Source organism: Castanea sativa, chromosome 9, assembly GCF_040712315.1.
Source record: "Castanea sativa cultivar Marrone di Chiusa Pesio chromosome 9, ASM4071231v1".
NCBI lineage: Eukaryota > Viridiplantae > Streptophyta > Magnoliopsida > Fagales > Fagaceae > Castanea > Castanea sativa.
The window spans coordinates 7,819,190-7,874,740 of NC_134021.1; the positions used below are offsets into that span (position 1 = coordinate 7,819,190).

Here is a 55,551-nt window from a genome sequence, read left to right on the forward strand (position 1 = left end):
TGTTAGTATATTTATTCTAAGAATCCCACATTTTTAACTTGCAGCTTCACCACTTCGTCCATGGTATATATAATCCTTTTAACAACAAACGGAAAAAAAACATGGTAAAATTGATATCTTTAAAATATTTAAGGACTAAATTACAACATTTTAAATTTAGGTGACAAAAAATACAATTCAACCTTGTGCCAAAAAAACATTTACCATTAGTAGAAACGGCATATCGACTAGCTATATTTATAATTAGCCCACCACTTTGGTAGTACCCTAATTTTATTTTATTTTGAGTAAACTATGTATTTGATCCCTATTATATACACCATATTTCAATTTGATCCCTAACATTTCAATTGTATTAATTTAGTCCTTAACCTTTTAGTACCATATCAATTTAGTCCTTACCGTTATTTTTTGGATGAAAATTGATGAGACATCTAATGGCCAAAATAAAAATTAGCTTTTGTTAATGTGACAATACAATAAAATTTTATATTGGCAATTTGACATTTCATCAATTTTCATCCAAGATATAATAACAGAAACTAAATTGACAATGCATTAAAAGGTTAGAAACCAAATTGACACAATTGAAAAGTTAATAACCAAATTAAAATATAATATAAAAGATAGAGACCAAATATTTAATTTACACTTTTATTTTTTATAAAATAATTGTGTCAATACATAAAACTGGCTGTCGTTCCTCCACAAACGATCCATCGTTATCATTTCAGAGAATCGTTGTCATTTTGTCTGTTAGTTTTAGCTCTTTGTCCTTAAAATCATGGACAGCAAGCACCCAACTCTCTCTCAATATTCACGAACACCGTGGTCTATTCTCTACTTTCAGTTGCTTGATTCCTATTCCTCTCTGTTATGATCTTTTCTTTGCTCAATCTACATGTGAGAGACGTACACTACAGTTTTCAATCGAGGTGATGGTTAATATTATCCACAAGAAACTATGCTACCTTTGAACCACAATCTCTCAGAATAAACCAATATGCTAATCAGCTTACGTAAGCTCTTGCATCACCAGTAAGGTGCCAATGGGGTGTCTCTCTAGAATAAATCTCACTATTATGTACAAGAAAGAGAAGCTTATATAGTAAATAACTGTATTTCAGTCTCTTTATTCGTCTACCCCTAGTTGCTTGCCATGGCTTCTCAATCCCAGCCACTTCACTTTATCTTGTTTCCTCTCATGGCCCAAGGCCACATGATTCCTATGATCGACATTGCCAAATTGTTGGCACAAAGAGGTGTATCTGTCACTGTAATCACCACAACACATAACGCAGCCCGTTTTGAAACAAGTTTAGCTCGTGCTGTTGAATCTGGGCTCCAAATCCAAGTAATATCGCTTCAATTTCCATGTGAAGGGGTAGGAATACCAGAAGGGTGTGACAATTTTGACAAGCTACCTTCACTAGAACTGAGCACAAATTTTTTCAGTTCAACTAGCATGCTACAACAGCCAGTGGAAGAGTTGTTTGAGAAGCTGGCACCGCAACCAAGCTGCATAATCTCAGACGTGACCTTGGCGTGGACAGCTAATATTGCTCTCAAGTTTCACATTCCAAGGATTTCCTTCCTCGGAGTAGGTTGCTTCTGTCACTTGTGTTTTCACAACTTAAGAGTTCACAAGGCTCTCGAGAGGATATCCTCCGAGTCAGAATACTTTGTCTTGCCTGGCTTGCCTGACCGTGTTGAAATTAATAAATCCCAATTACCTTTGCCCAGAGATTCCAGAATGAAAGAACTTAGTGAGCAAATGCTAGCAGCTGACTTAGCCTCATATGGGGTTATTGTAAATACTTTCGAAGAGTTGGAGCCAGCATATGTCAAAGAATATAAGAAAGCAAGAGAAGATAAAGTCTGGTGTATTGGCCCTGTTTCGCTTTGCAATAAGGACCACTTAGATAAGGCAGAGAGAGGTAACAAGGCCTCCATTGGAGAGCATCAATGCATGAAGTGGCTTGATTCTCAGGAACCCTGCTCAGTAGTCTATGTGTGCCTTGGAAGCCTGTGTAATCTAATACCTTCCCAATTGATAGAGCTAGGATTGGGGTTAGAAGCATCAAACAGACCATTCATTTGGGTTATAAAGGGAGAAAATAAGTCAGAAGAGTTGGAAAAGTGGATTTTAGAAGAGAGGTTTGAAGAAAGGATCAGAGGGAGAGGCCTTTTGATTTGGGGTTGGGCTCCACAGTTGCTCGTATTATCACATTCTTCAGTTGGAGGGTTCTTAACGCATTGCGGTTGGAATTCAATCATAGAAGCAATATGTGCTGGGGTGCCAATGCTTACTTGGCCTCTATTTGCGGACCAGTTTCTCAATGAGAAATTAGTAGTACATTTACTAAAAATTGCTGTGAGTGTTGGGGTGGAGGATCCTGTACAGTGGGGTGAGGAAGAGAAGATTGGGGTGTTGGTGAAGAAAGAAGATGTCAAGGGGGCGATAGATAGGCTAATGGATGAAGGAGAGGATAGAGAAAAGAGGAGGAAACGAGCTAGAGAGCTTGGCGAGATGGCAAAAAGTTCTGTTGAAGATGGGGGATCTTCTCAACTGAACTTGACATTGCTAATTCAAGATATTTGCAACATGGTGAATCAGCCTAACACACTTCTATGAGTCACTGAGTTTTTTTTCCCCCTTCATCTCATATCAAAGTGCATAAGTTTTTATTCTATTGTTGTTTTTACATCATAGCTAGTACTTATCCTTTTGTTTTGTTTTGGTTTTTGGTTGTATAGCTAGTATTTATCCAAGATATGAAAGAAGATTCATTAAGCATGCATTTACAGTATAATAATCTTTCACTTTACATTGTTTCGTCAACATATATAGCGTCATAGTCCTATACACATATCATCTATATAATATTTAAAAGCTTAAGTGTAATATTTATTATTACTACGATTTTATTGAGCAATATTAGTGTAGGATTTTAGTTCATTCGGTCAACTCGGTCCATTTAATCCATTTCGGTCTAATTCTATTGAGCAATATTAGTGTAGCATTTCAATTTATTCGGTGAGTTCAGTCCATTTAATCTATTTAGGTCTGTTAAGTCCATTAGATCCACTTCAGTCCATTCTCTCTCTCTGAGAGTAGAAGAGAGTGCCTCTATAAATTATAAAGTCCTACCTATAAGATCAAATTTGTAAAGCTAAAATTGCATGCTCTTAAAGTCCTTAACAAAAGAATGCTATAATGTAGAAGAAATTTATTACTAAATAACTTTAACAATATTATCCGACAAGAAAAAAATACTTCAACAATATTGATACTTTGGGAGGAGAGGTTTGTGTAGAAAAAAGAGTTACTTCATTGACAATTATGTCACATTCTATGAGTAATGCTAATAGGTTCATGATAAAATTACATTTTTCTTATATATTATTAAAGTATTTTTTTTTTCAAATATAAGTTATAGATTTACTTATATCTACTTTCTTTTTTTAGGGGAATATCTGCCTCATTTTTAAGTCATTTAAGACGAATAGAGGATGGTCCATTTATAAGGAACATTAGAAACAAATTCCAATTATAAATAACATTATTTAAAAAATATTTCATCCTATATAATAATTGAATGTAAAATGCATTATGCTTCCTTGTGGGGAAAAACATCTTACAAAACTTAAAACACTTTCAAATAACAAATATAAATAGCTTAATTTAGAAAATCTAATATATTATATCAATTATACTTTATTAGAAAATAATTGCTTCATTTTAAGAAGTGTTTGAAACTAACACTTATAAGTCACATTTACTATTTTTATTGACTAATTATTATTTAACGTGAACTTCATTCATTTCTTTTTCTTTGTTAGGTAGAAGGTAAAAAGGGAATCAAATCCTTATGATGACCATAATATATGGGTTTGAAGTGCGACTTGAAAAGAGATTATATACATACATATATATATATATATATATATAATGTCAATTCAGAAAATAAAATTTCACTTATGTTAATATTTATAATGCTACAAGTTAGATTTTTAGTGTTGACCCTCCAATAAAAATTTCCGTATAATTTGGATTTTATTTGCATTGTATTACTAAGTATTGAAGTTTATAGTTGAAACTGAAATGATTCCTGACAAGCTATTTTGGTCGAGAGTAATTTAGAATCTCAATCGAGCAAAGCATATTTCTAGTCATGCAAGATTGATGTCGAAACTATCCTTAGATTGTTGGTCAACTAAGTGAGTGTTTGGATCTAGCTTATTTTCAGCTGCATTTTCTTCTTGCGCGTTTTCTCTTCTTTTTTAAGCCATAGTTGTTGACTTTTCTCCCGTGAACTTTTCAGCAACTTTTTCATTAAAAATGGGTCCCACGACACTATTCACAGATTTAAAAATTATTTTGTTACAGTGTTTTCAGTTTTCAATTTTCAGCAATAAGTTATATCCAAACAGACTCTAAGATCTAATTTCGTAAAATTTTCAAATTTACTTTAAAGAGGCTGTTGTATGCCAAACTCTAGCCCAAACTCTACTTCTATTTTAACCCTATATTAACCCTAATCAACCCTAAATCCCTCGACTCAATCCTTGAGAGTGAAAGAAGAGGGGAAAACTCATAGAAAAAGAGATATAAGAGAGGCTATATATAGATCTTACAAAATTACTAACTTATTACATTGACCTGTAACTAATTACAAGATTCTATTATGTACATGCTTATAATAAGAGCATTGGGGAGTATAAACATCCCAGTTGTAATTTTAGCAATTAAACAGGAGAAAAAAATCCCACATCCGAGGGAGGGAATGTAAATTTTTTTACATCCTGCGAACAATTGGTTCTCATTAAAAAATATATATATGATGATGCGAAGAAAATCAGTAGGCTGGATGCTTCGGACTTGAAAGGACTACTGGCTGTCTTGATGGCCTAAAAAAGGAAGAAAAACAATTAAAGGTGACCGGGGTCGCCGGCCAAGAACCCTTCGATGGCAAACTTAGTTTTTCTCTCTCAAATTTTGGAGTTCTAACTTTTTAGGATGTGTAAAAAACATACCTTTGTTTGGTCTGAATGAGCGTTTATATAGTGTCCTAAACACGGTTATCAAACTTGTAACCTCTCTTGGATTCGAGGAGGTGTGAGGGTTCAAAAATAACTTTCACAACTGCTTAGGAGTTACATGCTTCTCACATAACGGTCACTAGAAGTTGTGCGTATAATAAGGAATTGTAATACACACTCAGGAATTTTCCTAAGTGTCAGGGCCTCGTCCGAAGGTCCTCTTGTTAAGCATACCTCGCTTAGAAGGAAGGTCGTTCCCCTATGGACGACCTCGTTTAGGACGAAGTTTATGGCTTCCTTGGACGAGACGGCGCGGTTTCGTCCCTTGACTGTGCAAAGCTCGTCCAAGCTTCTTCCTGCACAAACGAGATAGTTATGGACGAGGTTCATACAATCCTTACTTTATTGACCTTCTCTTGGATGACCTACATAGACGATGTTGGAGTTGGTATTTTATTATGCCCCATCAGTGGCCCCCTAGTTTATGGGTTGTCTAGGACGTGTGTCAATATGTCAGCTGTTATGTGTTCCACGTGTCATGATCTGATTGGTGACTTGGTCATGTCAGCTCTTTTTTCGAGGGACGTGCCATTTGTCACATTTTGGCTGGTAGCGTCGCTTTGGGTACTAGGGTTTATTGCCTATAAATAGTGGAATTCCGCCACTACCCTCCTTATTCCTGAAATTTTCCTCTTTGACATCCCTCGTCTTAGCACCTCGTTTAGAAGTTTCTTGCGTCCATAGTCTCCTTTCGTCTAGATCCAGGTATTTTCTCCATCGTGGTCCTTGGGTTTTAAGCTTTCTTAAAGAATGTCTGAGGTAGCTCTTTCTTCGTCTAGCAATAGTGTTAACAAAGCCATAGACGAGTATCATGACCCTAGTAGTTTTAGTGGGTCTAGTGATAGTAGTAGTGATTGCAATAGCAGTAGTGAAGGAAACACTACGGACGAGTATAAATCAGGTGTCCTTGGGATTCCCTTAGAGGTATTTCAGGAAAACCTTAGGACGAGGGCTGAGTCCGGGTCCAAGGCTGGCACAAGTGCTCCCTCGTCTTCTGCTCAAGACGAGGAAAAGGTAGTTTATAGTTGTGCTGTTGGGGTTGCCTCTAAGACAGATGAGAGAAAGTTAGGGATTCTTAAGACTTGGTACCAAATCCCTAAAGATTTAAATCCTAGGGTACTTGTGCGTGATGAGTGGTGTTGTCAACCTAGCTTTGGCGTTGGCATTTATTAGGCTTACCTCTTAGGGGGTTTAAGGTTACCACTTAATGCCTTTGCCAAGGAGTTGCTTTCTAGGTTAGGTTTAGGTATATGCCAGTTCAACCCCAATGCATGGAGGCTAATTGTCGTTATGCAAGTTTTATGGAGGGAGGTGTTTAAGGCTTTTGGGCTGGATGTCCTATTGAGGTTGACAAGGATCCATTCCCTTCCTACACAAGAGAGTTAGGGAACTTTCATCCTGAAGGTATGTCTGGCTGTCCCTTCACTTTTTGTTAATTTTTATTGTAGTTGTCTAATCACCTTCCTTTCTTTTTTGTAGGTGCTAGACGACCTCATTTGAGCAGGTTTTACCTTGAACTAGTTCAGAAAGCACGTCTATACACTGACAGGACGTTCCATTCCTTGGTAAGCCTTCAATGTCTTGCCACTTGGGGGTTAGGTCCAGAGCCGTCCGTTGAAGCTTTTGCCCACGAACTCATTGTCCGTAGACATAAGGTCTTTTCTATCTCTGTTGTTTTTTTTTTTTTTTTTTTTTTTTTTTTTTTTTTTTTTTTGTGACTAACGTCTTTTTTTTAGGAATGGCGACGATGAAGGAGAACAAGGACAAGGAAGTGGTGGATGAGGTAGCTGGGCAGGGGGTGGAAACCCAGCGTCATCCATCCACTGGTGATAAAAGGAAGAGTTTGTCTCTTGGCGTTGACTTGGAGAATCTTCCAAGCAGACGCAAGGATAAAAGGGCCAAGCGTAAGTCGTACAAGGCTAAGGAAGCCCAAACCCAGGACGATCAACCCAATCCTTTCCTCGTCCCCCAGGGTCATTCCATTTAAATTTTGGATGTTGATTCTGAACCTAAGGATCTCCCGTCCGTGCAAATCTCGTCCAAAGTTGCCCCTCCTGCCTCGTCTTAGCCTTCTCAACAAGTGCCTCAAAACCATCTTTCCAATGAGGACTTGGCTTGGGAAAGGTTTGAAAAGGTAGTGACAGACGAGGACGTAACAGCATGCTATGACATGTCTTTAAAGGATTTTGAACGTTCTGGCGTACATGACCTTTTTAAGGTATGCATTTTTCATATTATGTATGCCTCATCTTGTCAGCTACGTATAAATGCATATTATAATGAAATTTTAATTTGTGCAGGCAATGTCTAAGTTTATCGCTGCGTCTAGGCAGGCAATTGAATTAGACAAGACAAGGATTTTGCTGGAGAGGACGGTCCAAAAATAGAAGGACAAGTCTAAGAGGTGGGCTGAAGTGGCTGCCAAGGCTAAGGAGGATGCAAAGAAGCTGAAAAGCAATGTCGAGGAGTTGAAGACAAACGTCAAAGAGAAGGACACTCATCTTGAACTCCTCTAGAAGAAGAACGACGAGTTAAGTTCCCTTCTTGCAAAGGCTAAGGAAGACGCAGTTGTAGAGTTTAAGTCGTCCAAACAATTCACTGATCTACTGGACACTAACTATGCAGCTGGGTTTGAAGATTTCAGGATGGACATAGTGGAGAAGTTCCCTGAAATTGACTTCAGCCTTATTAAACTTAACCTTGGTGGAGCTGCTTCAAGTTCCCTCCTCCAGACGAGCTCAGAGGACGTTAATGTTGAAGATGATGCCTCTACAAAGCCAGCTTAGGACGACCCCAATACTGATGCACCTCCTGTTTGAAGACGAGATTTTTAATTTATTCTAATGTTATTGTTTGTTTTTCTTTAGTTGGGTCCATTGTTTTTAGGATCCTTATTTAAGATGTATTTGAATACAATTCTCTCGTCCAGAGTGCTTTGCACAAGTTTATTAACAATTGCCTTTTAAGGCTTATTTTGTAAGGGTTTTTGGATGGTGGTCATCTACCCTCTTTAGACTGATGAATATTTACTTTTAACCATTATTGATTGTATGGACGAGTTTATCCTCTGTTTTCATCACTAATGTTATTGGCTTTTAAACAGTCTGAGCATTCTAAGTGTTGAATGGTTGTCCATGCGTTTTTCTTATGGACGACCCACCTATGCATGGACATCTTTGTTAGCCATTTAAATTTTTCTAAGTGTGACTCGTCTTAGAAACGACAATGATGATTTTGCCAGTCCTTTACCTCGTCCTTGGGCTAGGCAGTTGGCATTCATCTTTCGTCAAGACGTTTCTAGTGTTTGACTCGTCCTAAAACACCTAAGCGTCTTGGCCAGATGCTCGTATGGACTAATGCTTCACTGTATGCCCTTTTCTTATCCGTATATTTTCAGATGAGTATGCCTTAGCTTATTTTTCTTTACTTTATCCTCATTTCGAGGAAAGTTTATGAATGTAACATCCCTGCATCTAGAGATTTTTATTCGTCTTAGGCTTTTGCCCCCTTGTGGGTACTATTATGAAAATTAGATTTATGCATTGAATACATTAGAAATCCAAACCATACTATTATATAATCATTGTCCACAAATATGGCACATGCTTAGAAGCTAATGCCTTAGGAAAATACTTTCATACATAACCTCGTCTTTCACAAACTTGTCTGTAGACGGTGCAAACGTTTAAGAACTAGTGCACTATTATTCTTAAAACATACCATAGTAGTAATAAGAACACAACAGTAAATACAAGTAAACACGTAGACCATAGTGTAACTTCGTCCATAGTTGAAACCTCGTCTTTGCTTCCCCTCGTCCAAGATTATTTTTGATAGTACCTCCTCATGTGTCCACGCTCCAAGGATGCTCTAACTTTCGTCCATCCAAAGCTTCCAAGTAGTACTATCCCTGCCTCTTGCAGTTGATTACCCTATAGGGTCCTTCCCAATTGGGTCCCAATTTTTCATGAGCTGGATTCTTGGTTGCCAAGGAGACTCTTTTGAGAACGAGGTCCCCAATGTTGAAGCGCTTGAGTTTTACCATGGCATCATGCTGCCTAGCCATAAGATTCTTATATCTCGTTGTCCTTTGCTCTGCATTCATCCTTACCTCGTTAATGGGATCGAGGTTAAGACGGAGTTGCTCTTCATTGTCTTTCTCCTGGTATTTCACCACTCGATGATTAGCTATGTGAACTTCCTCAGGTATGACCGCTTCACTTCCATAGGCTAACTTGAAGGGGGTTTCTCCTGTCGGTATCCGCACAGTCGTCTTGTTGGCCCAAAGAACACCTGGTCACTCGTCTGGCCATATCCCTTTTGCACCCTCGAGCCGAGTCTTGACAATTTTTAGCAGGGATCGGTTCGCCACTTCTGCTTGTCCGTTCGCCTGTGGGTGGGAGGGTGAGGAATAGTGATTCTTGATTTCGAACTGTTCACAAAAGTCCCTAAAAAGTGCGTTGTCAAACTGTCGTCCGTTGTCAGATACTAGTATCTTAGGTACTCCGAACCTACACTAAATATTCTTCCATACAAAATTCTTAACGTTTTGCTGAGTAATTTTTGCAAGAGGTTCGGCCTCTACCCACTTGGTAAAGTAGTCAATCCCTACTACCAAAAATTTTGTCTCATTCCTAGGGGGAAAGGACCTAGGATATCCAGTCCCTATTGTGCAAAGGGCCATGGGGCCATCATTGGGGTCTGGTACTCCGACGGCTGTCTAGGGATGTTGCTATAGTGCTGACATTGGTCACACACCTTGACATAGGCCTTAGCATCTGCTTGAATTATAGGCCAGTAGTAGCCTGCACGGACGACCTTATGGACTAACGATCTTGCTCTTTCATGATTGTCACATGCTCCTTCATGAACTTCCCTCAAAATATAGTTTGACTCGTCCGGAGCCCAGCACCTTAGGTAAGGCTAAGAAAAGTCTTGCTTGTATAACACTTCGTTTATGAGGACGTACTTGGCTGCATTGACCCTCAGCTTCCTAGCCTCGCTCTTGTCTTCCGGAAGCCTTACATCCTTAAGATAGATTATTATTAAACTCATCCAATTTTCACCCCCTCTTATTTGCTGTATATCTGGGAGGTCTATGCTCTTTATTTATTTATTTATTTTTTTTGTGTGCTAATGTATTGATTTTTGGATGTGGTGGTTATGATGATGGGTGTGGTGCTCACTTGTAGGTTTTTTTTTTTTTTTTTTTTTTTTTTTTTTTTTTTTTTTTTTTTTTTTTTTTTTGCTAGTTAAGATGGTGGGTGTGTTGGTTGTCGGTTGGCTTTGGTTGTGGTGTGGTCGTTAGTCATATTTGTGGCAGTGAGCAAAGAGAAAAAGAGAAAGATGAGTATTTTTTATTTTATTTTATTAGGTAGTTTATCTCTATATATTTATATATTAAAAGGATTCAAAAAGTTAGTTATGATTTAAAAAAAATATCAAAAATACCTTTAATCTAATTAAATAATCTTTATTCTTAAAAAATAAGAAATAAGGTTAAAATTGTAATTCAACAAAATTTAACAAAAACTACCAGATAAGTTTTTTTCCTAGAAATTAGCACACTCTCTATTTGAATATTTCTCATGCATGTTTAATACATTTTTTTCCCCTAAAAACTAGTACACACTAAGCCTAGCAATTTATTTATTTTCAAATCCTAAATTTTAATTTCTTAAAAATTCATTCATGTGTAACCTCACTAATAATAAATAAATTCAAATTGAAAAATTACATTAAACTAAAAATAAATAAATAAAAAGAGCCTCATCGCACTTGCAGAGCATGTGTAATGAGGCTAGTATTATTTTATTGAGTTGTATGTAAATTTAAAAATTAGGATATATGATGAGTTATAAAATAAATTGGTAAAATAGATAAAGTGGTATTTGAGAATGCAAATTACTCTAAGTATAACTGAGATCGATTACTGTATAGAGTGATAGCACATGGCCTCATTAGCATAATAGCAATACTCCGTATTTAATAATATCTCATTATAAGAACGGTGCCGTTTGATATGGCATTGTTTGATTTGTGACACACGTTTGCAACAACAACAACATCGTTTGAGGTGTCATGTTTAACAGATACATGTGTAGAATGTACTATGCATGATATAATTATCGGTGCCACTCAACCTTTATAGTTTATATTATACATACATAAAGGCAATTGGCGTAAACTTCATTCCCTACTACTTCTTCTTCAAACCGTTGAGTTTGTTCACATGCTATCCCTCGGTTATACAAATACTTGCTTTATTGTAAATCTATTTGAACATTTAAGTTTACATCTGGGATTATTAATCGGAAAATTATTAGTTTAGCTGAAAAATAACATGTAAGGTGTACATTATAGACAAAAAAAATGTGACTAACATTTGCTAACTGGGGAGAAAGTTGCTAACATTTATCACATTTTTTTTCTATATTATTTGTAGGACTGATATTGGGTCGGGTCGGGTAGGGTTTACTGTGACCCGAAACCCGACGCGATAGAAATATGTGCTGGGGTGCCAATGCTAACTTGGCCACTATATGGACTGGAGACCAGTTTATCAATGAGAAATTAATAGTGCAAGTGCTAAAAATTGGTGTGAGGGTTGGGGTGGAGGATCCTTTACAGTGGGGTGAGGAGGACAAGATTGGGGTGTTGATGAAGAAGGAAGATGTTAAGGGGGCCATAGACAAGCTAATGGATGAAGGAGAGGAAAGAGAGGAGAGGAGGAAAAGGACTAGAGAGCTTGGGGAGATTGCGAAGAGAGCTATTGAATTGGGGGGATCTTCTTACTTGAACTTGATACTGCTAATTCAAGATATAAGCAACAAGCAGAATATGGCAAATCAGCCTAACACACTTCTATAAGAGATGGGGAGTTTTTTCCCCTTCATCTAATGTAAAGTGCACCATTTGTTATAGGTAATTTGTTTACATCATAGCTGGTGCTTATCCTAGATATGAAAGAAGATTACAGTGCAATAATCTATCACTTCACACTGTTTTATCAACATCTTAGTGCCATATTCATATACTTAAATTATTAAAAAGAACTTTCCGTTTTTTTTTTGGTTTGCAATCAGGGCTTTTGTTTTTGTTTTTGCTAGGTGACAATTGGCATAATCTTAGTTCAGTCTGTCCACATCTATCAATTATAAAAATACTTCTTGTAAATCTTGGTCAATTCAACATTAAGTTTGCTCCACGTAATGTTAGTTGGGTCCCCTTAATTAATGAGCCATGATAAGATTGAAATTTATTATGGAATTAATTCATTTTTTAAAGGAAGTTGAACCATTTTTAGTCATGACTTTTACTTATTTAAATACTTACGTGTCATTTAAAAAATGTAAAATATTTTTTTAATATTATTTTAATGGCTACATTAGTATTTAATATGATAACGATATATTGTGTTTACCATATAAGCAATTTTCGTTAGTGATATGACAGTAAAGATCAAAATAAAATAAAATGTTATTATAGTCAAAATATAAGGAGTAAAAATGTATTTTCACTTCTTTTTTTTTAATTAGTTTCTTGTACTTCTTAATACAAGTAACAAAATTCAACCCCCCCCCCCCTCCCCAAAGAAAAAAGACCATTTTGAAACCTCTGCACAATGCCCTCATTAATCAAAACCTCGTTAATTAATATATAGGACACCCCATTCAACTCCGTATTAAGGGCACAATTAGCTTATAAACTAATCATTTCCTTGAAAGCTGTAGCTTTAAACACTGGCAATTTGCTTCTAATAAAAAATAAAAAAATAAAAAATAATAAAAAAAGGAAAAGAAAGAAAGACTGGCAATCAATTGAAACTTGCTCTTCTTCAGCAACCATCACACGAAGCCAAAAGACATATAAAAGTCATAGCCGGCAAGCATCAAGCATGAAATTGTATATTAATCATCGGTATACTCATCACGACATCTGCACGATTAGCAGATAATACAAACAAGTAATAAGAATAATACTAAAGAGGCACAAAAAGAATCTCTATAGTATTCATCTAATAAATTTGAACCTTTAGCCATTTCAATTTCTCCAACACTAACTCTAGCTCCCAAAAACATCGATGGCATTACAATCCCACCAGCTTCACTTTGTTATGGTACCACTACCGTTCCCAGGACACCTTATATCCACAACTGACATGGCCAGACTATTTGCACAACGTGGTGTTATCTTCACGATTGTAACCACACCTCTTAATGTCATCCGAATCAAACCAATCATCAACCGTGCCATTGATTCTGGACTCCATATTCGACTAGTTCAACTCCAGTTGCCACTCCATGAGGCTGGCTTGCCAGAAGGATGTGAAAACATCGATACAGTCCCCTCGCGTGGCTTATTTAGGAACTTCTTTGATGCTGTTAGTAAGTTACAACAACCACTAGAACAATTACTTGAAGAGATGGAACCTAGTCCAAGCTGCATAATAGCTGATAAGAATCTTGCTTGGACAGGTGACATTGCTAACAAGTTTCATATACCAAGAATTTTATTTGATGGAACAAGCTGTTTCAATCTCTTATGTTGTCATAATATACTTGCATCCAAGGTCAATGAGAGTGCTAGTGTCTCTGATTTAGAGCCTTTTGTTGTTCCTGGTTTGCCTGATCGAATTGAATTAACTAGAGCACAGTTACCTACGAACTTGAATACAAGCTTGAAGGATTTCAAAGATCTTCATGAAAAGATAAATGCTTCTGAAGAAGGAGGTTATGGGGTCGTGGTTAATAGTTTTGTTGACTTGGAACCAGAATATGTGAAAGGGTATCGCAAGGCAAATGGAAATAAAGTTTGGTGTATTGGGCCGGTGTCACTTTCCAACAAGGCAGACTTGGACAAGGCTCAGAGAGCTAACAAGTCCTCAATTGATGAAAACCAATGCCTCAAGTGGCTTGACTTGTGGCCTCAGAACTCTGTTGTTTATGCTTGTCTTGGAAGTCTTTCTCGCCTTACATTGTTACAACTGATAGAGCTTGGGTTAGGCTTAGAAGCGTGTGACCGGCCATTCATCTGGGTGATTAGAGAAGATAAAAATGGGGAGATTGAGAAGTGGATAATTGAGGATGGCTTTGAAGAGAGGACAAAAGGGAGGGGGGGCCTCTTGACCCGGGGTCCACAAGTACTAATCTTGTCACACCCTGCACTTGGAGGATTCTTGACACATTGTGGTTGGAATTCAATGCTAGAAGCGGTTTGTGCTGGTGTGCCAATGGTAACATGTGCCAATGGTAACATGGCCTATGTTTGCTGACCAATTTTTTAATGAGAAGTTAGTTGTTCAAGTACTGAAGATTGGTGAGAGAGTGGGGGCTGAAATTGCTATTCCTTTAGGGGATGAAGAGAAGTTTGGGGTATTGGTGAAGAGGGAGGAAGTTCGGGATGCTTTAGGAAAGATAATGACTGAAGGGAAAGAAACGGAAGATAGACGAGAGAGAGCAAGAAAGCTTGCAGAGATGGCAAAGATAGCAATAGAAGGAGGGTCTTCTTACCTTGACATTGCATTGTTAATTGAAGATATTAGGAAACTATCCATGGAACTTAAGCCAAAGTCATGAGACATTTGTGGCTGCACTATCTAAATTACAAGTAGCTTGTGAACCTTCTTTTTCTTTTTATTTTGGTTGTGATCAGAACTCATTATCAACTTGTTGCCTTCATTTGGTGGTGTAATATTATAACTTATTAGATAGAACACATGAACAATTCTGTAGGTGCAGTACTGACTTATAATTTTGAATTAAATTTAAACATGTGTATTGAATTTAAAATTTTTATTGGGAAAGAGAAAATTGTTTGCACTGCATTGTCAATGTAGCCATATATTTGAAATTAGTTGGAAACTTAATGTACTACACCTAAAAATTGTATCTAAGTTTTATCTTATAACTTTTATTGGGCCTATAGGCTAATATTGGAGAGTTCACCACTAGCATCCCAAATATGTAAGTGTCACTATTTATGATAAGATATGAATATGATCCTTTTTCCATTAATTATAATCATCTAAAACAAAAAACTCTTATCTTCTTATTTATCTTAAAAAAAATTGTTCTCTCAGTTTGTTATAAAATGGAGGGATCATCTTATGGATAGAATTTTCTTTTAAATCTTATAAGTGAAGACCAAAATCTTTCAAATCTAGACTGGCAAGTTTTCACTTCAAAATTTGATTATACTAGCTTATAATCTTATACGTACACATGGGTGAATATAAAAAATAATAATTAGAAACATATTAAACTTCATATTGAAGTTGAATACTACACATGTTCATTTTTATATTTTTGTCTACTATTCAAAATACTTTGTAAAAATATTATTTGGTAGAGTATGACAAATCATTCATTTTTTATTACTTAAAGGGAAAAAAAGAAGAATACTATAGTTTCTTACTTCTTAATGTAATTTATGTTATTGTGATAAAATGAATTTATTTAATGTTTACATTTTTTTCAAATAAGTCATGAAAATTTAGTTGTTATGAAAATATATTGAAAATCAACAATTAATTTTTTAGAATACGATAAAATGATCCATTGAAATTTGTATATGAATTTTTTTATTATTGAGAATCATAATTTTTACAACAATTAATAATGAGTTTGGTAAGAAATTTTGTATTAATAGTTTAAGATGGACTAGAGTCAGTTTTATATGGTTGTAGAGTAATTTAAATTAAAAAGAATACCTGGTACAAAATTAAACTAGAGTCTATAAAATCTAGCTATTTGGATATTTTATTTTGCCTTCACTTTGATATATTATCTAGATTCATAAGAACCCAAGAAGCACCTTTTACTCTGCAAGTAACCCACCAGTAATTATTATACGTGACCACCTGGTACCCTGGCCAATAACTTTAAATCTATAAATGATTATTGTCATTTTTCAATGAGAATTCAGCACTTTACCTCTATTTTGAGGCATTGGTCCCATTTGGTAGATGCGCTTAAAAATTAAAAATTGTTGTTTGAAAATATTTGTGGATATACGTGTTGGTAAAAATGTGTGTTGAAATACGTATAATATTGTTTAAAAACTGAAAATTGTTGTTTGAAAATACAAACCAAACACCCCTAGGTAGTCAAAGAATTCTTTACCCAAAAATACTTGCACCTCTTTTCTTTTTCTCTGTTGCAGTGTGTCCAAATGAGATGTCATTATGCCAAATGAGTGAAAGATGTTTTTCTTCTTGAGAAGTGTGAAAGAAGTTGAGATGCTTTTCTCATATTTTCTAAATCATTTATATATATATATATATATATATATATATATATATATGATATTGAAAATCGTCAGTAAATCACACAGTCCTCACGTGCCATAAATAAAATCTGCACAACACAAAGAGAAGAAGAAAACCTACGAAGAGTTCCTGTGTGGTACCAGCCAAATACTCTCCGAAGGTTAAGTTAGAAAATTTTCGTAACTCTAAAGTATCAGAACTGTGGTTAATTATGTGTACCTTAGTCTCTGAGAGTTTTGGGTTTTTATAGTAGTGTGGAACTGACCTTGGTTTCTTGGCAAAGAGGAATATTTCCATGCAGAAAAGATCCTCATAAATGCACGTATTTTATGGGATCCTTTCCATATAGAGATTCTATTGACTAGGGTTAATCGTGAAACACAAGTCATTTCCATTTGAAGTTCCTTGAGGACTAATTAAATCATGTGGGCATCACGTGGCATTTCCACTATCCACTTCATATCCATCTACCTTCTTGTCCGTCCAACAAGGGTAATCCGTCCACTTACTACACGTGTCGTCGAGCTACCTCCTCTTTTTGTTCGTCAACCCAGTGTAGTCATCTATGGTTGTTTTTGTAAAATCTTACCGTCTATCTTAATATTATCATCTTCAATATATATATTATTGATATACTCTAGTTAAATCACAATAGTAATAGCGTAACATTTTAGTCTACTTTAATCTAATTCGGTCCATTGTAGTTCACTTTAGTCCATTCGATTAATTTTTGTCCAATTCGGTCCATTTTCGATTAATTGGGCCATAAATTGGTTTTTTTTTTTTTTTTTTTTTTGTAGATTTCCTTTTTAGCTATGGTTCAAAAAATCTTTATTTTTCATAAATTTGGGGTTGAAAATTAAGAATTTTTGTTTTATTCTAGCCAAAATACTCTTTAGTTTTGAACTAAAAAATTCAACAAAGTAGACATTAAAATTAGAGATATGGCCCCCAAAAAAGAAATAAAATGATAAAAATTCACGAGATTATCTTAAAATTCAAATTTCAATAATATAGATAATATATTTATATTTGGAGAAAAAAAATGCTACAATTATAAACTTATATAATATTTTAAACTTAATGTACCATGATACATGTGTTCTATGAAATGGGAGTATACAATTTTTTTTTTAATATTCTTAGATACGTTCAAATTAGTTAACATATTGTGGGGAGTAAAAAGATCCTGATGGGAACGTGGGCCTTTTGGGCCGTGTTAAGGAAGGCCGACCTGACCCTGGGTTTAGAAGTTGTTAGTACTATGGGTCGGCCCATACGCCGAGGATCCGAGGATCCAGCCGAGGGTGAACTTACGCTCGGATGAGCACCGAAGAACTCGGGATTTCATAGTAAAGGTTAGGGGATGACACAGTTAAGGCCAATGGTTAAAAGGGGTGAACCCTAGAATGCCCCAGAAGCACCGGTGTTGAAGAAATGTCAAAGATAAAGGCTGCTACCTCCACATTAAAAACCCTGCACCTACCACCCTGGCCGCATTTATGGGGAAGTGACACCTGAACAGTGGAAGAGAAACTTCTGGTTACTGTTCAAAGGCACTGAGAAAAGAAATATCTAGTCTAAGGGGGAGGTGAGGCAACACGTGTACAAAGCATTCAAAAAAGTAATATATAAAGAGCAATTTAAGACAGAAAGAGGGGACGGACTTTTTGTAACCTAAAAAGAAAAGAAACAAGGAGAGAGATAATATAAGAACAACTCGTGGCTTATGTCCGAGGAGGTTGATTGACTATACTCCTTGTTGTTTCCAAGCATTTGCAATCTTTAGTTTGTCATTTAATCCTCATACGCTTCTAACCTGGGTTTCAAGCCCACACTCTACAAATTCATATTGTTTAAGGCTCATTGGGCCTGAGCCCATAACTGTTCTTGGGATCAGGTACAGTGTGCGCTTACACATATTATTATACATTTTAAAAAAAATCATTTCAATAACATCTACTCCATTTATATCACTATGAATTTTTGTTAAATGCAAAATATATTATATGTTCAATTACCTAAAACTTATAAAAATAGAACACAATTTTAAATACAAATTTTACATTTCTTATAAAATAATGATATTATGTTTTTCCACACATTGTGTGGGTTTGCAACTAATTTGTTTAAAATTTAAGATATGCTTTTCTTATATAAATTTTGGTTTAGGTTTGATTTTTTTTCCTCAAATTTAAAAGGTTTTAATTTCATCTTTGAAAACTTTAAAAAGTATCTGTAGGGAGGATTGGCCCAGTAATATATATGGGGCTGGGAGCCCGGTCCGAGGACGCCTAATTGCCCGAGGATGGGTCAACATTATTATGGAGGTCGGCATTGATGAATAAAGAAAGGGGTTTAGTTATGATGATCCGAGAAGGGGGACCGAGGAGAGATGCCTCCCTAGTTGAGCGAAGCAGATGTTAGAATGTATGGACTGCCATCCAAGAGTAACGTTCCAGGAGATTCTATTGATAAGGATACACACCGTGAGAACACAAGACAAAAGAAAGCTGTGAAATATCTAAGAGAAAGCTGCTGTGGGGGATAAAAATGCTTAAATGCATGTTTGGGCCTTAGACCTGGTTAGTTGGTATAAGTCTGTTCAATCAGAGTCTTCTAGGCCCACAGGCCAATCCGCATTACAAGGGGCTGCAAAGTTGTCCGAGGAGGAGTATCTCCTTGGACAGGCCCAGAAAAGGTCATGGGACTTGCTAAAAGGTTTAAAGACAGAATTCTGGAAGATCTGTTGGGTAAAGGCGTGATCCAAGCCCCTGTTAGAAGCAGGAACGTGTGAGAAATATTTGAGGAAAAAGCTGCTACCACCGCATTAAAGACCATGCATCTACCTCCCTGGCCGCATTAATGGAGAAATGACCTCTAAACAGTAGTATTCAGCCTTCCAGCTATTATTTGAAGACTTTAAGAAGGTGGTGGACGAGACAAGTATCTAGGAGGAAGATCTGTGTTACACGTGGATGAAACAGGGAAGAAGAAGAAGGATATAAGAAGACGAGAGAGGAAAGAAGGTGGGCATCTCTTTTTTGGAAACTAAAAATTGTAATATTTTGCTTAGAGAAAGAAAGGCTATACAAATTGTCCTCGGCTTACGTCCAAGGAGGATTTTTTGTCATATTCATCTATTACTTGCATAGACTGCGGTATTCTAGCCTGTTTATCAACTTTCCAATATCCCTAACCTATGTTTCAAACCCATACTCTACAAATTTTATTGTATAAGGCTCTTTGGGCCTGAGCCCATCACTCATTTGGGTCTAGGTACAAATTGTGCACATATAATTGGAGCCATCTGTGGGAAATCGAGTGTTGAAGGAATTAGAACATTATGGCAGGCTTAGGTTTTCGTCATGCAAAGTTTCAAGGGTCCTAGCGCGAAGATCATTTTGAGCGTCTCGAGCGTCAGAGGGATCGAGAGGGAAGTGTGCATACACCACACCCTGGTGTAAGCCATTCGCGTGGTGGGAGCAGGGCCACCCATGAGGATGATGTTGAGGCCATGCAGAGGGAGATTGACCACCTTAAGAAAAAGTTACGCCGTGTCAGACGAAGGCGGGCTTTACCTCCGTCTAATCCTTCCTCTGGGGGTTCACGGGGAAGCAGTTACAGTCCAAGGTTCAGGACTCCCCCTAGCGAAACCTCCTCTTACGAGAAGGATGAGCTTCCAAGTCGTAAGCATAAGAAGTTTCCCTCTAGGGGCTTGGGGAACGATGCTATGAGCCGAGAGTTGCACCAACTCTCCAAGTCCCCCTTCTTACGCAGGATCGAGAAGGGAAGGCTTCCACGGCGGTTCACTCAGCCCACCTTCACCATCTATAATGACAGGACAGACTCAGTCGAACACGTGAGCCATTCTAATCAAAGGATGGCGGTACATTCTCAGAACGAAGCCTTGATGTGCAAAGTCTTTCCTTTTAGCCTGGGACCTGTTACTATGAGATGGTTTAACGGACTAAAGCAAGGGTCTATCGATTCTTTCATGGAACTCACCAGGGCATTCACATCTCAATTCATTACATGCAGCAGAGTCCCTCGGTCTTTGGACTCATTGTTATCTATGGCCATGAGGGAGGGTGGGACTTTGAAAGCATATTCTGACAAGTACTGGGAAATGTTTAACGAAATCGACGGAGATTTTGATGAAGTGGCGATTAACACTTTCAAAGTGGGCCTCCCAATTGATCATGATTTAAGGAAATCTTTGACCAAAAAGCCCGTGCGAAGTGTACTTCGCCTCATGGATCACATCGACGAGTACAAAAGGGCTGAGGAAGATCAACAACAAGGTAAGGGTAAGGCGAAGGTTATCCCGTAGGAGAGAAGGGATTTCAGGTCGGACAGGTACCATAACAATAAGTCGAGAAGAGATTTCTCTGGGCAATCTGGTTCAGCCAATCCTCAAGTAGTTAGTGAGGAAAAATTGAAGCAACATTTGTATCAACCCAACGGACAAGGAAATTATTCGGTTTCAAATAATCAGAAGAACAACTCATCTCGGCCGCCCTTGGGAACGATTAATGTCATCTTCGCTGCACTGGGCAGGACCGGTTCCTGTCCCACAAGGGTGATGGCGGTGTCACATTCCCAGGCCGAGGAATCTGGCTCGAAGCTGAAGAGGATCAAAGGGAGTACGCCTATTTTGGGATTCTCTGATGAAGATAAGGTTGAAACTATTCAACCACACGACGATGCCCTGGTGGTCACATTGAGGATAGGGAATTATGACGTCAAGAGGGTGATGGTCGATCAGGGTAGCGGTGTGGATATTATGTACCCTGACTTATTCAAAGGGCTTAAGTTAGGGCTGAAGGATCTCACTTCCTATGATTCACCGTTGATAAGCTTTGAAGGGAAGGCTATCACGTCAAAGGGACAAATTCGATTGCCCGTACAGTCAGGCTCGGAGACGGTCGATGTAGATTTCATTGTGGTTAACGCATATTCTTCATACACAGCCATCGTCGCTAGGCCTTGGCTGTATGCTTTGGGTGCTGTCTCCTCGACTTTACATGTTAAAGTGAAGTTTCCCTCGGGTAGATTGATTGAAGAAATTCTTAGTAACCAATCAGTAGCATGGCAATGCATATCGGCTGCAGTACTGCATCAAACCGAATCAGAATCCTCAGCCTCGGCTGTGGCAGACTTATAGCAATTAACAACTCTGGATGCGCCCGGTGCGGTGACAGCAGAGGAGGCCACGTGTGAAGATTTGGAAAGGTTTCTCATAAATGATGACCCTAAAAGGTTCTTTCCAGTTGGGATACGATTACCACACCAAGAGAAGGTGGAATTGGTGATGTTTTTGAAAAACAATATCGATGTTTTTGCCTGGGATCCCTATGAGGCTCCGGGGTTTAACCCAAGCTTCATTTGCCATCATTTGAACGTTAACCCTGCTGTTGTTCCCAGGAGGCAACCACCTCGGCGTTCTTCGAAGGAGCATTCCGAGGCCGTCAAGGAAGAGGTGCTCAAGCTCAAGAGGGCTGGGGCTATTAAAGAAGTTTTCTACCCAGAATGGTTGGCGCACACTGTTGTAGTAAAAAAAAGAGTGGAAAGTGGAAAGTATGTGTGGACTTCACAAACCTGAACAAAGCCTGCCCAAAAGACTTGTTTTCGATGCCTCGCATCGATCAGCTAGTGGATGCTACGGTCGGGCATCCTCGGATGAGTTTTTTAGATGCCTTCCAAGGTTATCACCAAATACCATTGGCGTTGGGTGATTAGGAGAAGACTGCCTTCATTACTCCTACTGGGAATTATCACTATAAAGTGATACCATTCGATTTGAAAAATGCAGGGGCTACTTAGCAAAGGATGATGACCAAGATGTTCGAATCGCAACTTGGGAAGACCATTAAGGTATATGTGGATGATATGGTAGTGAAGAGTAAGACAGTACCTATGCATGTGAAAGATTTGGACGACACTTTTCAAACACTTAGGAAGTACAAGCTGCACCTTAACGCCTCAAAGTGTTCTTTTAGGGTGGGCTCCGAAAAGTTCCTAGGCTACATGGTGACTCATAGAGGAATAGAGGTGAATCCGGCACAGGTTAGAGCCATTCAGGGCTTATAACCACCTCAGAATCCAAAGGAAGTTCAGAAATTGACCGGGATGACTGCTGCTCTCGGCAGATTTATCTCTCGGTCCGTTGATAGGTGTAGACCTTTTTTCCAACTGTTAAATAAATGGAAAGGATTCCAATGGTCCGAGGAATGCGCTTTAGCTTTTCAGCAACTTAAGGAATATCTTTCTCGGCCACCCATCATGTCTCGACCGGAGATCGATGAAATCCTGTTTGCGTACCTAGCTGTAGCTATCCATGCAGTCAGCTTGGTTCTGATAAGGGACGACGGTGGGGTACAAAGACTGGTTTATTATGTCAGCAAATCTTTGAATGAAGCTAAGGTGCGTTATTTACCTTTGGAGAAGGCAATCCTTGCCGTAGTCCATGCTACACGAAAGCTTCCTCACTACTTCCAATCCCACACCGTCGTGATTTTGACTCAACTGCCTCTCAAGTTAGTGTTACGAAGTGCTGACTACTCGAGGAGGGTAGCCAAGTGGGGAACTATTCTAGGAGCTTTCGATATCAAATATATGCCACGCACCTCAGTGAAGGGCTAGGTCCTCGTTGATTTGGTGGCAGAATTCGCCGAACCATCGTTAGAAGAAACTACGAAGGGATCGTACATGAATGAAAAATCAGTTGTTATGATCACATGCAAAGGGCCTCCGATTTGGAAAGATTATGTTGATGGGGCAGCAAACTAGAGGGGATTTGGCGTTGGACTTATTTTGGTATCCCCTGAGGGAATTACCTTTGAGAAATCATTGAGATTAGTGTTTTTGGCCACTAATAATGAGGCTGAGTACGAAACTGTCTTAGTTGGTATGGATATGGTACAGAGAATATGGGAAAAGGCAGTTCATATGTCCTCAGATTCTCAATTAGTTGTGGGCTAAGTGACGGGGACCATGGAGGCTAGGGATCCAAGAATGCAAGAGTACCTGACCCAGGTCAAATGTTTACAATCCGAGTTTGATTCTTTCATCCTTTAGCATGTTTCTAGAAGTGGAAACACGCATGCGGACTCGTTGGCCACTTTGGCGACGTCCTCAGCTTAGTGTTTGCCTAGGATTATCCTCGTCGAAGACTTGTTGAAACCGACTTTAACTACCACAGGTGCCACCCATATCCATCTGATAAGGCTCGAACCTAGTTGGATGGACCCCGTGGTTTCTTTTCTAAAAAGCAATATTCTACCTAAAGAGAAGTCTGAAGCAGATAAAATTCATCGAAAGGCGCCTCGATTCTGGTTGTCCGAGGATCAGAAGTTATATAAACGCTCCTTTTGAGGACCATACCTGCTGTGTGTACATCCTGAAGCGATAGAGGCACTTTTGGAAGAACTGCACGAGGGAATTTGTGGAAGCCATACTGGGGGGAGATCCTTAGCCCATAAAGCTCTGACTCAAGGATATTGGTGGCCTAATATGCAGAGAGAGGCTCAGGACTACGCAATAAAATGTGACCAATGCCAGAGATTTGCTCCCAATATTCATTAGCCCGATGGTGTCCTTAATTCTTTGTCCAGTCCTTGATCATTCGCTCAATGGGGACTGGATATAGTTGGGCCTTTTCTGAGGGCTGTGGGAAACAAAAGGTGGCTACTCGTGGGAACTGATTACTTCACCAAGTGGGTCAAAGTTGAGCCTTTAGCAAATATTAGGGATGTAGACTCCAAGAAATTTATCTAGAAGAACATTATCACTAGATTTGGGGTACCTCACACACTTATTTCAGATAATGGCGTGCAATTTGATAGTAAAGCTTTCAGGAAATATTGTAATGACTTGGGCATCACAAATAGATACTCCACTCCCGCTTATCCTTAGGGAAATGGGCAGGCCGAGACTCTTAACAAAGTTATAGTCAATGGACTTAAGAAGAGGCTGAATGACGCAAAGGGTAGATGGGTAGAGGAATTACCACATGTTTTGTGGACATATCGGACTATGCCGCGAAGATCCATGGGAGAAACACCCTTCTCCATGACCTACGGGGCCGAGGCGGTAATACCTTTAGAATCTGGGTTTCCCACATTAATGACAAGTTCTTTTAGCTCGGGACATAATGATGGCCTCCTGGAAAGAAGCCTAGATCTGGTTGAGGAACGGTGAGAGGCCGCCATGGTCCAAATGGCTTATTATCAGCAGAAACTCAAACGAGGATATGATACTCATGTGAAGCTAAGGCCACTAGCGCTTGGGGATTTGGTGTTGAGGAAAGTCATGGGTACTTCCAAAAATCCAGCATGGGGAAAGCTAGCACCAAATTGGGAAGGACCATATCGGATCATTTCTGTAGCGGGCATAGGGTCATATTGCTTAGCTGATCTAGATGAAAAAATTGTACAATACCCTTGGAATGTAAACAACCAATGAAGTTATTATTATTAATAAAAAGCACTTTTGTCGTTTGTTGTTCAAATTATCATTATGCATTATAATTCACTATTTCTAAATATCAAATAGAAACTTGGTCATGTATGGTCCTCGGACCACATACCTTGTGAAAATTGATATCCTATTGACTGTTAAACAGAACCTTAGTTATGTCGGATCCTCAGACCTCTACTTTGGAAAAATTAACATTTCAATTCACTATTTCTAAATATCAAACAGAAATTTGGTCATGAATGGTCCTCGGACCACATACCTTGTGGAAATTGAATCCTATTGACTGTTAAACCTTAGTTATGTCGGGTCCTCAGACCTTTTACTTTGGGAAAATTAACATTTCAATTCACTATTTCTAAATATCAAACAGAAATTTAGTCATGTATGGTCCTCGGACCACATACCTTGTGGAAATTGATATCCTATTGACTGTTCAATCTTAGTTATGTCGGGTCCTCAAACCTTCTACTTTGGAAAAATTAGCAGAAACCATACGACATGAGTGTTGATGAGCCACAGTAAGTTTGATGGATTGCTTTATGCCCCAACTAAATGTTAAGTTCAGTTTTAGATTGTGTATTACTGTATTACATGTATTATGGTTTTGAGGCATGATTTACATATATACACCAAGTGTATGTACTTTTATTTGAAGCTACTGCTAATCGAAATATTGTAAAGACATTAGTATTGTTGTACTAAAGGTTGAAAGCCAGTCGAAAATCAAATTTTTCAAATTTCTCATTAATTTTTGTCAATGAATACATTGGAGATAAAATTTTGAAATAAAAAAGTTAAAATGAAAGTCCTAATACAAAAAAAACTCATCACAAAAAGGAAAAAGGGGGTCCTAAGTGGCCTAAGCCTTAAGCCTTGGTAGGGGATCCTATTCGAAAGTGCTGGCAGCCCCTTTTGATTTGCTATCCTCCTCTGTTTGTTTCAACTCTGCTTCGAATGAGGATTGGACTTGTTTCCCTTTGTCTCTTGCCACTGGTGGAGGAACATTGGGCTCAGCATTCTGGCTCGTAGGCTTCTCGGCTTCGTCGCCTTATTCCTTCTCTTTGTCAAAACTAGCTGGTTCTTTAGGAGTTGGAATGGGCAGTGGAATCATGGATGGATGCGTTGAAGGTGCCGTCTCAGGGGTCGGTGCGATAAGAGGAAGCTCTTCGAGCACCTGGATGTCCAGAGGGAGCCAAATGTTCTCAAGCTTCCTCAACTCAAAAGTTGTGGGAATTCCTGCCACATTTAGAGCTTCCGCCCACACTGGTTGGCAATACTCCCGGCACAGCTCGGCGAACTCTTTTGTCAGTTGGTATTCTGTCGCCTCCACCCCTTCTTTGTAAGCAGCCTTCTTTGCGGCCTCCATGCTTTCTTTGAAGGTACGAGCCTCCTCCCTCATTCTAGCACGCTCCTTCTTCAGGTCGGAGTTTTCTTGCTAGGCTTTGGACAAGCCCTCGTCCTTCTGACGCAGAAGCTTGCGTTGCCCCTCCACCTGGGTTCTCATCGTCTTCAGGCTGCCCTCGGCACCGTCCCTCTCCCTATTCTGCTTTACCAGCTGCTTGGTTAGGTTCTTGTTCTCTGCAAGAGCTTGGCCTAGGGACTTTTCGGTCTCCTACCTGACCTCAAGTTCAGCTGCATCTTTCTTCCGAGAGTCTTCCATCCACTTCTCGGCAGCAAAGACTTCTTGAATGGCATGCGTTAAAATATTAAAACAAATGCATTATTGTTAAAGCAAATTCAAAGTACATGAGAACGATTTTTTCGTTAAAGTGTAATGAAAGCAGTAAGGTGGGGGGTAAACACGAGACACTTACCAAAGCCAAGTCCCTTTTGAGCGAGAGAAAAAGATGTGGTTGATTCATCTTGTCCAAGGCGTCCATGTCCTTTGGCAGAAGAAGAGGCCGTTCCAAAGCCTCAGCTAGGTGATGAGCGTGTCCTTGCTAGAACGCCCTGATGCTGGATTGGCAAGAGATTGGGGCCCCATCCAGTTTCAGTTTGGGAGACCAGTTGGCCGTTGTACGGTGTACCTTGGCCAGGTCCCGGTTCTCCCCACTTTCCACTGAAGAGGCACGTCCCTTACCTTTGCCAGCTTTCTGTTGTTGTTGTTGTTGTTGTTGTTGTTACTGTTTTAGCTTCTTTTGCCTCTCCACATATGCCTCCTCTGCCTCATTTTTCCTCTTCTTCTTAGGCTCCGGAATGGGAAGTTTAGTGTCGGAGAGAGGAGGGGGCGGTGGCAGAGGGGGAAGGATCTGGGACTCACTCGCATCCTTTTTAGAGGCTTTCGAGCCCCTCTTCGATATCAGCTTCCTAAGAGTGGACATATCATCTTCTTCGGAGCTAGAGTCAGGCTGTGCAATTATCAGACCTTTAATGCCCGAAGTTTTTGCGAGCACGTGCTCTTCGTCCGAGAGGATGACGAGTTGATCCTTTCGAGGTCTCTCAGCTTCTTCGAGGCGAAACTGGTCAATCTCCTCATCCAACGATTGTTGCGAGGATGCAGGTTCTTCTCGGACGGCTGTTGTTTGGGAATGTGCCGAGAGAGGAATTGCTGCGATGGGGCGAGAGTATAGAATGATGGAGGGGTCATCTGGGAGTTCGTGGTCAGAAAGGAAGCCTCGTCGTGAAACGTCTATCCTTCTACGTTGTTTGTCTCCTGCGGTTATCGCGTTGTCAATCTCTTGGAAATCCTCTGATAAAGGATCGTATCCTAATATCAGGTGGGCTGCTCTCACTTGTAGGTCTTCGCTAACAAAGACTTCGAAGCGAAGAACGCGATTAAGGTCTGCGACATTGCAAAGGCTTAGACGCGAATGTACGTGTTATTTATCTGTGAAAAACATCCGAGGAGACGAGCATGGTTAGATTAGCGATATATATCAAAGGAAAGTGCAATAATGCGCAATGTAATAAAAAATGGTAAAGATAATGGGATTAAGTCATGGGTTAGGGAATCTAACTTCTATGGAGTCACACATGGGTCTTCCCATTCGACTGGGCAGTAAGGACCGTCAGACCAGTTTCTCGAGGCGATGAGATAGTCGTCTTTCATGCCTTTGTTAGACTTGGGAAGACAAGATATAAGCCTAACAATGCTAGACCTAGATTTAAGGTAGTATCCTACACTTTTAAGTTTATGGCACTCGTACATGTAAACGACGTCGTGCCGTGTGAGGTTCAGACCCATTTGTTCATTTAAAGTGTCGACACAGCCTAAGACTCTGAATACATTAGGGGTGCACTGATCTGGGCATAACCTATGGTTACGTAGGCATTCGCTGGTTACGTTTTTCATGGGAAGGGCCATCCCACCTTCTAGGAAGGCGATGATGGGGATGATAACTTCTCCCTCTCTCCTAATGTTACCTATGGCTTCTACTAGGCAATATCTTAAGCCTACGTCTTGGGAAATCTGGTATTTGACCCGAAAACCCTTCATACCGGCGTCGGTATCTACTAAACACTTAAATCTACCCATGTGGTGGAAGTGAGAACGAAAGTTTAGAGAAAGGGAGGGGTCTAGATAGTGGCCGAGGACAGAAGCCGAGAAGAAATGAGTAAAGGAAGTTGAAAACTTACGGGAAATAATTAGGCGATTCTTCACGAGCTTCTTGAGAGGAAAGATAGTGATTAACTCTTAGATTTGATTGATTTCTGAAAGATTTGATTGATTAACTCTTAGGCGTTTTGGCGTGTGGAAGGCGGCCTCGAATCAGAATTATCCCATCCAATTTTTTAGAGCGAACCTGGACCGTTGGATACGTATCTCACCGTTGAACGTGGGGGACAAGACGTAACTTGCAGTCATTAATGCGAGTGTTCCGGGTTTCGAAGCTTCAGAGGTGGTTTTAAAGAAACGAAAGGACCCCTACACGTGTGGCAGTTTGCAAAGTGTGTGGAGGGTGCGCTGTTGGTTCAAAACTCCATTTCTCTCCTCGGAAGGGAGGGAAAAATGAAGTTTTGAGGGGCTATTGTGGGGGGTAAAAATTCTTAAATGCACTTTTGGGCCTTGGGTTGGTTAGTTGGTATAAGTCTGTTCAATCAGAATCTTCTAGGCCCACAGGCCAGTTCGCATTATAAGGGGCCGCGGAGTTGTCCAAGGAGGAGTATCTCCTCGGACAGGCCCAGAAAAGGTCATGGGACTTGCTAAAAAGTTTAGAGACAGAATTCTAGAAGATCTATTGGGTAAAGGCGTGATCCAAGCACCCATTAGAAGCAGGAACGTGTGAGAAATATCTTAGGAAAAAGCTACTACTACTGGATTAAAGGCCTTGCATCTACCTTCTTGGCCGCATTAATGGAGAAATGACATCTGAACAGTAGTATTCAGCCTTCCAGCTATTATTTGAAGACTTTAAGAAGGTGGTAAATGGGTCAAGTATCTAGGAGGAAGATCTGTGTTACACATGGATGAAACAGGGAAGAAGAAGAAGGATATAAAAAGACGAGAGGGGAAAGAAGATGGGGATCTCTTTTTGGAAACTAAAAATTATAATCTTTTGCTTAGAGAAAGAAAGGCTATACAAATTGTCCTCGGCTTACGTCCGAGGAGGGTTTTTTGTCATATTCATCTATTACTTGCATAGACTGCGGCATTCTAGCTTGTTTATCAACTTTCCAATATCCCTAACCTAGGTTTCAAACTCATACTCTACAAATTTCATTGTATAAGGCTCTTTAGGCCTGAGCCCATCACTCGTTTGGGTCCGGGTACAAATTGTGCACTTACAGCTGCTATCACCACATTGAATGCTCTATAGCTAACTTTCTGGCTGCATTAATGAGGAAGTGATACCTGAAACAGTAGTTTTCAGCCTTACAGTTACTCCCAAAGATTTCAAGAAGATGCTAATGGAACAAGGATTAACACCAGCAATATGATCTATGCGTGGAGGGTAGAGATAGAAGGGGGAGGATAGTATAAAATACAAGAAAGACCTTGAGAGTGAGTGGACGAAAAAAAGGGGAAGAACACTATAGAGTCAGTTCATCTTTATTCTATTGTCAACTTTACTCACTATGATCATTGCCTAAGCTCATTAGAACTTAGTTTCCTAATCCACTCTTTACAAATTCATTGTGTTAGACTCATTGGGCCTACTCCTTTTTTTTTACTTTGGGCTTAGGTACAAAAATTGTGGCCTTACAATATCAATATTAGATCCTTTAAATTTTAAAAATGTATCAATTATATTTTTTCAATTTATCTGTTAGTATATTTTTTCTAAGAATCCCACATTTTTAACTTGCAGCTTCATCAATTCATCTATGGTATATATAATCCTTTTAACAACAAATGGACAAAATGGTAAAATTGATAACTTTAAAATATTTAAAGACTAGAATACAACATTTTAAATTTAGGTCACAAAAAATACAATTCAACCTTGTGCAAAAAAACGTTTAACGTTGAATCGGTGTCACTTTGTCAGTTAGTTTTGGCTCTTTTTCCTTAAAATCATGGACAGCAAGCACCCAACTCTAGCTCTCTCACTATTCACGAACACCGTGGTCTATTCTGTACTTTCAATTGCTTGAATCCTATTCCTTTCTACTATGATCTTTTCTTTGCTCAATCTACATGTGAGAGACGTACACTACTTCAGTTTTCAATCGAGGTGATGGTTAATATTTTATCCACAAGAAACTATGCTACCTTTGAACCGCATAATCTCTCAGAATAAACCAATATACTTATCAGCTTATGTAAGCTCTTGCATCACCAGTAAGGTGTCAATGGGGTGTCTCTCTAGTTTAAATCTCACTATTATGTACAAGAAAGAGAAGCTTTTATCGTAAATAACTGTATTTCAGTCTCTTTATTCGTCTACCCCTAGTTGCATGCCATGGCTTCTCAATCCCAGCCACTTCACTTTATCTTGTTTCCTCTCATGGCCCAAGGCCACATGATTCCTATGATAGACATCGCCAAATTGTTGGCACAAAGAGGTGTATCTGTCACTGTAATCACCACAACACATAACGCAGCCCGTTTTGAAACAAGTTTAGCTCGTGCTGTTGAATCTGGGCTCCAAATCCAAGTAATTTCGCTTCAATTTCCATGTGAAGAGGCAGGAATACCAGAAGGGTGTGACAATCTTGACAAGCTACCTTCACTAGAATTGGGCACAAAGTTTTTCAGTTCAACTAGCATGCTACAACAGCCAGTGGAAGAGTTATTTGAGAAGCTGGCACCTCGACCAAGCTGCATAATCTCAGACATGACGTTGGCGTGGACAGCTGATATTGCTCTCAAGTTTCACATTCCAAGGATTTCTTTCATCGGAGTATGTTGCTTCTCTCTCTTGTGCTTGCACAACTTAAGAGTTCACAAGGTTCACGAGAGGATATCCTCCGAGTCAGAATACTTAGTCGTTCCTGGCTTGCCTGACCATGTTGAATTTACTAAATCCCAATTATCTTTATCCAGAGATTCAAGAATGGAAGAACTTTGTGAGCAAATGGTAGCAACTGACTTAGCCTCATATGGGGTCATTGTAAATTCCTTTGAGGAGTTGGAGCCAGCATATGTCAAAGAATATAAGAAAGCAAGAGAAGATAAAGTCTGGTGCATTGGCCCTGTTTCGCTTTGCAATAAGGACCACTTAGATAAGGCTGAGAGAGGTAACAAGGCCTCCATTGAAGAGCATCAATGCGTGAAGTGGCTTGATTCTCAGGAACCCTGCTCAGTAGTCTATGTGTGTCTTGGAAGCCTGTGTAATCTAATACCTTCCCAATTGATAGAGCTAGGATTGGGGTTAGAAGCATCAAACAGACCATTCATTTGGGTTATAAAGGGAGAAAATAAGTCAGAAGAGTTGGAAAAGTGGATTTTAGAAGAGAGGTTTGAAGAAAGGATCAAAGGAAGAGGCCTTTTGATTTGGGGTTGGGCTCCACAGTTGCTCATATTATCACATTCTTCAATTGGAGGGTTCTTAACTCATTGCGGTTGGAATTCAACCATAGAAGCAATATGTGCTGGGGTGCCAATGCTTACTTGGCCTCTATTTGGGGACCAGTTTTCCAATTAGAAATTAGTAGTACATATACTAAAAATTGCTGTGAGTGTTGGGGTGGAGGATCCTGTACTCTGGGGTGAGGAAGAGAAGATTGGGGTGTTGGTGAAGAAAGAAGATGTCGTGGGGGCCATAGATAGGCTAATGGATGAAGGAGAGGAAAGAGAAGAGAGGAGGAAACGAGCTAGAGAGCTTGGCGATATGGCAAAAAGTTCTGTTGACGATGGGGGATCTTCTCAACTGAACTTGACACTGCTAATTCAAGATATTTGCAACAATGGTGAATCAACCTAACACACTGAGTCACCGAGTTTTTTTTTTTTTTTTTTTTTTCCTTCTTCATCTCATATCAAAGTGCATTAGTTTTTATTCTATTGTTGTTTTTACATCATAGCTAGTACTTATCATTTTATTTTATTTTTTTGTTGTGTAGCTAGTATTTCTCCTGGATATGAAAGAAGCTTCATTAAGCATGCATTTACAATGTAATAATTTTTCACTTTACATTGTATCATCAATATACACACATCATCTATATAATATTCAAAAATTGAAATGTAACATTTATTATTGCTACAATCTTGCTAAGCAATATCAGTGTAGTATTTTAGTTCATTTGGTCAGCTCAGTCCATTTGATCTATTTCGATCCAATCCTGATGAGCAATATCAATATAGCATTTCAGTTCATTTCGATCCACTCAATCTATTTGATCCATTTCGATCCGTTAAGTCCATTCAGTCTACTTCGGTCCATTCTCTCTCTCTCTCTCAAAGTAGAAGAGAATGTCTCTATAAATTATAAAGTCCTAGTTGCAAGATCAAATTTGTAAAACTAAAATAGTCCTTTAAGGATGCTATAAAGTAGAAGTAATTTACTACTAAATAACTTTTAACAATATTATAAAAAAAAAAAAAAAAAACTTTAGCAATATTGATGCTTTGGGGGGAGAGGTTTGTGTAGAAGGATAAGCTATTTTATTGACAATTATGTCACATTCTCTGAGTAATGTTGGTAGATTCATGATAAAATTACATTTTTCTATATATTATTAAAGTTTTGTATATTTTAGAATATAAATTATGGATTTACTTATATCTACTTCATTTTTTTAGGGGAATATCTACTTCTTTTTAAGGTTATCTAAGATGAATAGAGGAAGAACTACCTATACAGAGCACTAGAAACAAATTCCAATTATACATTACGTTATTTTAAAAATATTTCATCTTATACAGTAATTGAATGTAAAGTGCATTATGTTTCTTTGTGGGAAAAAAATCTTACAAAATTTAAAATACTTTTAAATAACAAATATAGATAGCTTAATTTAGAAAATCTAATATATTGTATCAATTATACTTTATTTAAAAAATCGTATCATTTCAAAAAGGGTTTGAGACTAGCACTTATAAGTCTCATTTAATATTTTTATTTTTCAATTAACAAAAAAAAAATTGTCAAATTTTTCCATGCATCAAGCAAGTTTGCGACTACTTAACATAAGCTTCATTTTTTTTTTCTTTGTTAGGTGAAGGTAAAAGGGGATCAAATCCTTTTGATGACCATAATACGGGTTTGAAGTGCCACTTGAAAAGATATTTCATATATATATATATATATATATATATATATATATATATATATATATATATATATATATATATATATAATTTTTTTTATTTGATAAACACACACACACATATATAAGGGAAGGAGAATGAGATAAGGGAATACACTCATATGCCAATACCAAAACTACATGCGGCAGTTAGTATCGCGGAGCAAGTGATAAACACTTTCTCAATATATATATTACCTAAGATCAATTCGGAAAATAAAATTAAATGTCACTTATGCTAATATTTTTAATGCTACAAGTTAGAGTTTTAGTGTTGACACATGGCACTCCATGAAAATTTTCCATATAATTTGGATTTTATTTGCATTGTATTACTAAGTATTGAAGGCTATAGTTGAAACTAAAATGATTGCTAATAAGGTATTTTGGTAAAGAGAAATTTAGAATCTCAATCGAGCAAAGAACATTTTTAGTCATGCGAGATTCATACAGAAAGACACTTGGTCAACAAAGATCCAATTACGGAAAATTTTCAAATTTACTTTAAAGAGGCTGTTGGATGCCAAACTTTAGCCCAAATCCTACTTCTATTTAACCCCTATATTAACCCTAATCAACCCTAAATCCCCCTTGACTCAATCCTTGAGAGGGAGGATACTTAAAGCAATTGAATTATGAAAGAAATGAAGAACAGAGAGAAAGAAGAGGTGAAAACTCAAAGAAAAAGATATGTAAGAGAGACTATATATAGATCTTATCATAAGGTGCTCGTTAACAATAATTTTTGACTTTTTTTTGTACAATTTTGTCTTTTTCTACAATTTTATATCATATTTTTCAGTGTGAGATCAACTTGAGAAAAAAATATTAAAATAACCAAAGTGACTAATTTTATGTCCTTTCATTTATTTATTTAGTTTTTTTTTTATTAAATGGGACCCATTTTTATACAACTTTAACAAGCACCTATGCGGTGCTGGTTAACATTTGTCATTACATTAATGTTGATCTATAACTAATTACAAGATTCTATTATATACATGTTTACAATAAGTATAACTGAGATCGATTACTATACACTAACAAACGCCTTAAGAATTGGATCCAATAGAGTGATAACACATGGCCTCACTAGCATAATACTCTGTATTTAATAATATCTCATTATAAGAACAGTGCCATTTGATACGGCATTGTTTGATTTGTGACGCACCTGCAGAGACTTTTAGGCGGTTTGGTATAGGAGTTTAAATATATGTTTTTAGTTTTTAAACAACATTACACACATTTCTACACACTTTTTCACTCACACGTATTTTCAAAAAATACAAACAGCTTTACTAGAACAATGTTACCAAACGGCCCCTTTATTTGCGACAACAACCATATTTGAGGTGTTATGTTTAACAGATAGATATGCAAAATATACTGTGCATGATATAATTGTCGGTACCACTCAACCTTTATAGTTTATACTATATACATACATAAAGGCAATTGGCATAAACTTCATTCACTACTACTGCTCCTTCAAATCGTTGAGTTTGTTCACACGCTATCCCTCGGTTATATAAAATACTTGCTTTATTGCAAATCTTTTTAACATTTAAGTTTACACCTGGAATTATTAATCGGAAAAGTATTAGTTTACCTGAAAAATAACATGTAAAGTGTAGATTATAGACAAAAATGTGACTAATATTTGTGGAGAAAGTAGCTAACATTTACCACATTTTTTTCTACAATATATAATTTACATGATAGTATTTGACGAGTATAAATTTATAACTGTTTTCCATGGAGCCAACAGTCATCCATAGCATTAAATATTAGTTCATTTATAGTATTAAAAGTCTGATATTAATGACAAGTATTTCCCGACTTTATAAGCGATCACTAGCTACAAGAATGGAAGTGAGGCCTATAAAACCCACATAATGTGAAAGAAAAAAGTACATACTGATATTTACAAATTAATCATATTATTTTCTTTGATTAATCCTATTAAGAGAATACTTTCAATATTCTAACCTGATTATACTTCTCCCCCTATATTCATTCTCCAACTTTCTTTGCAATTTCAACATCGAAAATAGTCATATAATCGTCCATTAAATAAACGAGAGCATAACTGACCATTTTTGCATAGTCAGTATTCATATAAACTAATTATTGTCCCCTTTTTTTTTTATTTTATGAAATCACCTTATTAACTTAGAGTCATGGACCCCAATTTAACTACATATTGCAGACTCAGTAGCTTTAAAGACTGGCAATTGCAAGTTGTGGTCCTAGTGGCTACAGTCCTCCCTACTGCAACCAAAACAGAGCCCAAGAGACAAATGAAGGCCGAATGGCCAGCATGCATCACACATGATTTTTGTATTTGTATGTTATTATTAACTAAAGGATTCACAAGGTTCAAGAAATAAGCACGACTATCAAGTTATAATGAGTTAAAAATAACCACACTTCGTACCAATCATCAACCCTGCCACTGAATCTGGGCTCCCTATCCGACTTGTGACAGATCTCGAACTAACAATCCATGATTGTAAAATCCAAACTGTTGTAGTAACATTGGGCAGATTGCTCAAGTAAATACCAATCCATTATCATGCCATGTGATGTTGGCTGATGAAGCTTCCCGACGGTAAATGTGGCCCCAGGAGAAGCATAAGTTGGAATGAATAATTATATACAATTTTATTCATTAGTATTCTTTTTTTTTTTTTTTTAATGAATATTCACTAGTATTCTTGGGTAATAGTTAATAATTTTTTTTAAAAAAAAATTAACAGTATTTTTATGAAAAATTAAAAAAAAAAAATTAAAAAAATTAATTATTTTGTTCAAATAAAATTTTCTAAATTCTAAACCAATGTCTTTTTTTTTTTTAGAGAGTTTTAACTTATGGCATCCGCTTTTAATGATAGCTCTTTATCATTAGACTAAGACACCAATCAATTTTTGGTATAGGCGAAGATTGAATCCCAGATCTCTTATACAACCATCAGAGATTTCACCAGTTGAGCTAAAAAAAAAAAAAAATCATAAACCAATGTCAGAAAACTATGACTTGCTCATATGGAAATAGTAAAATACAAAGGAGCTTGAGTCAAGTCGGTTCATATTCAAGGACCACCGGTTGCTACTCCATGTGAAAATTTGGAAACAATTAGCATTAGAAAAATTATTTGAAGAGATAGAACATTAGTCCCAGCTGCATAATACTAGCTGATAAGAATCTAATCTGAGTGAAAATGTAGATCTAATATGTGATTTGAGTTTGTATTTTGACTGGGATTTAGTTTAGAGATGTTTGAAAGGGAAGAGATCTAGAATGATTTTGTTGTTAGCCATTGTGAATATTGAGTAAAAATTAAATATTTTAATTGGTGGTTAAATTTTTATGTCAATTAATTCTATTGCTCGTAAATAGTAAGTTATGAGACTAAAAGAGTTACTTTTTTTATGGATGAAAAAGAGAAGGCAAGGGCGACCACTGTGACTCATCCCATGGGTGTGATTGTAGGGGCACTCCCCACTAAAAAATACAGGCTGAATTAAGCCATAACTACTATGGTCGAGGGTAACCATAGACCTCACCCTAACCCCACGAGAGAGTTAGTAAATCAGGAGTTAGCTGCAAGAAGCAACTTCACTCCATAATAAGGTTTGAATACAGGACCTCAAGACAACGATCACATACCTTAACCACTAGGTCACCCCTTTCGATGGTAAGAGAGTTATTGTTGGTTAAAACAATTTTTTTTTTGCTAATAAATAGTAACTTAAAGAGACTGTTAGAGCAACATTTTGTGGGTTTAGGGTGAGTTTGGTTCAGCTTTTTGAAACTAGGCTTTCTAAAAAAATGAGGTTTTCAAAAAGTGCAGTATAAAGCTGGGCTTTTTGTAAAAGCTTAGTGTTTAGTAAAAGCTGTCAAAAAGTGCTTTTTGAAAAAGTTGAGTGTTTAGCTAGCACTTATCAAAGTGACAGTTTGAGAGGTAAATTATCAAAAAGGACAATGTATATATAAAGAAAATTCTTTATTTTAATTACCTCTCTTAATGCAAGTTATGGACACAATATTTTCACAAAATTTTTACAACAAAGTCTATATGACAAGTTGTTAATGGTAGGAAAAAAAATGTCACTAGTAACTCTAGATGATAACTTATAACAATTTACTATATATGTAAACTTTATTATGAAATTGTTATAAAAATATTCTGTCAATAGTACTATTTTTTTCCTAAAGAAAATAGTACTAATTTAAAAAATTTAGAGATATAATAAAATGTCACAATACTTTCACAATACTAATTTAAAAATAATCTTTATAAAATAAAATTTTATTAACATCACAGTTGTTAAAAAAAAATTTGTGAAATAATCTGTGTTCCTTCTCTCTATATTTTCTTCCACGTTAGTTTACCCAAACCCAAAAACTCTTTTAAACTTTTTTCTTTCACTTTTTTCTCATCCACTTGTTCACTTCTTCCTCATCTTCTTATTTTCCTTTTCTTTTACTTTTCTCCACAGAAAGTCCCACACACTCCACCACATATTAGTAAAGGAAAAGCACTTCAAGATTTTCAGAACAAGATCTTTAGCCGGGGCTGCCTTCTTATTGTTGTTGTCCCCAGCTGACTTATTAAGCAAAGAACGTAGCTGATTTGCAATATCACGGCCTTGAACAGGCTCTTCTATTGCCTTTTTCTTGTTAAAAGGTAAGCTCTCAGGCCAAGTACACTCCATTGTTGTGTGTGTGAGTTTCAGTGTATTTTGAGACTTTTGTGTTTTGTGTATATGTGACTGTTTTTTGAGCATTGTGTCCCTTGTGTTTGAGCTCTTTTTTTACCAACCAATGTGAAGCAAAGCAAGAGGGTTTTTTGAGATTAGATATGTAAGACGTAAATAAAAAATAAAAAATAAAAATAGAGAAGAGAATAAGAAGAAGTAGCACGGAGAGACTTGTTCTGAAGATGAGATGAGAGGAATCCGTGAGGTGAGCTACAGACCTTGATTTATCAAAGGGCAAAATTGAGTTTTCAATAAAATGTCTAGGCAATTTAGTAATTGAAGACGGTCTCTCAACGGTAATATATGAACGCGCGTTGGCTGTTTTACAAAAGCTCTGAAGAGCTGTGGTGTGCTAAACTAAAGTCACTTCACATTTCAAAAAGTAGAATTTTTCAAAAGCAGGTTTTATTTGGTTTATCAAATACGTATATTATATATTTGGTTTCAAAAATTATATATTTGGTTTCAGAAGCACTTTTTACACTTAATTTGAATAGTTTTCATGCTCAATATGTCAATATTCACATTTTTTATCGATACCCTTTTCTAATCTCTATGCTCTCACCCCATCAGCTCACCGTAAAAGACACCTAGAACTGTGCTATTTATCATCAGTCCCTCCTACAATCCCACACTGCAACAATGGCTTCCAAACCTGATCACCAACTTCATTTTGTTCTGATACCCCTAATGGCTCCGGGCCACCTAATCCCCATGGTAGATATGGCCAGAATATTGGCACAACGTGGTGTGACAATTACCATAGTCACTACACACCTCTATGCTGCCCGACTCAACATGATCATTGACCGAGCCATCGAATCTGGGCTCCCAATCCAACTCCTCCCACTCCGGTTTCCATGCATTGAAGCTGGCTTGCCTGAGGGATGTGAGACCCTAGATGCTCTCCCCTCACGAGAGTTTTCCAAGAATTTCTTCAATGCAGCTAGCATGCTGCAACAACCAATTGAACAATGCTTGAAAGAACTTCAGCCTCAACCAAGTTGCATGATATCTGATAGATATCTTCCCTGGACATCTGATATTGCTCACAAGTTTCAGATTCCTAGGCTGATTTTTGACGGAACAAGTTGTTTTTCTGTCATGTGCATGCACAACATACAAATCTCCAGGATTTACGAGAGGGTTTCTGAGTCAGAGTCCTTTGTTGTGCCTGGTTTGCCTCATCGGATAGAATTGACTAAAGCTCAGTTACCCCCAGTCTTCAATCCAGGCTCGGTATTATTGAAAGATCAACACCAAGCAATTAAAGATGCAGAACTAACAGCATATGGATTAATTGCTAACACTTTTGAGGAGCTGGAACCAGAATATATCAAAGAATGTAGGAAGGTGAAAAGAGGTAAAGTTTGGTGTATTGGTCCAGTATCACTTTACAACAAGAACAACTTGGATAAGTCTGAAAGAGGCAACAAAGTCTCGATAGATTCCAACCAGTGCTTAAAGTGGCTTGATTCATGGCCTGCAAGCTCTGTCCTTTATGTATGTCTTGGAACCCTCAGTTGTATTAAACCTCAACAATTGATGGAACTGGGATTAGGCTTAGAAGCTTCGAATCGTCCATTCATATGGGCTATAAGAGAAGGGTATAAATCAGATGAGCTCAATAAATGGATTTCAGAAGAAAGATTTGAAGAGAGAACAAAAGGAAGAAGCTTTCTGATATGGGGCTGGGCACCACAGGTACTGATTCTATCTCACCCAGCCATTGGGGGGTTTTTGACACATTGTGGTTGGAACTCTACATTGGAGGGGGTGTGTGCAAAAGTTCCAATGATAACATGGCCACTGTTCTCTGAGCAATTCTACAATGAGAAATATATTGTGCAAGTATTGAGTATTGGTGTGGGTGTGGGGGCTAAGTGTGCCATAAGGTGGGGGGACGAAGACAATTATGGGGTTGTGGTAAAGAGAGAGGATATAAAGAAGGCCATAGACGTGGTGATGGATGAAGGTGAAGAAGGAGAGAAGAGAAGAAAAAGAGCTAGAGAACTTGGAGAGGTGGCTAGTAATGCTGTAGAAGAAGGATCTTCTTACCAAAATATCACACTGCTGATTGAAGATATCATGCAGACATGTCATCACCAACAAAGCTAAGGCATAATGGGATCCTAAAAGTACAATCTCGCAAAGACAAGATTGACAGCAAACAAGTTCGTTCAGTTAAAAAAAAGGTGGATACAGGGATGGTCCATCTTTGTATCAGATATATAAGAGTACTTAAATTTAAATGCGATTGTAAGTTTTGTAACATTTCGTTTTAATTTGCACAATGAAATAAATTTTTTTTGTTGATATTTTTTTCCTCGATCCTTTGCCATGGGGGAAATGTAACCTAATTTACATGGCATATTCACACACACACACACATATATATATATATATATATATATATATATGACAAACTAACAATATCATTACTACTATATTATTCAGTCACATGCAACATATTTTTGACCCGCAAATAATTGAATTTAGTTGCTTTCATTGCTTCCATGTGTTTGTCATATTTTAACCAAACGTATTTAGATTACTCTTAAGATGCATGGACAAGCCAGTTTTGGCTAAGTACCCGTATAAAATACGCACCCAATAAAAGAAAAAAAAATCATTTTTATTTATTTATTTATTTTGGGTACAGCTTGAACGCAATTCAGACGAGTCTCGAACACAGAAGAAGATAATAATAATAATAATAAAAAGAAGAGATCAGCTCACATCTAGCAACTCCACCATCGTGGATCTCTTCTTAAGTTAGGGGCACAAACCTAATTTCACACACACTCTCTCTTTCTCGTCACAACTTCACTCATGCCACTAACAACCGTCCATCGTCGATTGGCGACTGGTGAGTCACATTACATCCATCTCGCCGCGGTCAACTGTCGACTTTTGAAGTATTGATATGTCTTTTTGTCTCTCTCTCGCATTAATATTTGTGTCTCAGACTTTTTCGTTTTTTTTTTTTTTTTTTTTTTTTTTTTGAGTTGAATGTTGGTACGTTGTTCAAGTAAATATATATCTTAGGTTAGGTTAGGTTAGGTTAGGTTATTTATCTTATATTAGTTCAAACTTGTGACTCGTGTGAGTTTTTTTTTTTTTTAATTGATGTGATTGATATAAGAAATTTATTTGTACATGAGTACTGTTATTTGATATTGATAGTGATGTAAATTCAATGTATTATTGTGACAGCATTTACTAACATTATTTTATTTATTAATTAATGATATATTTAATTTATTATTGTTGTTATCTAATTTTAAAACCTAAAATAAACATAAATAATTGTGTTCAAGCCACTTAATTTGGCAGGAATCGGGGTTGTCATTCATGATTGGCGTGGTGAAGCTACTGCTGCTCTGTCCATGCCAACAGCTCTAGCCTCGACAGTTGCTGACTTGGAAGCGCTTGCCTGTCGCCGTGCCGTGATGTTTGCTGCTGAAAAGGATCTTCAACATGTTATGTTCGAAGGGGACTCAACTTCAGTGATCAATGCTGTCTCACAGGAAAGCCCGGTGTTGAACTCGTATGGAGATGTGGTGGACGACATTCGCTCTTTAGTCTCTGTTTTTCAGTCCTTTCAATTTGTTCATGTTCATCGGTCTTGTAATGTGGTTGCCGATGCATTAGCTAAGAAGGCTAAATGTTTAGTGGGGTCTCAGAATGGTTGGACGACCTACCTGCTGATATTGCCCACCTAGTTGGCTTTGATGTTCCTTGAATGTTTATTTTCTTATCCTAATAAATTCCTAGTCGGTTTTGGCTGGCTTCTCAAAAAAAAAAACATAAATAATGTTTAAAAATATATAAAATATATCTAAAAATAAATATATATTAATTAATTTTCATATTGTATAGGTCATGCCCTAGCTTTACAAGAAATATTGTATTCCTATACACCATATCATGTTGCTCCTTGTATCATATCGGTACCCGTGCAATATAGAATTATTCTAATCAAACATATTTTAACCAAACCTAATGAGTGGTTTGGGTAATTCAAATATGTACATATTTTGACTAGACAATAAGGAATACAAATTATCTGTACCGTTTTTTATATACCATTTTATGTTCTACTAATTACTATGTGTCATATTTTTATTTTATTTTTTTATAAAATAACTAAAGTTTAAAATTAAAAACAATTATACACATAATAAATAATGATTGATAGAATGTAAAGTATTACACAAAAAATAGTACAGAGGATTTACATTAGACAATAAGTGGTTAGAGTAATCCAAATATGTTTGGTTAAAACATGACTCACAGTAACAATAAAACATGTCTTTTCGGTCATTAATAGATCTAATTATACCTTTTTTTTTTTTAATATCACGGACAGACTTATTGCATTCATATACTACCTGTTTACCTTCACTAGATCATATTAGTCTATATAAGCTTTTGTATGCTCTTACGTCATGACAAGATAATATATATATATATATATATATATATATATATATATATATATATATATATATATATATATCAATCTAAACAAGAAAGAGACACTATACCACTGAGGCCATCAGCAGCATATGATGTTCAGGAATATCGAAAGACAAAAGGAGTAAAAATTTGGTGCCTTGGTGCAGTTTCTTTATGCAACAAGGAAAGTTTGGACATGGGACATGGCTCATGGTATAGTGTTAATGGATGCCATTTAGTGAACTATATTAAGAAAATTTTTATGAAAAAAAAAGAAAAAGATAAGGTTATGTTAATGAGTACTCTTATGGCAATTGTTAATAGACTATTTAAAAAAAATTAATACAACTTTTATAAAAAATATAAATGAAAAATGTTAACGCATGCCTTAAGTATGAGACAATCATGAGTCTTGTAGTTTAACTAGTACCTCCTAATATTTCTAACAAACTTTGCTTGTAGTTTAACTAGTACTTTCTAGTATTTCTAGCATAGACATCAAAGATTAAAATCCCTTTTATCTCCAACTATTGATGTATAAAATAAATAAAAAGGACATGAGAGAGAGTGAGAAATGTCATGTGCTTGCCTTCATGTAAGTAGAAAAAATGACAAAGTTGTCTACGCGCGGTAGCATCCAAATTCTAAATGTTGGATGGATGTATTTTCTTTCTTCGTGATTTAAATGTTTAAAACTTTTAATTTTAAATTTTTTGGTTAATTACATTCAAAGTTTCAAACAATCAAATAAGTAACTCCCCCACGTTATAGACAAAGATTCATTACATAGATGTTTCCTCTATTAGAGTTAAGGAAAATTCCATTGCACAAATGTATGCATTTACATATTACTAAAATAAAATTGAAAACATGATTTTAAGCCACATTTTCAATTCTAAATATGTGACTTAAAGCCACGATTTCAGTTGTTTTGGACAATGTGTAAATATCCACAATATGTGTAACAAATACTGCCCACTAGGGTTAACTTCCCTTGTATAGATTCTGGCTCACAAGTTGACTACTCCTGCAACTCAACCACTGTGTTTGAAATTAGGTGATAAATAGAATATGATAGTATAATTATATTTCTATAGAAGAATTAAGGGTATTTTATTTATATAAGAGAAATTTACTAGGAAATATAGTATAGAATCTATCATAAATTATTTTTAGTATTTAAAAGAACATTGGGTTGTATTTTCACAGATTATTAAGTTAAAATGTGTTAAGAAATAATTATTGTATCTTTTCTTTTATTTATATTTTGTTTTTAACACAAAATAGATACTAGTTTTATTTTTTACCTATTAATTTAATCTTCATTCTCTGTATAAATCTCATTCTTAAATGGCAAAATTCTTTTGTTCATTCTTTGGCCCCTTAGAATGAAATCCATTCTTCCGTCCTTGGTGGAGGTCATCGTTGAGGTTGGGTTTACAGCCATAAGCCATATTGCAGTTGCTTGGTCTCATTGATCACATTCCGCCAATTCTAGCTAGCTAGTCTCTGCAATTCTTGTTCACCATTCCCCAATTAAGCACACATGTAACAGAAACGTTGGTAGTTTTTCATATAATAACTTGAACCATATGGGTTCTAGCCTCAAAGTCACAAGTTTTAACAATTTTTTGGAGAAGTGGCTTAAATCCACAAGTTTCTCCCACCACATTCGCGACTTCTCAGTTCTCCTTTTGTGTGGTTTGCGATTATTATTGCTTTTACAACAACAAAACTTCAGTCCCAAAATTTTTAGGTTGGCTATAGCTTATAGATACTCAACAAATTAGCCAATGACTAGTACTTCGACATTGTCATGGACAGCTGTCTAATTATTCTCCAAAGAGTCACTCATGTTCTCACCTATGTGAAGTCACAAATCAACAAAACTAAGGCCCACTTTGCTATTGATTGTTGAAAGCTTGTACTACATAAATGTTTCAGGCTTCCAAAATAACTCTAAAGCCGCGAGAGGGGTCTAGGATTATGGGGAATTTCTTAATTCTAGATTAGTCTTGGTATTTGGGTACTTGTCACCATTGACCTATCTTTTTATGAGTTTTTTTAATATTAAAATCACACTTAGTATTCATATGAGTGACATTTTATTTTTTCACATTGTAGGCACACTGTGTATCTACATATGTGAACGGGTGATCGGTGTATGGAGACACGTAATTAATTCTAAATTTTAACCTTATAAAGTAATTCAGCCAATAAATAGTCCATCAATCATAAAGAAAATTCACAATTCTATAATTTATGAGGAGATGAGATTCACCCATATTTTGGGGGCAAAATTCAATTAATCCAACTTCTAGATTCCTTTCGTACTTATTTTACTTGCATAAAAGCAAGCACTCCTCTCTCTCTCTCTCTCTCTCTCTCTCTCTCATGGTTTATTAGTTTGGAGTGGTATTTATTACACAAATTATTTTACACAATTTTAGACTCACCCCAAAAATTCAACTAAAATCATGATTTCAAATCACAATTTCAAAATTAGATATCGCAACTTCAAGCCATGAGTTGTTTTTATTTATTTATTTTTTCCCTATTGCATCACATCTTCAAGAAGTAGTGTAATGTTGAGGTAAAAAGATCCCCCTCTTCAATTTCCTTTTTTGCCACCTCTGCAAGCACTCTTGCTCTTTCCTCTTTTCTTTTTCTTCTCCTTCACCCATTACCATGTCTATAGCCTCCTCAACATTCTCCCCCTGCACCATCATCCCAATCCCAAACTTCTCTTCCTCCCCCAAGTGTATAACCACCTCAGATCCCACCGTCACACCAACCTCCAATACTTGTACAATAAGCTTCTCATTAAAAAATTGTTCAACAAACAAAGGCCAAGTTAATTATCTTGGTTCTTCTACTTCTTTTTATTTTTTATTTTATTTTTTGGTCATGGACAACTTTGTCCAATTATTTTCTGAAGTGTCACATTCATGTTCTCACCGATGTGAATTATGAAGTCACAAATCCTCAAAACTAAGGCCCACTTTACTATGAGTTGTTGATGTTGAGATTTGAAGCTGCAGACATACTGTCAAAATAAATTTGACACCAAAAAAAAAAAAAAATCTTATCAAATATTTTATGATAAATATCAATACATTCAAATAGAATATTCATAAGAGTTATCAATAAAATAAAAGATTTATGGATACTTAATACATAAGGCACACTTTGTTACACACCACTATTTACTATTTCACAAACTACTTATATCCTCACACTCATTTGCTATCTCACTACACTTCTTAATTATTGGATAGCTATATCACTTCTTTCTTATTGGATAGTCACTTCTTGGATTCAAGCCAACAATTTTACCAGTCAAAAATTACAACTAAAGTAAGAACCTTTCCTTCTCACCTAACCATGAAAAACATGCAAGGTATAATCACACATGCACGGAAGTTATCACCGGCCTAATGCTGTAGAGTTGGTGATGACTCTACAGTTGAAGGCTTGTACTAGACAAATGTTTTAGGCTGCTACAAGAACTCTAGAGTCCATCGCCGCTAGAGGGGTCTAGGATAATGGGAAATTAATTTCTTAGTTCTACTTATAATAAAAAATATTGATTAGTCATGCTATTTGAGTCTTTTGGCTAAATATTGCAAAAAATGAAGTTTTTTGTTGTTATAGGCACTGTTCAAAGTTATTTGGTAAAATGAGGAAAGAGAATGAATTTCGGCAACGCTGTTGCCGAAATTGCATAAAAAAGTATGAGAGAGAAATAAATTTGCAGGTGATGACAGTATTTGAATTTCGGTAATCCCATTACCGAAATTCCTGCTGCCCAAACCATTACCCGGGTGAGTGCCCAAATAAAAACAATTGTGGCAATGCCATTGACGAAAAAAAAAAAAAAAAAAAAAAAGTCAATTGTGGCAATGGCATTGCCGAAAATGGGGAAAAAAGTATTAAAAAAAAAAAAAAATCTATTGTGGCAATGGCATTGCCGAAAATGGGGGAGAAAAAAAAATTGTGGCAACCAAGTCGCCGAAAATGGAGGGAAAAAAATGCTTCGTCCACAACATTTTTCACAACAAATTACAAGTGGTTAGTTGTTATTGGTTTAAATTTAAACTTAATACTAAGATAACTTTTGTGCCCCAATAATAACAATCAGTAACAACCTGCCAATTAGGATTTGTTGTAAAAATATTGTGAAAATATTGTAGACGTATCATTTCTCAAAAAAATCATGGTGCCGAAATAGAAGGAAAAAAAAAGTGGCAAATTTTTTTTTTTCCCTCTATTTCGGCAATGCAATTGCCACAAAACAATTTGCCACTTTTTTTTTTTCCCTATTTTGACACTACGATTTTTTTTAGAAATGATACATCCACAACATTTTTACAACAAATCATAACTAGCAGGTTGTTACTGATTGTTATTATTGGGGCACAAAAGTTATCTTAGTATTAAGTTTAAATTTAAACCAACAACAACTAACCACTTGTAATTTGTTGTGAAAAATGTTGTGTACGAAACATTTTTTTTTCCCTCCATTTTCGGCGACTTGGTTGCCACAATTTTTTTTTCTCACCCATTTTCGGTAATGCCATTGCCACAATAGTTTTTTTTTTTATTACTTTTTTTACCCATTTTCGGCAATGCCATTGCCACAATTGATTTTTTTTTTTTAATATTTTCCCCCATTTTCGGCAGTGCCATTGCCACAATTGACTTTTTTTTTTTTTTTTTTAACTTTTCTCCCATTTTCGGCAATGGCACTTCAATTGGTTTTTTTTTTTTTTTTTCTTTTCTTTTCTCTCATTTTCGGCAATGGCACCTCAATTGGTTTTTTTTTTTTTTTTTTTCCATTTTCGTCAATGGCATTGCCACAATTGTTTTTATTTGGGCACTCACTCGGGTAATGGTTTAGGCAGCAGGAATTTCGGTAATGGGATTACCGAAATTCAAATCCTGCCATCACCTGCAAATTTATTTCTCTCTCATACTTTTTTATGCAATTTCGGCAACGCTGTTGCCGAAATTCATTCTCTTTCCTTATTTTGCCAAATATATTTGAACAGTGCCTATAACAACAAAAAAGTTCATTTTTTACAATATTTAACCAAAAGACTCCATGATATTTGGCTACTTGTCTCCATTGACCCATCTTTTAATGAGTTTTCTTAATATCAAAATCACACTTAGTATTCACTGACATTTGATTTTATTTTTCACTTTGAATGCGCAAGAAATTAGTTATAAATTTTGACCCTATGAAGTGACTCCACCAAAAACAATCAATCAATCAGAAATAAAATACATGATTTTATCATTTATGAGAAGATTGAGATTCACCCATACTCTTGGGGGCTAAATACAATTAATCCAACGTTTAGATTTCTTTCGTACTTGTTTTATTTGCATTAAAGCAAGAACACGTCATATCTCTCTCTCTCTCTCTCTCTCTCTCTCTCATGCCTTAATAGCTTGATTTTTTTTTTGCTTGTTGCATGATGTCTTCAAGAAGCAGTGTAATGTTAAGGTAAGAAGATCCTCCCTCTTCAATTGCCTCATTTGCCATCTCTGCAAGCTTTCTTCCTCTTTCTCTTCTCTTTTCTTTTTCTTCTCCTTCACCCATCACCATGTCTATAGCCTCCTTGACATTCTCCCTCTTTACCATCACCCCAAAATTCTCTTCCTCCCCCAAGTGTATAACCACCTTAGCTCCCACTCTTACACCAATCTCCAATACCTGTACAATAAGTTTCTCATTAAAAAACTGTTCAGCAAACAAGGGCCAAGTTATCATTGGGATGCCAGCAGAAATCCCCTCCAGTGTTGAATTCCAACCACAATGAGTCAAGAACCCACCAATTGCTGGATGCGATAGTATTAGTACTTGTGGTGCCCAACCCCGGATCAAGAACCCTCTTCCTTTCACTCTTTCTTCAAAGCCATCTTCCAATAACCATTTCTCCATTTCTTCTCTTTTATATCCACCTCTTATTACCCAAATGAATGGCTTTTTCGATTTTTCCAAGCCTAAACCAAGCTCTATCAATTGTGGAGGTGTAAGGCGACTAAGGCTTCCTAGACATGCATATATTACAGAACCTGGTGCCCATGAATCAAGCCACTTCAAGCACTGGTTTTCATCTATGGAGGCCTTGTTACCCCTCTGGGCCTTGTCCAAGCTCTCCTTGTTGCATAGAGACACTGGACCAACGCACCATATCTTTTCTCCTTTTGCCTTTCGGTATTCCTGGACATATGCTGGTTCCAACTCTTCGAAACTGTTAACTAGCAGTCCATATGCTCCTGCTTCAGCTTCTCTCACCTTTTCACGAAAACCAATCAGATCTTTATTTAAGCCTGGATTGAAGTTCCCAGGTAGCTGAGCTTTTGTGAATTCAATTTGATCTGGCAACCCGGGGACGACAAAAGGTTGTGAATTAGAAACACTCTCGCAGACCTTGGAAACGTGTAAATTGTGAGTGCACAAGAGATGGAAACAGTTTGTCCCATCGAACAAAATCCTTGGAACATGAAACTTGTTTGCAGTCTCAGCTGTCCATGGTAAGTGCTTATCAGATATTATGCAGGATGGAGAGGGGTTGAGCTCTTCAAACAACTGCTCTAGCGGTTGCTGCAACAAGCTCATCCCTGTCATAAAACTTTTGGTAAAGCTTGGTGAAGGTAGAGAGTCTATGCTTTCACTTCCTTCTGGCAAACCAACCTCAGCATATGGAAATTGAAGTTCAGCAATTCTGATGGGTAGCCCAGATTGAACAGCTCGATCTATGGTGGTTTTAATACGGATGGCATTGAGTGGTGTGGTGATTATGGTGACAGCTACATTACGCTGTGCCAATATTTTGGCTATGTCAGACATAGGTATAAGGTGGCCCTGCGCAAATAATGGTATCAATACAAAGTGGAGCTGGTGAGGTGGTGAAGCCATCGTTAAATTTGCTACTTTGGGAGAGATTAATGATGAATACGATATATGAAGCTCTTAAAATTCTGTTTTATATAATTTTATAGTGCCTCTGATGTAGTGTCTCTTTCTTCTTTTGGTTTGGGCTTTGTGCCAGTGACGTAAGAGCATACATAGGCTTATAAAGACTAATTGCACAATGATCTAGGGAATATGGACTTATTGTCATTTTTTTAGATTTTTTTATTCTTTGTTTAACCTTAAGATTAGAATGCAACACATCTGTTCTTATAGAATTATAAAAATAAAAGAATGCTTTCATAAAAAATAAATAAATAAATAAAAGAATGCTTTCATAAAAGTAATTAAATAAATGCTTTTAGGACTCCCTCCCATGGCCAAAAGTTAGCTTATGAAGGTGTAGATGTCTGTGGGAGATTTATTAGACTTTGCACTTTGGTGGTGATTTGAACTGGGTGCGAATGGATTGAGGAGCACCCTCAGTTCATTGAGAGTGCTATCTTATCTGATGTATTCATTGTCTTTCTCTTCTTCCTGATTGAAAAGACATACAACTTTCTCAGATAAAGAAAGACAGCACTGCAATTACACAGCTATTCACATTTTGTTGCTTCCCAGAAAAATGACAATATGAGGGACAAATTCTAGGACACCTCAGTTGGAACTTGGAATTGCTCTAGCACCAAAACTTTTGTACTAGTTTACCCCAAAAAACTTTTGTACTATCATTTTTGTCACACCACTGTTTTGTATCCACTCGCGTCAGTATAAAAGTTTATGTTTTCTTTTTGGTTTAAATTTTTTTTTTTTTCATTTTATATGACTATTGACTAATTTTTTTGAAAATTAGCATTATATCTCTGCGATGCACGACTTAATTAAAATTTATATGTAAATAATTATTTTATTAATTTACTTAAAATAAAAAATAAAAATAAATAAATATTTTACTTTTAAGTTACCCAATAAATACATGTTGTGTGAGACTAAAGTATCATAAAATGCATATATATATATAATGATTTTCAATAATACATTGAACTTTAAAACTCAATTAATCACATATATTTAAATGAAAAACAATTGAATTTAATAGTTAAAAACTATCCAAAAACAATAATGAAATCATGTTTAAGAAGAAACCTCAATTCAATAATTAAGAATAATCTAAATCACCACCGCACACCCTTGGTGAGATGGTCACTCCACAAGTACAAGTGCTTGTGGAGTGTGGGGGGCAAGGGTCGGGGTTCAAGTCTTCAGGATAGAGCTTCACACACATATACACTTAAATTAGGCTAGAATAGAATTCTATTTTGTATAAAAAAAAATCTAAATTATTAAACATTTAAAAATTCGAAGTAAAGAGACTCATATGAAAATTTAATTTTTGTCCTTGGAAGCATGTAAGAAGACATTGAAACTTGAGTAAGTTTCACCCTACCAAGTTTAAGTCTTATGCGTTGCACGCTACATGTGTGTATATATACATGAAAAATTATTTGAATTTAACATTTATTGTAAAATAGAGGTGGTGTAGTCTTACTCCTGTCTAGCTACTTCTTATTATAATCCCTTTGTTTTGCAGGGAAAGAGAGAAACGCTTCTTTTAAAGATAAAAAAAGTTAGCATATAATATATAATAACTAAGATATTAATCTTTGGAAGTGGTATCTCATATAAATTAGTATTTCAATTGTGGGTTTTAGTAATTAGAAGTTAGCGCATAGTAGTTAATAATTAGAAAATTACTTTGAAATTTATTTAAACCAATCCCTTAAAAAAATTTAGTAGAGTTTAAATCACGTTAATAAATTATCTCTTTATTCAATTTTTTTTTTTTTTTAATCATGTTAACAAAAAGTTACTGATAAAACTATTATTAGTAAACATTTCTTAGACTTATCTATTAGCTTTGTTGCCAAATTTATATAAACTCTTTTATTTTATTTTATTTCTTTTTTTAAGAATATAACACAACCAAAAACCTATAAACAACAATTTACATTCAATATAAAGAATGTAATCAAACTTATTCATAATTTAAAATTAAGAAATTAACACAAATTATAAATTAAGATATAAATTTAGAAAAAAAAAAAAGAATAAATCTGTTTGTTTTCTCTATCACTTTGAGAGATGAAAGTATGAGTATGTAACTAAAACCTAAAAAAATTATTGTAGAAAATAATAAATGAGTGCAAAAGTTTAATATTATAAATTGGGTTAAAACGTATGTGAGAAGTTTTTATTAATTTTTTGAAGTTAAAGAAAAATAGCTTAAACAAAATGAAAAAATAATAATGAAGAAAGAATGCATATCTGTTACGGGATTTAGGCATTCACATATTGGAATAAAATTCACTTCAAAAAGGATATATATATATATATATATATATATATATATATATATATAGGTAGAGTTTCATTTGATATATAATTTAAATTCAACTGGAATTAAGATTTCTAATCAATTTGTTTGTTGCTATCTCATAAATCCCATAAAAAGTGGAATAAAAAAAGTTCATATGTACAGACAGAAAAAAGAAAACATTTTTTTTTATGGAAAAAAGGAAACTTATCTTTTATAACCAAAAAAAAAAAAAAAAAAACGTTTTTTTTTTATATGGAAGAACAAACGTTTATTATATATAGATACTTTTTTTTGGAGAAGAAAGAGAAGGTGTTTACATTAAACTTAAATACTTTTTACCTTATTTACAATTTTTTTTTTAACTTTATTCAAATAAAAAAAAGTTGGTAAATCTATATGAACAATAATTATCTAATAAAAAGTCACGTGTGAATAGTTAAGGCTTATAAGGCATGAGTGGGGCGCATCTTTCTTCGATGTGACAGTAAGTCTCAAAAACTGCTCATGTCGCTTGAAGGAACAAAGCCGTGCGAGTCCTTCGGCCCCAGAGCGGACAAATTGCTTGCGGATTTGGAATAAATCCTCCCCCACAATAGGGACAAGAAAAAAAACTGCTATTAATTTGTTAACTAGTGCCTTAAGTGGCATGTTGAAGATGCATTTAATGCACAATTAAATGTTCTTTTTATATATTTTTAAAAAATTAATCATATTGAACAAATATATCTATATTTACTATCTATAAGAGGATTCACTTATTTGAATTGAACTTTTATGTGATTCAAAAATACCCTAAATTTTACATTTAACAGGAAAAAAACTAAGGACAACTTGGTAAAATATATCTTTAACTCCACTTAAAATGCTTACAAAATAAGATACTCTCTTACTAATCTATGTCTTCAAAACAAACTTATCCAATATAATATATATATATATATATATATATATATATATATATATATATATATATATATAAAGGAAAATTATGACACTAGAGAAAAAAAATAAAAAAAGTCTCATTGCACGCGCAAAGCGCGTGTGATAAAGCTAGAGTGTGTGTGTATTTTAACTACGTTGAATTTTGTATGTACAAACCAATGATTTTTTTTCCCAAAAAATGCGTATTACATTTTTTTTTTATGGATAAGATAGAGTTTCAATATAATGTTCACTTCTTGGTGATTGCAATTTATTATTAAACCAACTAGCTAATACACCGATTGATTTTTGGTGTAGATTAGATTCAATAGATCTCTTATTCAATAGCAAAAGACTTTAATAATTAAGTTAACTGAAACTCATTTCATAATCAATTATTACCTCTATCCCAACAATATTGTTGGTCTAATTTATAAAATCCAATTTTAACAAGAAAATCATGCCTCTATTTTCAACATACATCAAAAGGTCACTTCTTCTTATTATTGTTTTTAAAAATGATAAAATCAACTAAATTATTTATATTTATAGGTCATAAATTTTGATACTATTTTTATAGCAAATATAAAAAACTGTCAATAACATTTATTGTAACATTTCCCATATTTATATACTTAATTTTTACAATTTTCACATTCATAGATGAACATCTCTTTTAAAAATTCCATAAAATATTAACAAATGTATATATGAACAAACAGTTTTGCGAGTCTCATGAATACTAGTTCACACTAATACGCATGGCCAGAGATCGATGCGAGGTCAAAGACATGATTATATTTTTATAATAGCAAAATGTTAAAAAAGAGGTCAAAGATATGATTATGTTTTTGTAATAGCAAAATGTGACTTTCCAAATTAATATGACCGCACAGCTACTGAATTCTCAGTGGGTAGAGCCTAATCCATATTGCAAACACTACCCAAGCATGGGAGAAAGAAATCTTCAAAAGACTTATCATCAATTGTCTTGGACGTGGCGGATTCATGAAATTTTTTCAGGGGGGGCCAACCTAAAATATAACAGTACTCTTTTTAAAAAAATTACTCAAAATAAATACTTCATTTCATTAAATTATTTTTAACATGACAACATTGTGTTGTAAGTTATTTCAATGTATTAAAATAATTTGTAATGGATTTTGAATTTATCAAGAATTACCATCTAAGGAAGCAATATATATCAATTTATTTAAGTTTAAATCTTTGAACCTTTTTAAGGGTTTAATATCTAAAATTTCATTATTTGGGAAAAAAATTGAGCTATAGCTTTTAGATTTTAAACCTATTTTTTCTCTTGTGGGTATTTTTCCATTACAGTAATTTGAAACCTATATAATTGAATTTTATAAACTAGTTACATAACTAATTAAAAAAATAAAATTGAACAACCCAGTGAAAACTGCCATATCTAAGTACCCAATACCAAAAAAAATCTCCATTTATTGTCAAATATAAATATATAAGTTCTTATCTAATTATACTTAAAACTCAATCCATCATTTCAAATCTAAATACTGAACCTATTATAAATAACACTATTATATCTTATATTATAATAAATTATGCAATGTAATAGACAATAGACACTCAACAAACATATATTATATTATTATTTTGGACGGTCAAACAAGCTGGACAATTGTGTTACATCCAGGCGTGGCTCTAGGAATTTTGCACAGGGTGTTCCTTAAGAAGAATAAATTACACAATCTAATAAAAAGAGAAATTCATATATTGACAACAATAACAATAAAAAAAATACGCAAATATATAAAATTTACAATTGCCTTCTATGAATTTTCATATTTTGAAATCGTTGCATGATAGTCTCATTATCAATGTTACAAACTACATCTCTTTCAATATACACAATCAAACAATCATTCATCCACTGATTTTCCATTCGATTGTGCTATTCATTCTTTATATATTTCATTGCTGAAAAACTTCTTTCTACTGTTGCAATAACGATAGGAAGGGTCAAAACTAACTTTACAAGCAAATAGACTAATGAATAAGTCTCATGCTTCCCTGTGTTCACTAACTTTTTAGCAAGTTCACTAACTCCTTGAAGCTCTAAAAATGTAATTCTGAAGTTGAAAGTCAAGTATCGAGATATTTATTCCAAGAAAATCAGATCGATAGAACTTTGCTAGACGTATCAACTTTTCCTTATCAAAAACCACAAATGAATCACTTGGATTCAAGCAAGTCATACAAAGTAGCAAATCGGTATTTGCCTCTGAAAAACGGTTGTTAACCTCTTGAAGTTGCATATCTATGACTGTGTAGAATAGCTCAACAATAATAATGTAAATTTGTATTTTGTTGGGTGTTGTATCGCGGCCTCCCACTAACTACAAATATTTCATCCATGTTCAAGATAGGAATATCATGTGTGGTACAAAATGAAGACACTTCAGTTAATAAAAATATTAATTCATCATCTCTTATCACTTGTAATCGTTGCTTAGACTCTTTAACAAGATCCATAGTATTTACTATATCTTGATTTTTTTTTTTTTTTTTTGCAATGCTATTGACAACTCATTTGTGATCCCTAAAATGTTTTTTATCAAGTGTAGAGCA

The 55,551-nt window shown here is 36.0% G+C and overlaps 6 protein-coding genes and 2 pseudogenes across 6 annotated transcripts; 7 read left to right on the top strand and 1 right to left on the bottom strand.

Moving 5' to 3' along the window:
• The first annotated feature begins 1,102 nt into the window (after positions 1-1,102).
• LOC142610999 (UDP-glycosyltransferase 73C11-like) lies at positions 1,103-2,801 on the top strand. The gene has a single exon (XM_075782987.1). The coding sequence runs from the start codon at positions 1,160-1,162 to the stop codon at positions 2,633-2,635; it is 1,476 nt and encodes a 491-aa protein (XP_075639102.1). The 5' UTR covers positions 1,103-1,159; the 3' UTR covers positions 2,636-2,801.
• Positions 2,802-11,610: 8,809 nt separating this feature from the next.
• LOC142608685 (anthocyanidin 3-O-glucosyltransferase 4-like) lies at positions 11,611-11,973 on the top strand. The gene has a single exon (XM_075780379.1). It carries the CDS (start codon positions 11,611-11,613, stop codon positions 11,971-11,973), a length of 363 nt encoding a protein of 120 aa, XP_075636494.1.
• Positions 11,974-13,026: 1,053 nt separating this feature from the next.
• LOC142608686 (UDP-glycosyltransferase 73C5-like) lies at positions 13,027-14,681 on the top strand (annotated as a pseudogene).
• Positions 14,682-21,128: 6,447 nt separating this feature from the next.
• LOC142608687 (uncharacterized) lies at positions 21,129-21,539 on the top strand. Its single transcript, XM_075780380.1, has one exon. It carries the CDS (start codon positions 21,129-21,131, stop codon positions 21,537-21,539), a length of 411 nt encoding a protein of 136 aa, XP_075636495.1.
• Positions 21,540-30,375: 8,836 nt separating this feature from the next.
• LOC142611108 (UDP-glycosyltransferase 73C11-like) lies at positions 30,376-32,420 on the top strand (annotated as a pseudogene).
• Positions 32,421-38,023: 5,603 nt separating this feature from the next.
• LOC142609820 (UDP-glycosyltransferase 73C1-like) lies at positions 38,024-40,575 on the top strand. The gene is made up of 2 exons (XM_075781538.1): positions 38,024-38,181; positions 38,828-40,575. The coding sequence occupies exon 2, from the start codon at positions 38,897-38,899 to the stop codon at positions 40,370-40,372; it is 1,476 nt and encodes a 491-aa protein (XP_075637653.1). The 5' UTR covers positions 38,024-38,181; positions 38,828-38,896; the 3' UTR covers positions 40,373-40,575.
• A 511-nt stretch (positions 40,576-41,086) lies between these two features.
• On the top strand, positions 41,087-41,979 carry LOC142608688 (uncharacterized). Its single transcript, XM_075780381.1, has 2 exons — positions 41,087-41,123; positions 41,591-41,979. The coding sequence occupies exons 1-2, from the start codon at positions 41,087-41,089 to the stop codon at positions 41,977-41,979; spliced, it is 426 nt and encodes a 141-aa protein (XP_075636496.1).
• A 6,009-nt stretch (positions 41,980-47,988) lies between these two features.
• On the bottom strand, positions 47,989-49,821 carry LOC142610060 (UDP-glycosyltransferase 73C4-like). Its single transcript, XM_075781771.1, has one exon. The coding sequence runs from the start codon at positions 49,644-49,646 to the stop codon at positions 48,165-48,167; it is 1,482 nt and encodes a 493-aa protein (XP_075637886.1). The 5' UTR covers positions 49,647-49,821; the 3' UTR covers positions 47,989-48,164.
• Between the last annotated feature and the right edge of the window lie 5,730 nt (positions 49,822-55,551).

What these genes read in the sequence shown, in the direction of transcription:
- LOC142610999 (XM_075782987.1), top strand. Translation starts at nt 1,160, where the DNA reads ATGGCTTCTCAATCCCAGCCACTTCACTTTATCTTGTTTCCTCTCATG.
- LOC142608685 (XM_075780379.1), top strand. Translation starts at nt 11,611, where the DNA reads ATGTGCTGGGGTGCCAATGCTAACTTGGCCACTATATGGACTGGAGAC.
- LOC142608687 (XM_075780380.1), top strand. Translation starts at nt 21,129, where the DNA reads ATGGTCGATCAGGGTAGCGGTGTGGATATTATGTACCCTGACTTATTC.
- LOC142609820 (XM_075781538.1), top strand. Translation starts at nt 38,897, where the DNA reads ATGGCTTCCAAACCTGATCACCAACTTCATTTTGTTCTGATACCCCTA.
- LOC142608688 (XM_075780381.1), top strand. Translation starts at nt 41,087, where the DNA reads ATGCCACTAACAACCGTCCATCGTCGATTGGCGACTG. An exon ending in CCATCGTCGATTGGCGACTG is followed by an intron (nt 41,124 to 41,590) that starts GTGAGTCACATT and finishes TTAATTTGGCAG; the next exon opens with GAATCGGGGTTGTCATTCAT.
- LOC142610060 (XM_075781771.1), bottom strand. Translation starts at nt 49,646, where the DNA reads ATGGCTTCACCACCTCACCAGCTCCACTTTGTATTGATACCATTATTT.